This window comes from Leuciscus leuciscus, assembly GCF_965113295.1.
Source record: "Leuciscus leuciscus genome assembly, chromosome: 25".
Lineage (NCBI taxonomy): Eukaryota > Metazoa > Chordata > Actinopteri > Cypriniformes > Leuciscidae > Leuciscus > Leuciscus leuciscus.
The window spans coordinates 5,963,736-6,035,824 of record NC_138724.1 but is presented as its reverse complement, the minus strand read 5'-3'; the positions used below and the strand labels follow the sequence as shown (position 1 = coordinate 6,035,824).

At 38.6% G+C, this 72,089-nt stretch overlaps 2 protein-coding genes and 1 gene segment (V, D, J or C); 1 reads left to right on the top strand and 2 right to left on the bottom strand.

Moving 5' to 3' along the window:
• Window positions 1–26,354: 26,354 nt before the first annotated feature.
• On the top strand, window positions 26,355–61,945 carry LOC309490506 (uncharacterized protein). Of its 2 annotated transcripts, XM_082159719.1 has the most exons (3): window positions 26,355–26,529; window positions 60,648–61,108; window positions 61,445–61,945. In XM_082159719.1, exons 1-3 carry the CDS (start codon window positions 26,463–26,465, stop codon window positions 61,913–61,915), a joined length of 999 nt encoding a protein of 332 aa, XP_082015845.1. In that variant the 5' UTR covers window positions 26,355–26,462; the 3' UTR covers window positions 61,916–61,945. The 2 variants fall into 2 exon arrangements, with proteins under 2 accessions (XP_082015845.1, XP_082015846.1); XM_082159720.1 differs by lacking the exon at window positions 26,355–26,529 and having other exon boundaries at window positions 60,622–61,108.
• LOC309490776 (uncharacterized protein) lies at window positions 36,499–39,385 on the bottom strand. The gene is made up of 2 exons (XM_082160044.1): window positions 36,716–39,385; window positions 36,499–36,583 (listed from the first exon to the last, which is right to left on the bottom strand). The coding sequence occupies exon 1, from the start codon at window positions 39,146–39,148 to the stop codon at window positions 37,652–37,654; it is 1,497 nt and encodes a 498-aa protein (XP_082016170.1). The 5' UTR covers window positions 39,149–39,385; the 3' UTR covers window positions 36,499–36,583; window positions 36,716–37,651.
• LOC309490030 (immunoglobulin kappa variable 3-15-like) lies at window positions 45,333–47,802 on the bottom strand. The segment is given in 2 exons: window positions 47,692–47,802; window positions 45,333–47,568 (listed from the first exon to the last, which is right to left on the bottom strand).
• Window positions 61,946–72,089: the final 10,144 nt, after the last annotated feature.

Here is a 72,089-nt window from a genome sequence, read left to right as displayed (position 1 = left end):
TAAAAGTAAATCATTTGTGATTTTAACGAGCGCAGTTTCAGTGCTATGATGCGGTCTGAATCCAGACTGAAACTTTTCATAGATCTCATTTTGTTGCAAGAAAGAGCCCAGTTGAGCGGACACCACTTTTTCTAATATTTTAGACATAAATGGAAGATTTGAAATGGGTCTATAATTTGCTAGATTATTATGATCTAATTGTGGTTTCTTAATGAGAGGTTTTATAACTGCCAGTTTAAATGTTCTTGGAACATGACCTAGAGATAAAGACGAGTTAATAATATTGAGGAGAGGATCTTCCACTACAGGTAACACTTCTTTCAGTAGTTTAGTTGGTATAGGATCTAATAAACATGTTGTTGTTTTAGATGAAGTGATAAGTTTATTTAACTCTTTTTGTTCTATAGTTGTAAAGCACTGTAATTGTTCTTTCGGGGTGATAATTGAAGCTGAATTATAAGGCGCGATTGAAGATTGAACGTTTACAATTGTGGTTCTGATGCTTTCTATTTTCTCAGTGAAGAAGTTCATGAAATCATTACTACTGAACTGTAACGGGATATTTTGTTCGGGTGACGTCTGTTTATTTGTTAGTCTAGCCACGGTGTTAAATAAAAACCTTGGATTGTTTTGGTTGTTTTCTATTAGTTTGCGGAGGTGCTCAGCCCTGGCCGCTTTTAGGGCCTTTTTATAACGTGACATACTGTCTTTCCACGCGATTCTAAAGACCTCTAAATTAGTTTGTTTCCATTTACGCTCTAAAATACGGGTTTCTCTCTTTAAAACATGCGTAGTATTGTTATACCATGGTGCTTTATTTTTCTCTCTGACCTTTTTTAATTTAATAGGTGCAACCACATCCAATGTTCTAGAGAGAATGGTGCTCATAGTGCTAGTTAGTTCTTCTAGTTCATCTGTTTGTTTGGGTTCAGGCAGCAGCTGAGACAGATTAGATAAGCAATTTGAGAAATTATCTATGGTGGATGGGAGGATTGTTCTGCCTGGTTGATAACGCGACGCCGCATGACATATTACAGCAGTACGTAATATGCAAGTTACCATGTAGTGGTCAGTGACATCATCACTTTGTGGAATGATATCTATATCGGTTGGCTCGGTTCCATGTGATATAATTAAATCGAGTGTATGATTAAGACGATGTGTTGGTCCGGTGACGTTTTGCTTGACCCCAAATGAATTTAATAAATCTGTAAACGCAGCTCCTAACCCATCATTTGGATTATCTACGTGTATGTTAAAATCTCCAACAATTAATGGGTTTTTTATTTTTATTTTATTTTTTTTTATTGTGCAAGGGGTGAAATTACAGTGAGAACAGTGTATGTATATACAGTGAAACAGTGAAACATCAAATTGGATCTCAACGGAGCAACAGTTGAATTGTTTGAATTTCTGAATAGAGATGTATGTTTGTGTGCTCTATATAGCTAATGACATTAGCATTAATAATATTATCAACATAACAACATAACAACAACAACAACAACAAAAAAAAAAAAAAAAAAAAAAGGGGAAGAAAAGATACTACTGTCACCATTCCGACTACTTATGATAACGATAGTAATAATAATAAAAATGATTATATCAATAATTACTACCATTATTTCCACCAGCATCATAATATACAATAAATAACTAAAGGCAGTAGCAAATAATTATCCCTAATATCCAGTCGTGTTATGTTTTGTCATGTCTCCGCACTGCCAACCACAGCCTGTAGGATGTGCCCAGAACGTGCCACCCATCAACAAGGGAAGATACCGTAGAGCCCAGAACACCCCAAGTACCCTGGCAACTCCCACCATCGCAGACAAGCCGCTACCACCAAATTGCCAGCCTTGGCCTAGTTAATGTGACAATGTTCCTAATCTAATATGTTGCATTAAAATGAGACATGGCATGAAACACAGACCCAGGGGTAGCCAGTTGATGGCAAGGCCCGAGTGGAATTCTGACCTCTGCCACCCCTGTGCTATCTAACCTCGGTCAGAAGTAACGCACCATGCTTACCCTATTCTATATGTTTTTTTTTTGTTGTTTTTTTTTTTTCTTCTCTTTTCTCTCTCTTTTTTTTTATCATTATTATTACCATCATCATTATTATCATTATTATTATTATTTTTTTTAAATAAGAACAACTAATTAGATGCATTAAAAAAGACAATAGTGTTGCGGCTGTCCAAGCCCAGCCCAGAGCACCCCGGGAGCAGGCCCCACAGGCATCCCCACCCTGAGAAAAAAAAAAAAAAAAAAAAGCCCGGCCCAGGGACCATCATGTCTATAGGATAGCAGGACGGAGACACGACAAAATTTTGTATAATCAATACGATTACTTTAGTAATACTATTTATGATAGTAATAACAACAACAATAACAATAACAACAATAATAATAACAATAACAATATCAATAACAAATAATAACAATAATAATAATATCATTATCATTACCATCATTAACAACAACAATAATAATAGCTGTAATGGCATCATGGCAGCAAAAAAAAAAAAAAAAATTTGGAATCCTATAATGAGAGATAATATAGTAATAAATATGTCAATAAGTATAGAATAACTAAGGTCAAATAAATAAATAAAATAAGATGTCAAAATAAAGCGATAACAATAACAGTAATATATATTTATGATCATACTTATATAACAATAATCCTTATAGTATAGTAGTAGTAATGCTTCTTATAATAATAATAATAATAATAATGATATCAATAATAGTCATTACTACCATCCTCATCATCACTAATAATAATAGTGTATTATTGAGAAATATAATTGAATGTTTGTAATATTTATTTTAATCATATACCATAAATAATTAGTTAAGGTGTGCATCTTGTTTTGAATAAATATGTACATAGTAGTATTGTTATCGTATTATAATATAGTATTATAGTAAATATAGTATAGTATTATTAATAATATTGTAGTAGTATTATAGTATAATTTCTTCTCTTGATAGGAATGTGAGAAGACATGAGGAAATATGTGTAAGAATGTTTAAGAATGTTCGTGGCATCAGCTTCAGTTTAGGTCGAGGTTGAAATAGTTGAGGAATGGTTTCCAGTTTTCCCTGAAGGACGGTATGTCACCGTTTTGGAAAGTTGTGATTTTTAGTAAAGTTATGAATTCCAATAGTAAATTTTCCCAATGGTTTAAACTAAAAATATTTTTGGATTTCCAGTTTTGTAGAATTGTTTTCTTGGCGATAGCTAGAGAAACTAACAAACTGTCTTTGTATTTGGTTTGTAAATGTATTATTTGTAGGTCTCCCAGCAGGCATAGAGGCGGAGAGAGAGGGATTCTACAGCTCAGAACGTCTGAAAGTTTTTGTGTAACTATTGTCCAAAAGTTGTAAACTGGTGTACATGCCCAAACTGCGTGGAAGTAATTGTCAGAAACACCCATGGTGCACTGTGAGCAGATGTCAGTAGTTGCAAGTCCCATTTTATATTTTTTATATTGAGTGATGTGAGTTCTATGAATGATTTTATATTGGATTAGTTGTAAATTAGTGTTTGTTGTCATTGCAAATATATTATTACATATGTCAGTCCAGTATTGGGAGGTAAGAGGGGTGGATATATCTTGATTCCATTTAGTTTGTGGTACGTGTATTAAAGTGTCTGATTTAATTAATAATTTATATAATTTAGAGATCAATTTATTATCATTCCCGATTTGCATAATTTCTTCTGATATCTGTGAGAGTATTATTTCTTATGTTGATTTTATTTTTTATGATTGTTTTAAGTTGTATATAATAAAAGGACTGTTGTTTTTCAATTGCATATTTCTGGGATAGATCTTGAAAAGTCATGAAATTATTGTTATTGAAGAGATGGTGAAGGTGTGTGATCCCCTTTTCTTCCCAAGTGTGAAAGTGAATAGGTGTTTTACGGATATGAAAATCTGGATTATGCCATAATGGGGTGAATTTACAGGGTGTAGTTGTGGAATTAGTGATTTTAAGCACTCTCCACCAGGCTGTCAGAGTTGTGGATATAGCAGTATTTCTAAAACAGTTGTGATTTTTAAGTGAGGTATTAAGGAATAGTAGGTCTGACAGTTTGAGATTAGGGCAATATGTCTGTTCTAAATCTATCCATGAAGTATTATTATTGTTTGGTTTTAACCATTTGACTATATATTGTAATTGATTTGCTAAAAAATAATAGAGAAAGTTGGGTGCTTCAAGTCCACCTTGCAGTTTATTTTTTTGAAGGGTTGAATACTTAATCTTAGCTTTCTTATTTTTCCAAAAGAACTGTGATATCGAACTATTAAGTGATTGGAACCATTTCTCTGTTGGGATTACGGGAAGTAAGGAAAAAAAGTAATTTATTTGAGGTAATATTTTCATTTTAACGGTGGCTATTCGTCCTAGGAGTGAGAGTGGAAGACTTGACCAGCGTTTTAGATTGTCTTGAATTATTCTAAGGAGTGGAGAGTAATTAAGTGAAAATAACTCTGACAGCCTGGGGGAGATGTTAATACCCAGGTATTTAATATTCCCAACCCTAAGTGATGGAAATGAGGTCTGAGCTGCAGAATCCCAGGCGTTGTCTAACAGTGGGAGTATGATGGATTTATTCCAGTTTATTGTATAATTTGATATTTCAGAGAAGTTATTGATGATTTTGAATGTTTCTTGTACTGAATGGGTGGGGTCCTGTAAGTGTAATAAAATGTCATCAGCATATAAGCTAATTTTGTGTTGTGTGTCTACAGATTTAATTCCCTGAATCATATCGTTTTGTCGGATTGCTTGTGCAAGTGGTTCAATAAAAATTGCAAATAATGAAGGAGAGAGTGGACATCCTTGTCGTGTTCCCCGATGAAGAGTGAATGTAGGTGAAATGATTCCATTTGTTGTAGTAGTGGCTCTTGGTGAGGAGTATAGTATTTTTATCCAGTGGATGAACGACTCCCCAAATCCAAATCTATGAAGGGTATGAAATAAGAATGACCAGTTAACTTTGTCGAATGCTTTTTCGGCATCGAGTGATGCAATGACTGTATTAATCTTTGATTGTTGAGAAATATTTATCAAAGTAAATAACCTGCGAATATTGTCTGCTGAATTCCTTTTTTTGATGAAACCAGTCTGATCAGGATGAATTAAGATGGAGGTTATGATTTCTATTCTCGATGCTAATGCCTTTGTAATGATTTTCAAGTCTGTGTTCATCAACGAGAGGGGTCTATAGCTAGTGGGTTGTGTTGGGTCTTTGTCCGGCTTAAGTATTATTGATATAGAAGCTGTATTCATATGCAATGGAATTTCTGATGTGTTTTTTATTTCTTTTACAAGTCTATCAAATAATGGAAAAAGGATATTCCAGAAGTGTTTATAGAACTCAGCAGGGAAGCCATCAGGTCCAGGTGATTTATTGTTGGGCATCAGTAGTAAGGCTTTATGGAGTTCAGTTATAGTTAATGGTGTGTCCAGCATATCTATTGTTTCTTTGGATAGTTGAGGTAATTTAAGAGGATTCAAAAAAGATGATATTTCTTCTGGCTTTGGTTCATTTTCAATTGAATATAGATTTTTGTAGAATATATAGAATGCGTTATTTATTTCTAATGGATCACTGATGACATTCCCTGCTGAGTTCTCTATTACTGATATCATTGATTGATCTTTTTTCCTTTGTAATAAATTGGCAAGGTATTTTCCTGATTTATTGTTGTATTCAAAGTTTTGATGTTTTAACTGTTGGATGATAAACTGTGTTTTTTTATGAATTATTTGTTCCAATTGTTGTTTTGTGCTCCTTAACTCATGTAATGTTTGATCCTCTGGGTTTATACAGTATTTGTCTGATAATTGCTTAATCTTCTGTTCTAACTGAGTTTCCAATTCCAATCCTTTTTTTTTCTTGTATGATGAGTATGAAATAATTTTCCCTCTGATGACTACTTTACCTGTTTCCCATAAAGTTGAAGCAGAAACTTCTGGGGAGTCGTTCATTTCCATAAAGGATGCCCACTCTCTCTCAATTAAAGTAGTGAATTCTGGATCGTCAAGTAGAGAAATATTGAAGCGCCACCTTGGGGGTGGTTTGATATATGGGTTCACACTTAATATTAAAGATACAGGTGCATGATCACTAATTATAATTGGGTGTATAATTATTTGTTTCACTAAGGTTGTTAATGTATTACTTATCAAAAAATAGTCCAGACGGGAGAATGACTGATGTACTGTAGAGAAATATGTATACTTTCTGTCTGATGGGTTTAATGTTCTCCAGCTATCGCCAAGTCCAAAATCACTCATATATTGATTTATTATGTCTGTGGTTTGCCAATTTTTGTATTTTGCGGTAGAACGGTCTTTATCCGGATTTAAGACTGTATTAAAATCTCCTCCAATTATTATATTTGAACTTCCCTGTATTATTGAAAAAAGGTTATGAAAAAATGAAGGGTCATCATCATTTGGTCCATATACATTAACTATAGTAAGATTATGGTTAAATGTTGTTGCATTTACAATGACATACCGTCCTTCAGGGTCTGTAATGACTGTATGTTGGTTGAGTCCCAATCTTTTATGAACTAAGATTGAAACACCCCGTTGTCTGCTATTATATGTTGATGAGAAAACCTGATCATACTGTTTTGTTTTTAAATATTGTGATTCTGAATCGGTCAGGTGGGTTTCTTGAAGAAGGCAAATATCTGCATTTAATTTATTAAGATGATTGAGAATTTTGGTTTTTTTTATTTGAGTGCGGATGCCACGCACATTCCATGTTATAAAGTTAAGTTTACTAATATGTATTGATTACAGTGGAGTCTGTTGTTGTATAGTATACCTGCAGTTGTACTTGTGATTTAATACAATGTATATTTGCTTTATTAATGAAGACATTATCAGAGCAAGATGTTTTTCCAAATGGTAATACAGAATTGTGTAGTTCCAAAATGGTGTTGCGGTTAAATAATAACATGATGAGGAGAGTAGTAAGAAAAGCAGATTTATACGTGGATGTTAAAGAATTATTGAAGTGTATAATGATATAGTGGTGAATATAAGTGAGGAATATATAAAGAGATACAAGTTGATTCATTTGTGAGGAAAGTGCGTACTAAAATATGGTCGAAGGAGGGGGGTTACATTTCAATATCCATCTGTGTTATCTTATTGAGAAATTAATGAGATGAAAGTCAGTGTTGTTGATGTCATTCTAAAAAAGCCATGGTGTAATGGTTGTATCACGGAAAAGCTGTCCGTCAATGTACAGTTTATCTATAATTAAATATGCGCGCTTATTGTTTTTCCTGTTGTCCTTCAATAATGGGTAGAGTATTTTCCGGCGTTCGTTTATTTCTTTGGGGAACTGGTCACTAAGTCCATAATGAGTTCCTTTAAGTTCTTTCCCTTTGCTTCTGACGAATTCTTTCTGCTTGAAATGTTCGAATTTGGCGATGATGGGTCTCGGTCCTCTCTGCGTTTTTTGGCCTAAACGGTGTACCCGGTGGAATGTAAAGCTGTTGACGGTGTCGGCTGGAATTTTAAGTTGCGCTATCATGAAGTCTTTCAGTGATTTTTCTGAGTCGTCGGGTGAGTTTTCCTGTATACCAGTAATAATGAGATTGTCTCGCATGTTTCGTGTTTGTAAATCCAGCATGGTTTCCTTAATGAGTTTGTTTTCTTTTCGGAGTGTGTCCATTTGCTGGTTTAATGTTGTGACAGTGGAGTGGAGTTCGGCGTTTGCTTTTTGAACGGTGTCGATTTGATTATGTGCATATTCCAGGCTGGTGCGTATGTCTTTCAGTTCTTGGTGTAGGTGGGTGAGCAAGTCCAGTTTGTTGTTGATGCTGGCCAAGAGACTAACCTCGATTTCCGTGGTTTGCAGGTCGTTTGTATCCGTTGCCGAGTCCTTCTTTTTCCGTTTATTGGGGTTTTTTGGCGGAGTGTCCGACGTGTTGTCCATTTTATCCTGTCTGTAGTAGTACTGATCGATGAAAGTTTCCAAGTCCGTAAGATCGGCCACTTTGTGTAAGTTTGTACAATCTTTATCCTACGGTATTTGGGTTGATATGTTTAATTCATTCAGGCTTTACCAGCAGGGCGCCGCCATCATTGTTGTCTTCCCTCGCATTCGGTTCTCGCGGTTCTCGCGATACTCACAGCATCTCACCACCTCCTCCTTGATCCTCCCCTCCTCCTTGATCCTCCGCACTTTTTTTCCTTTTTTTCCAACAATTAATGCTTTATCGACATTGACTAATAGGTCTGAGAGAAAATCTGCAAACTCTTTTGGGAAATCAGCGTAAGGCCCTGGCGGTCTATATACGGTAGCCAAGGCTAGAGATAATAGGGATGTTTTTCTAACATCTAAGAGCGTAACATTTAGTACAAGTACTTCAAATGAAATAAACGTATAACCCGTTTTCTGAGTAACATTTAGAATATCTTTATAATGGTTGCAACACCTCCGCCACGACCAATCAGACGGGGCTCATGCTTATAACAGTATCCAGGAGGAGTAGACTCATTAATACCGAAATAATCATTTGGTTTAAGCCAGGTTTCAGTAAGGCAAAGTACATCGAAGCTATTATCTGTGACTATTTCATTTACAATAACTGCCTTAGGTGTGAGTGATCTAATGTTTAGAAGACCTAGCTTTAGAAATAGTTTTTGTTTACCAATAGCAACATTTTCTGTTTTAATAACAATTAGATTTTTCCTAGATCCTGCATTAGATTTATTATTTGATCTCACTAAACGAGGAATAGACACGGTTTCTATGCAATGTTCTACACTAGTATTTATATCAGTTGACTTGGTGCAGCAGAGACTATGATTTGATTTGTGTGTGTGTGTGTGTGTGTGTGTGTGTGTGTGTGTGTGTGTGTGCAGAGACTTTTGATTTGATTTGTGTGTGTGTGTGTGTGTGTGTGTGTGTGTGTGTGTGTGTGTGTGTGTGTGTGTGTGTGTGTGTGTGTGTGTGTGTGTGTGTGTGTGTGAATGTGTTGTGTTTGTCTCCTGCAGCTGGTCCCACAGTGAAGCCCTCAGTGTCTCTGCTGCCGCCCTCTTCTCTGCAGATCTCTGGAGACTCAGCCGCACTGCTCTGCCTGCTCAGCTCTTACTCTCCACAGGGGGCGCTGGTGAGCTGGACACTGGACGGGTCAGAGGTCACCGAGGGGGTTCTGACCAGTGATGGGCAGTAACGCGTTAGAAGTAACGCGTTACTGTAATCTGATTACTTTTTTCAAGTAACGAGTAAAGTAAGGGATTACAATTGCAAAAGCAGTAATTAGATTACTGTTACTTTCCTGTAAGCAGGCTGCGTTACTGCGTTACACTGCGAGACTGTCTCGCGAAGTGAGCCGTGACTCGTGAGTGACAAATGACATGAGCGCCGCGAAGTCAGTGGTAAACACTATGGCAAGCGATCGCGTTCAAAAGTCTTTAAACGAAACGCGTGAATTTTGACGCGTCAACACGCACCGTTTGTCCGTGTTCAGACGTCATGTTTATTCATGAATGATGTCGTAATGGTAAACTGGTATGAACGTGCAAACACGTTATATTTGTTCATGAGGGATAATGCATTGGTACGTTGTGAGTGATGTCAGTCTTTATGTCATGATTTGTCATGCCTTTTTAAGTTGTTCGTTTAACATTATTTCCCAAGGTAGAAAAGACAACAGCTCTTAGAATGGGTCTTTTATTTTAGCAAACTGCCAAAAAAACCTTTTCAGACTGTGTGCAGCTGAACCAAGAAAAGCTTAAGATTGCATGGAGCTGATAAGCATGAATGGCAGAAGAAAAAGACTGCAATTAAAAAACAAAACAAGAGAAAATTATTTTAATGCAAGCAATAAAAAACTGCACACATCAGCTGTGGAATAAAAGAAAAGAAATGCATGATCAACTAGATTAAGGCAAACTCCTGTCTTAATTTAAACCCTGTCCACCACCCCCAAAGGTTTCACAAAGTTATTCTTGCCACTGTAACTTATGGCTTCCTAAAGACAGGTTTATGGGTAAATAAATGAATAATAATTAGAAAAATATACCAGGGCTTTGCATTTGTCCTTCGGTCGGTCATTCACTTGTCTGAGTAAAAACACTTGTTAGAACAGGAATTTTTTTTTTTTTGTGTGTGTGTGTGTTGTAAATATCATTTATTCCGAATCAGTATTCTCATCAGTTCAGTCAGCTTTAACATATATAAATCGGCATATTTATGATATTTTAACCTTTATAAAGGGCATTTTTCCCTAATCGTTTGCTTCATCTTTCATTTAAAATTCTTAAATTTGATCAATAAATTACAATAGAATAATAACATGCTAAAGGGCTGTTACCAATCAAATAAACTGCATTAAATAATGTAATGAGATTATTTAAAATATTTTTTGAATATACAAATAAGAAATATTATTTGTGCATAGAAATAATATTTATAAACCGCCAGTAGGAGGCGGCAGGCGACCATCTTAATGAGTGAGTCATTGATGCAATGTGCATAAAGTTAAAATACTGAAACTAATAAAACAAGTTTTAAAAAAGAATGTTTAATTTGATTAAATTTTAGATGATGGAATATGCAGAAAGAATAGAATTAAGCAGAAAGGTCTATGGCTTTACATAGCTTATTCATTTCGTGCATCATGTTTTTGAAAAGTAACTAGAAAGTAACTAGTAAAGTAACTAATTACTTTTGAAAATAAGTAATCAGTAAAGTAACTGGATTACTTTCTTGGAGAAGTAATCAGTAATCAGTAACTAATTACTTTTTCCAAGTAACTTGACCAACACTGGTTCTGACCAGCGCAGAGAGCCAGCAGGACGGCCGCTACAGCCGCAGTAGCGTCCTGACCCTCAGCAAAGCACGCTGGGAAGAGGGAGAGCTGTACGTCTGCAGAGTAACACATGATGGAGCTCCTCATGAGGTCTCGTTCCACAAGAGCTCTGAGTGCTGATGTTTCTCTCCTGAAGATGAGCCGTATCTGAGTGTCCTGTGTCAGGCAGGATTCACATGAGTCTAGTGCTGCAGCTGTAGTGATTTACAACTCAATACTGAAAGAGTGTGTGTGTGTGTGTGTGTGTGTGTGTGTGTGTGTGTGTGTGTGTGTGTGATCTTTCAATCTGCTGTGTTTGCTGCAACATTCAATAAAGCTTCTCAACAAGTTCACTTTGTGTCTGACAACATCATTCAACTAACAGATGAAGATGCAGGTGCTTTTCAGAAGGTTGATGTAGCAGTAAATGTCAAATAAAGCTCTTGGGGTTTGAACATGGTCTCTGGAGACAGAGCTGCTCTATTCTGAGAGGATCACAATCACTCCACCCTGACAATGCAAATGGGCTTTTCAGTCTCACTCTCTGATTGGTTACATGATCTGGACTGGAACACTTTCACTTCTGCTTTAGTTAAACTGATGATTATATTTATAGGAGATTAAAAACTTTATTATATAAAAATATCATAAAAAAGATCAAGATCAAGAATCAGCCGTTCTGACACTAATTGTTACATAATCATTACATTTATAGATGATGGTGCAAATATACTGTATATGAAAATGTTATAAAAAATATAATACATGATCACAAATCAAGAATCAGCCGTTGTGACAGTAATTGTGTAAGAATGTAAAAGTGTGTGTGTCTCAAATGGAAAGCATCACGTCCAGACAGCAGAAGTGACTGAATGCAGTCTGTTCAGTTTGATTGACAGGATCATATATTAAACCTAAAACATGATGATCATATTGAAACACTGACTCATTGATGTTGATTGTAATGATATAGTGTTATTAGTGTTTGAAAATACAATCATAAATCATTATTCAAACCTGAACTAAACACTAGGGTTGGATCTAGATGGCACAGGATCAGGGGCAGATTGGCAATCGGGAATACCGGGAACAATCCCGAACGGCCGGTCCATTTCAGGCTGAACCGGCCAGTGGTCAAAGAGTTTTTTTTTTTTTTTTATGGTGCGTGACCGGCCTGGTCGTGTGTGTTTCAGACCGGGCCAAACCAATACTTTCAATCTTGAGAGGGGATACGAGCGGCCCCTCCCAACTTGGACTGATCCTCGTTTTTCCTGACATTCGATTGGCTTAAAGGCGCCGATCAAAGGAGTTTACTTTCGGTCAGGTTTGGGCAGAGGTGGGTAGTAACGAAGTACATTTACTTCGTTACATTTACTTGAGTATTTTTTTGGAAAAATTGTACTTTTAAGAGTAGATTTGAATGTGGGTACTTATTACTTTTACTCGAGTACATTTCTAATGAAAAAACTGTACTTTTACTTCGTTACGTTGGGCGACGTCCTTCTCGTTACTTTATTTTGATGCAATGTGTTGTTAAATGCGTAGTTTATTCCAAGCGCGATGTATCTTTTTTTCTGGGCTTGAGCGATGCTCAATTCACAAATGAATCACTCTTTTGAGTCGATTCTGTTCAAAGACTTCATCAAACAAGTTGGCAGATCTGTCTAAATCGGTTCGCGAATCAGTTTGAATGATTCAGTTCCTGATTCTGTTCAGTTCCTGCACGCACTGAATCGTCTGAAGCGATTGCAATTCACACTCGACTCGGAGTCGTAACAGGAAGATTTAAGGACATCAAGAGCGTTGGATGAAGTGGCCGTGGACCTACAGTACAGTCAAGTGAGAGCAAATCTTCAAATGCATCATATATTTGCCAGCGATGAAGATCTTTATTAGTTGAACATCTTCGTAAGCTGTCTGTGAATGAATGATTCCACAGGACGATACATTCGATTTCATTTCACTCAGGTAATACATTTTACAACCAAACAGATTATTATGCCATGATAGCACTACTAGAAAGGATGACATTACCCGTTTTTTGGACATAATACATTAATTTCTACATTAAATAAAGCTACCATTGTTCACAGTTTATGAACACCCGCCATCCTGCGGTAGTTTGTGTGTATTGTTGCGCAGCGGCTTACGAACTCGACTTGAAAACGAATGCCTTTGCCTGCCGTACACACAGTTAACCAGTTTAAACATGCTTGCAGAAATAAACATTTGATTATATTTTGGAGAACAGACAGAAAAAGATCCGTCGATGTACTTGTGTTTGTTTTTTGTGTGTTCAGATGTTCAGTAGCAGTCATGAGCGCGAGCACATGTGAAGAGTTTTAACTCTTTCTTCTCTGTGTCAATTACATGCCTTTGAATGCAACACTCTGCAGATTCACTTTATTTCGACATTGTCTAATAATCCAAATGTAGTTGTATAAGTTATATTACTATTATACAAACCAAAGGACAGGCAATGATTTTCGGGCTACAGATGGCAGAAATAATGTTTTTTGTTGCAAAGAGAGCCAATCTACTTATGAAAATAATAGTCATTTAAATAAAAAAAAATCCAAATAATATTATTTTATATATATATGACGACTTCAGATGCAAAAGCCTCTAAGTACCATCTGAAATTTTCTTCTAAAAGAGCATTTTTATCAAGTTTGTATGTTTATGTTCAGTTATTTCACTTAAATGGCAATGACAAGTACCTATTAATTGTCATTAAAGTGAAATTACTGAACTTAAATATACAAGCTTGATAAAAATGCTTGTTTTAGAAGAAAGTTTCAGATGGCACTCAGAGGCTTTTGCATACTTGAGTAGTTTTTTCATTGGATACTTTTTTACTCTTACTCAAGTAACTATTAAGATTATTACTTTTACTTTTACTTTGAGTAAATATTTCTATAAGTACTTGTACTTTTACTTGAGTACAGTTTTTGGGTACTCTACCCACCTCTGGGTTTGGGTTTGTGTGAATGCAACAGAGACGGACGATAAAAATGGCAAAAAGAAGGAAAGAAGAGAAAGAAATGGGTGGGGTCGAAAAAAATAAGAATTAAAAAGAAAAATAATGCTGGCACAAGAGGCAGCTAAATGCGCCAAATTAACAGACCTTTTCCATAGTGAAAAGGGTGCTGTGGCAGGAGGTGCAGATGAGGAAGGACCCAGCAGCATGGACAGGACAGGTGCACGATTAGTGATGCATTTATTATACACTGATATTTAAATATAGGCATATATATTATATATTTATAGATATATTATATATTATAAACAGCAGTTTGCAGTGTGTCATCACACACAGACAACATCTCTCTATAAGCAAGGAATCTCTGTATGTCTGTATGTATATTAGCTGTTACGGTCAGTGATGGAGAGGGACAGGTTGATGATATAGTCATATTGATGAGGAGGAGGAGGAAGGAAAGCAGCAAGAGAAAGAAGAGCAGGAGGAGGAGGAGAATGGAACCAGTACAAAAACAGTGACAGGTACAGGGTCAGTGTGCAGGGCTGGGTAGGTAATCATATTAGGCATATCAATCAATCAATCAATCAAAGCTTTATTAAGGACACATGCACAAAAATAGAAAAATACAGCACAATATTGCATATTTACATATAGGATAAAATGCCAATAGTTCCACATACTAGATAATAACCTGACTGAAGTACAGATTGAATTAGAAAATGTATTATTCTCAGTCATATTTATTACTGATGATCACCACTAGATGGGTGAAGTCTATAGTTTCAAGGTACACAGTGTAGGAATATCCTACACAGTGTACCTTGAAACTATAGACTTCAATGACCCCTGTGACCATAGTTGTCAGGGTACCCCAGAAAAACAGATGTATGTATTGACACACGTTGAAGACCTTTCTCAAACAAAACATCTTTCCATATTTCATTTCTGGACGCCGGGCTAAATGAGCAAGCACTGTTACTGCATTCATATCAAATACAGACATTAGAGAATACATGAGGAGAACATTTCAGGAATCACACTGGGAACTTCTATAACAAAGTAAAATCTCATAAGCTTAGAGTAGTAACTCAACTCATGTGATATTTAGAAGGAAAAATATTGATTAATACTTTGATTATAATCACTCATTACATATACACTGAAGCAGCAATTTATTCCAAAATCCACCCCTTCACTTCAATAATGATCTTAATGATCTTTTAATCTTTATTTAATTTACAGTATACAATGAAGTTTATATGCAGTAGAGGTCTACACGGAGCACCCGAGACCCGACCCGGGACCCGTACGGGTTCGGGTCTATATTTTAAATGGTCAGCCGGGTCCGGATCGGGTCCCAATCTATTACTTCGGGTCCCGGGTCTGTTTAAAGGAACACGCCGACTTTTGGGGACTTTATCTTATTCACCGTATCCCCCAGAGTTAGATAAGTCCATACATACCCTTCTCATCTCCGTGCGTGCCGTAACTCTGTCTGACGCACCCACCGCTAGCCTAGCTTAGCACAAAGACTGGAGGTAAACGGCTCCAGCTAGCATACTGCTCCCAATAAGTGGCAAAATAACGCCAATATTTTCCTATTCACATGTTGTGATTTGTATTTTCACAGTGTGTACAAATAACAAGGTCACATGAGACACAGCCATCTTCTAACCGTATACACACTGGGAACTATATTCTCAGAAGGTGAAGCACTGCTACTTCTGCGGAGTGATTTACTCGCAGCGTCTGAGAAGCCCCGTGGTGAGGAGCAGAGAGTTCCTCAGAGTTGGAGGAAATCACTCCGCAGAAGTAGCAGTGCTTCGCCTTCTGAGAATATAGCTCCCAGTATGTATACGGTTAATCCCAGTGTATGTCTTGTTTAATCTTAAAGTTTTGGTGGTCAGACGGCGCAGAGAGCACAGAGATGATAGCAAATAAATAATGCTAACGTCAGCGGCCATGGCACTACACGAGCAATCGTTATTATAGTTCAAAAGGGCAAACAGTCAAAGTTATTATGCGAGTTAACTCGGGTCGAAATGCAAATCTGCAAAGTTGCATTTGTCATCTGTCACCGTGACATCAAGTGCACTTTTGAAGCTGAAATAATAAGTGGATTAAGCTTGGAATAACGAGAGGAATAACATGGATACAACTTCCTTGTCGGAGAATTGTAATGCATCACAGTCAGTCAGGTGCAAGGAAGGGAGACGACGACTACGTAGACCTCTAATATGCAGTGTTATTTTTCATATTTGATTACTTCATTAAATTTCTGTACCTGAACACTACAGTTAGACACCTGACCAACCCGACAAGCATTGCTTATTTTATTTGTATCTTTTGCTCTATTGTATTCATTTGTGCTCTTATTTGTCGTTTGATTATTTGTTCTTATTTTCTTTGTTTTTATTTGACAACTGACCATATGCACGTAACGTTCGTAATAACTTCTGCATAATATAAGCCAGCCGGAAAACGTCCGGTGAAATGTCACTTGTTGATGTGTCGGTATCTTCAATGTTCTGAGGAAGCTTTAACAGCATCAATAGTGTAATACTTAGTTTATAATCAGAATATAGTCACTTATATAGTCAGACCTAGCATTCATTTAGTTATTCAAATGAATAAAAAGCCTCAATTGTCCTATGTTTTACTGAACATAGCACATACCGAACTGTACCGAGACTGTGACCCTAAAACCGTGATAATAACCAGAACCGTGAGTAATCTGAGCCATTACACCTCTACTGTACACAACGATTACTGTACTGGACATCTAAAATACATTCCTCTTGTGAATTTCTGCTTTTTGTTTGCATTCCTTCTCTTGGTTTTATCCTTGTGTTTGCTGGATTTACGGGGTACAGGGGATGAAGAGGACTGAGATGAGGATGAGGATGATGAGACACAGGAGGACGTGGAGTCAACTTTGCAATGTTTTTTTCCTCTTCTCTTTGCCTTTTTTCCCTTTCTGTGTGAAGGTCATCTTCCGTGACCCTAACCCTAACCCTAACTCTAACCCTAACCCTAACCCCAACCCCAACCCCAACCCTAACCCCAGACTGTGATACAGCATCATCAACTTTGGATTTGCAGGAAGCTTCCATCATGTCTTCCTTTGCTGACAAGGCTGATAAGGAATACAAACCAAATCATATTAAGATTACATTTCATTTCTTCCACATTTACCAGCTTTGATGTCATTGTTAAATGTAAATATTCTTGTACCTTTGTTAACGAACACCACAAGATCTAACTTTAAAACAAGAACAGATAGGCCTCAGACTACAGTACACTGTGCCCTTTTATGCCAGGATATGTTATAATGTAGACTCATTTTCCACAGTGAAAAGTTCATTAATATCACTTGTTGAACACTTGTATGAGATGAAGACTCCTATCATGCCAGTGGCTTGACATGTCAAAAGCTTTTCTTAATGTGCAAGAGGTGAAAGTGCGATGACCATATACTGTACAGTAGCAATTATGAGCAGAAGCATTTATTCAAAGCAGATTAAAAATGAGGAACATCAAATAATTTCTCATAAGAGCCAACAGTATTTGTAGTACACATTACTAAGTATAACTTATAACGGGTTGTATGGTATTGGTCAGACTGCGACGTAGGAAATCTCTCTCACTTTCGATGTCCTTGCATTTATCCTCAAGGAACTTCATTTTAGCTTTTAAAAAAGCATTTTCTTCCTTCATGTTTTGTAGGGAATCCTGCTGAGTTGGTGCTGTTGCTGATGCTCCTGGTGGAATATAGAAAAAACACTGTTGCACTTTAACACTCTCTATCTAAATAGCTATATTATATCTATATTAGTCTTGTGCGTAAACTAGAACATTTACTAGCCAATGGTGATGCTATTGCCAAGGTGTGAGATAATGCATGATGCATAATTAATTCTCAAGTCAAGATCATGGTAATACAGTAATGACTCAAGTATTACCAAATCGTTTAGAAGTAATTACTAGGAAATGTATTTTTGTTTAATAACACAGAAAAAGAAAAAAGAAAAAAAAAGGTTGATTGTGAACACTTTGATTAAGGAGATCCCATTAATGCAGTAACAATACATATTAGGGGTGTGACGAGATCTCACGATATTAAAACATGACATTAAAACGTGATATTTCCTGTTGAGGTGAAAAGCTGTCCCGTCAAACCCCTAATATTTCATGATTAATATCATGTGTTTAAATATGATGGTTTCATTATAAATATGGTGATTATCTCTATGATGGACTTAAATTATATTAAACATCTGAATTAGTCATGCCAACAAATGGAAATTAATTTTTAATTACCTTTAACAAAATATGAACAAGCCTTTGACTCAAAATATCCCATTTTCACCTGCATCGTGAAACACGGATGTTTAGGAAAGAGCAGAAGAATGGTTTTGTGGTTTAGGAATATCAGCACTAACTCTTATTTCATATGAAATAAATTACTATCGATAAATTTATATTTTTAAAGTCTTTAGAAACTTTGAACTAAACATTGATATTGTGTAGTTTGTGATCCTCCATCAGCAGCTGCAGTTTCTCTCAGCTGTATCAGTGCAGTCACTGTGACGTCTGACTGACAGAGGTTTTTGTACGACTCTTTATCACTGTGTGAACACACTACCACTGCTGTGATAACTCTGACAGTAATAATCTCCTGTATCTTCAGTCTGGACTCCACTGATGGTCAGAGTAAAATCACTGTAAGATCCACTGCCACTGAATCTAGATGGAGTGTTTGACACTCTTTGGTTTGCAGAATGAATCAGGAGTTTAGGAGCTTCTCCAGGTTTCTGTGAGTACCAGGCCATACAAGTATATGAACCTACACAGGCATTGCTCACTACTGTGTTTGTTTTGCAGTTTATAGAGACTGATTCACCAGTTTGAACTGTTTTTACAGAAGGAGTCTGAGTCACAGTCACCTGTCCACTGAAACCTGTTAGAAATAGAGAGAGTTAGAAAAGCAGCATGACTGTGTAACATTCACTGTTGATGATATTATCATATTTCACTTTAACATTTTCTTGAAACATTTACCTTCAATGCACAGACAGAGAGTCCAGATGAAGATGTTGATTGTGTTCATTGCTGTAGTTTAGTCTTGTGTGATGATGAAGATTGTGTTCTGCTCTCAGTCATGAAGTGTTAAACTCACAGCACTATAAACACTCTCAGAGCACTGAAGCATGTGCTGACAATGCAAAGAAGTGGGCAGGATTTACAACAGCTTGTGCTGATAACAAACTCATAAACTCTACATAGAAGATTTTACTTTCAGAATAATGTTATTGAACCATTCAGTGATTAATTGCACATATTTATTAATTGTGAAATATTTGTGTTTATGTCTGTCAGGCTGATAAGACACTAGGTTTTGTCTGGAGAATCATGAATGTAGATCATTTTAAACATATGTCATACGCAGCAGTTTCTCTGAGTACAGTTCTGTGCTACACCTTTACAAGCATGTTAACAATGACAAATCAAGAAATAAATGAATAGTTATATTTAGAGTAAACTAGAAAAAAAATGTCCATTATGGTCTTTGGAATCAATGTTGACATGTTGTTCCTATTTTATATTATCATTATGTCTATTTTTTCCCACATTTTCCACATGCATGAAGTTCATCAGGACTCATAATCAGGTCATTATATATTAAACAATGTGCATCTGAAATGTTCAGAATTATTGATTCATTTATTTGAAGCTGCAGGTTTTTCTGTGAATCATGATGATTGATCTGCATATGAAGAACAGAAGCATCATTATGAGAAACTCCACAACATCATCCATGATCAAAGAGGTCAAAGGTCACCTCATAGGTCACAGCTCATCAAATATATTTCTTTAAACAGTGTTATATCAGAAAGCATTTAGTCAAATCTGAATGAGTGAGTGTTGAGAAGAGCTGAGGATCTTCTAATATCAGTGTGTTGAAGTGTTGTTTCTCTCTCTCTGCTGGAGTGTGTGTTCACTCGAGTGGAATAGAGGTTTTTGTACGAGCGTTTCATTAGATTGTATCTCTGTGGTGGACTTTCGGTGGAGGAACTAAACTGGTGATCGGTAAGTCTGTCTATTTAATCACCTAATAAAAAAATACAATTTAGATTTCAGAAAGTGTTTTACAGTGGAAACAAGAACAACATTTATTAATAATAATGATTATTAGATATTGTGGCGACACTTTACTTGAAGCCTTTATGTATAATGCATTATAAAGGTATCATTAATGTAGATATTTCTGTTTTCATAAATAACTGTAACCAAAGTTAAAATGTTTTATAATATTTGCTATTGGTTGTTTGTCATGAGTTTTGGTGTATTATAATTTTTTGAAGGTGTAACAATGAATAGATAATATTATAATGTGTTATAACTGCAGTTATAATTAGTGTTCGGTAAGTCTGTCTATTTAATTCTTATAATATTCCTAAACATACAATTTGAAACAAGTTGAAACAAGAACAACATTTATTAATGATAATTATTATTACATATTGTGTTGAAACTTTACTTAAAGCCTTGAATGCATTATAAAGTGTTTCATAATGTATGTTACAATGCCTTATATCTTATCATAAATAACTGTAACCAAATCTAAAATGCATTATAATATTTGCTATTTCATTGTTTCATCTGAAAATGGTTGTTCTTCATAAAGGTGGATCAATGAATAGATAATATGTGTTATAACTGCTGTTACACTTATTGATTAGATCATACATTCATTTTAATGTATATAGCAGTGCATAATTAATGCATTAAAAATACTTTCATAATGCAATATGCATGAAAGCTTTAAATAAAGTGTTACTGATACTTTTTCTGATACTGATACTACTCTAATGAGAGTTAGTGGACATTGTTGTCTGGTCACGTAAATCAAGAGATCACATTCAGGTAACTCACATGTCTCTTTGCTAGCATTGCATGTACAAAAACAACTTTCTCTCCCTCTTACATGCATACCAGTTCCCCACATAATACAACAACTCAAGACTAAAGCCGGACGCACACTGTGCCATTTATAATAGTCCTTTACGATTGTTGCTACGAACATGATCCTCGCTGTAAGCCATGTCACACTGTAAGATCTCAGTCGTCATTAATGTCAGACTGTACGACAGTCAAGACGCGTTAAAAGCGGACGCACGCAAGAAAACTTATCCAGTCACCGTAGGTTTTCCACAGTCTGCTCGGGAACCGATGCTCTCGGGCCAGATATAGTTATTTCAGTGAGTAAACGGCTCAACGGCAGGAAGGAATAAACCAAACCATTTTAAAATGTTTTTTTCAATAATGAAAGGTAGTGTGTCGATTCAATTAAAAATCCACATATCACATATTTTAAAATATTACATAATTCATTGAAGCCTGTTTGTCATGTATAATACACCGACCAATCGTCATCTGGCACAAATTTCAAATTTCATTGGACAATGTGAAGTGGAGCGGTAATTCTCCAGTCATTCATAAATGGTTTGAAAATTAGATGGACAGACGAATTTACATTTATGAAGCGATCTGAATCTGCGTCGTTTAAACAATAGATGCTAATTGACTACAGAGCACTGCACAAAACCAGCACTGAAAGTCGCATTAATGGTAAGTAGTATTAAAGTCACTTTTTATTTAGTCTATGTATATTGATACACCGTTTACCATTTGATCAAACTATCATAGTTGGTTAAATGAAGCCCAGGCCTACAGAACTATTATGTGAAGTGTAGGCGGACAACAACACGCCAAATGGAGACGTGAAAGGACTTCAACATGTTTGATAATTATGCAGCAATAGTATAATAGTACAGTACTACTGGTCAAACATTTGCACACATGACTATTTTTATGTTTTTAAAGAAGTCTCTTATGCGCATCAAGCCTGCATTTATTTGATCAAAAATACAGAAAAATATTATTACAAATTAAAATAATGGTTTTCTATTTTAATATACTTTAAAAATATCATTTATTTCTGTGATGCAAAGCCGGATTTACAACAGCCATAACTCCAGTCTTCAGTGTCACATGATTTTTCAGAAATCATATTCATTTATTTTATTTTTTTACCTGTGATACTTTTTTCTACGGAGAGCCTGAGGGGACCTTTGCAAAAAATATATATATATACAGACTTTCGCGTGCTCACGCGTTACAATTTCTATGGCAAGCCATTTTAACATTTAATCTTTAAAACCTACTACACTGTTAAGCCTTGTTTATACTCGACGCAGCCGCAAGATCGCGAGGCGCGCGCGGCAAAAATGGCGTCATTGCGGAGTGGGCGGTCTCGCGCGTTGGGTTCGCAAGACCCAATTTCGCCTGGCGGTGTGCACGGCACTTTTTGTAACATCGCGCGCGGCGCCGCATCCGAAGATGAACGATTTCGAGGCGACTTTGTCCGAGCTGGTACGTCTGTACCAGCATGTTTATGATCCTTCCATGCGGGACCATAGAGACAGTCAGATGGCACAGAATTCCTGGAGGGAAATTGCGAAGACATTGGGGAAGGAAGACGTATTTTGTCGAAAAGTTTGGAAAAATCTTCGAGACAAATTTGTCAAAGCCAAGAAAAAAGTCCATGGAAGAAGCGGTGACCCAGGTGGATACAAGAACAATCCGCCAATATTAAACGAACTAAGTTGGCTGTCCCAGTATGTAAAGCACCGTGAAACCGATTCCAATATGGAATTCCAAGTTGAGGTGAGCAATATTTTTAATTACCTTTTCTCTTTTAAAAGTTAAGGAATTTAACTAGTATTTTTTTGGTAACTTAATTTTGTTTTGACGTAAATAGGCGTAAGATTGTATCAACATATTCTTTATTCAGGACATACATAAAAAATGGTCCATAGCACTATACAAACATACACATAATAATAATAAAAAATAAAAACCACAAACACAAAGAGAGTGTTCAAATATTAGCATATAGACTAAAACGCCAATGGTTCCACAATCTCGAAGTGAACCTAACTGCACTCAATGCAGGATTCACTAGTGTTGCAATGATGCTGTTATATGACTCTGCTAATCTACACATACCATACCACCTGTATGATAGGCCTATGTTGTATAACGTAATTACTTAATTAAAAGTTAAGTTGTATGTTTAATTTTTAAGTTATTAGCAAAGTAATACTTTTACTGTGTTGAACATGTAAGTATATAGTAATGTGCCTGAGGAACTTGAATACATTGTGTTTACATAGGCATTCTATATTTCTGTAGCATTGTGTTTTTTAAAAGACTTTTGATTGATTTTTTTGACTTATTGCCTTTTTTAAGGAGGAAGATAACACCAGAGATGATCATATCTCCATGGCCACACAGTCACCTGGAACATCTTCAACATCTGCTTCACCTCCAGAGACAACAACTTCGGACAGCTCCTCACCAGTTACGCCATCACCACCCCCCATCTCTCCACTTCCTATAACATTGCATATTCCACCATCTCCTACGCCATCTTTGTCCTCCCTACAAACACCATCACCGAGAGGCAATCCACAGCATCCCTTCCAGTCGCCATGTCCTTTATCCCGTAAAAGAAAACGGAGCACTGAAGATGTCCTGCTAAAAAGACTGGAGAGGCTGGACGAAGAGAGACAAAGTGCCATGCAGCAGGACAATGAGGACTACAGGTTTACATTAGTTTTAGCTGACATGCTTGCAAAAGTGGACCCAAGGAAGAAGCTTGATGTAAAGTTCAAGCTGAATCAGGTCCTTTTTGATGCACTGAGGGACAACGATGCATAGATTTTGTTTGCCGTTACACACATTACAAAGTACTTAAAAATTTGTAAACAGAAACGTTTTTTTTTTTATCTATTGTGTATTAATTAAAATTCTAATTCATTTACAAAAGAGATTTGTATTTATAGTTTGCTGTGAAATAAAAACAAAAACTAAAGATTTTATTTTGTGTTTGCATTCATAAATGTCTTCATAAATAAAAGTGCTGCAGTACACTGATGGTAACAGACAGTGATTAACCTCATTCTTTTGTCTCTATACACATAGAAACATTTACATTGATGGCGACCAATAAAAGCCTCTCATTTTGTGAATAGAAACACATTTCTATTAAGCACCCAGTTTGCACTTGTCTAAAGTAACTGCTTACATTTACAGTAGCAGAAGTTTGCCCTGCTGATAAAATTAAAGTTTAAACACTCTTCAATAAGGCTTCAGCTGTTTTATTTAGTTTGCATGCAGTGAAAGTACAATAAACCTACTGCATGTAGTTTTGTATTACAAACTCAGTTACTGTAAATGCTATATTAACAAAAAATAAAAACTTATATTTTTATTAACATTGCCAAAGAGTAAAAAGGTAACGCATGTTTTTATGTTAGTTAATGCCACATGACTACATTAGTCAACATTTTAAGTGGATCTTAAAAGTTTATTAGTTAAAGCTAACAAACATAATAACTCTTCTTCAGCATTCAGCTTGTACATGTCCACGCGAGACGCCATGTTTTCCCTACCGTTTTTCCCATAGACATGTATAGAAAGGCTAGATAGCTTACCGGCGCTGAGAGCCAATGGGACCCGACGACGTCACACGGCGGCCATCTTAGGACAGGACCGCTCGTCCAGTTATAACATTAAAGTCTATTGTGCATGTAGTGCTGAAATAACTATATTTTGCTCAATTTTCAACCGATTTTCAAACGGCTTGGTGTGTCATAAACGTCAGGGATGCGGCTATTTAACTGCATACTTGTGAAAAATTATAGCCACAAACGGCATCAGCACAAATCATAGCCACGTTAATAAGGTTTGTAATAAACCAAACCGTTTGTAAATCCGTCAAGAATTCAGCAAGTTACGAGCATTTTAGTTGGCGTATGTCACTCACCTTCCGTCCACAGCAGCAGGGAGCAGCAGCGCAGTCTCCTGACCTAAGATGGCCGCCAAGTGACGACACAGCTGACCATAGACAGTATAAGAAATGGACAGAGTCATCTCATTGGAACTCAATTGAGGCAAGTGAAGCCCATTTTCAGCGATTTTTTAGGACTTCCGTTCCTGACGCGCAGACTCAAACTGAGTTTGACGACGTAGATGTGACGTGAGCAACCCGTCTGTCTTCTAGTGGCTGTGGCATGAGAAATCTGAATCATTCCCTTCCGAAACTTGCAGAGACGGAGATCGTGAGTAGGAGGTGTTCATGAGCTAGGAGCAGGAGAAACTTTTGCTAGGTATTCTGATTAATTATTTTGTCATTTTGCCTCCACGTCCCCCCGATTGCCCGCGAGCTTCTCCTCCCGTCAATATGGTAATCTCTCTACTGTGCGACAGAGAGTCGTGTGGTTATGACGCAATCGTTAGCCTACTTTTACAAAAACTGTTTTTACGGGGCCATAACGTAAGCTACAAGGTAATGGAGCATTTTATACATTGTCGTGTTTCTTTAGAAATAAATAATGGACAAATGGAGTCTTCAAACACCTCAGATGTAAAGTTATTCGCTGTCAAAGTGACGCCAAAATGAATGGGAGTCAATGGGATGCTAACAGCAGGTGAAGTTCTGCTACAAGATGGTGGCACGCGGCCGGCTTCAACTTCCGGTCGACTTCCTTCCCGCTTGCAGCTGACTCCGCCTTGAGCCATCTAGCCTTTCTATACATGCAGAGCCCGTCTACGGAGAGCCTGCCCACTCCCTATTAAGTCCTATTGTACCGAATTTTGGTTGTAGTTCCACCAGAGTTCCACTGGGGGCGCTCGCCATGAGTGCAAAACGAATGGGAGTCTATGAGGCTAGACCGCTAAATTTGTCTCTTTCACCCGATTGCCGTTGAGAAATCTCAGATTTGATTGTAGGTTTTGCAAGTTCAACATGGGTTATAGGTCGAAAGTTGAATGAACGAGTACTTATGTCCTTTCGATTTCTTTCAGGTTGAGTTGTTGTTGCCCATAACACGCTAGCATTCTGCTAATGAACGCTGATTGGTCAGTGAAGGGCTGATTACGACCAGAGATACAGCTTGATGGCATCGTGGCATCCGAAGCGGGACCAGAAACAAACAAAACAAAAACTCTTCTAGCACTTGTATTTACCTGTGACAGCTGTGTTGTCGATGCCTCGAGAGAAAAGAAAGTGCAGAGCGCGAAAGCACCAAAGTGACTGAAGGATTGCCGTAAAGCAGTATCTCTGGTCGTACGATGTGTATGATGTCATTGACACTTCAAAAGACTTTTTAAAGCAAATAAGTGACTAAAAAAAATCTAACACCCAGCAATGTGTAATTTCTTTGCATCCCCTTTCGAAAACAACATTCAAATTACTCGACAAAAAATTATATCCTGAGAAAAGTGGATTTTGAGAGCAATATCTCCATAGACCTCCATTCATTCTGCACTCGTCCTGTGAGCGCCCTCATATGGAATCAGAGTGGAACTGCAACCAGTTCACAAGCCGGAAGTGTACTGAGAGTGAAACTTCTCGCCATATTAGACATTCTCTGATACATGTCTATGGTTTTTCCGGCAAACTACTTCTTCACTGCTGTTTCCCGGTGGTTTAGAGGTAAATTACTCCGAGTCGCCCCCTGTCGTTTCAAAGAATAACACAACGGCGCGCGCGTCAAGTATAAATGCCTCGTCCGTCTGGAGAGGTGCGCGCGCGGTCTGCGGTGACTCGCGCTCTTGCGGCTGCGTCGAGTATAAACAAGGCTGTAGACGCGAATTTGACGCGCTATTCGCGTCCGTGTGAACGCACAGCCGCACGCACATCTCTGAAGGTATGTGCGACGATCCCATCTAGATCTACCGGAGAGCATTCAAAGATGAAGGTTTAATCTTACACAACAAGCCGTTTCATAATACTGAGTGTCTCCTACTTGTAAACTTTGACAGCTCCTCCTCCGCGCTCGCGAGCCGTGGCACTGATAGAGTCGCGCGCTGTTTGAGAGAAATTGACCTTTTGTGTACATAGAAAAAGTCTTAGATCTTTGAGTTCAGCTCATGAAAAAGGGGGGCAAAAACAAAAGTGTTGCATTTATAATTTTGTTCAGTGTATAAATACACACATGCATGTATTTGCGAAATATTTGCATGTATATAGTAGCTATATATTTATACATAATTTATATAATATATAAATATTTTTATATAGGCTATAACACTTTTTAATTATATTATGTTAACACAAACTTTTATATTTGATGTGATTAATCGCGATTAATCATTGTCCAGCACTAAAAATTATATAAATTTATTGTGGTAATCAGATTTACTTGTTCAAAATATATATAATTATAGTTCAGTGTACTAATTTGGTTTAGTTAAAGGGATAGTGCACCCAAAAATGAAAATGATCCCATGATTTACTCACCCTCAAGCCACTCTATGTGTATGACTTTCTTTCTTTCTTTCTTTTTTTTTTCTTTGGACCAGCTGAAGTTCAAGCTAACACCTGGTATTACAATATAATAACTGAGAATTTTCCTGATCGATGAAAAAGTATCAAGTATCATATGTTTCTTAAAGCATACTTTTACAACATTCATTCAAGACTAAGTATTTACACATAGGATGACAGATAAACAGGTTGTAGGAGAGATGGTGTAATCTTCAAATTGTCCTCTGACATGATTCCTCAGGCCTCTTTATCTGTCCGGAAACCTCCCTTTCGTCTATTGAATCCTTTGAGAAATGAGCGTATAGACATGGCTGCATTCATTTGGGTTGCCACAGTATCCAGACAGTGGTTGGAGATGGAAAGCATCCAGGAAGTTTGTATTGCCAAAGGTCACCAAAGATCAACTGACCACAAAGAATCTTGTGTTTCCCACTCAAACTGCAGTCTTTCTTGAGTAAACTGACCTTTTACATCTATTTATTTAATTATGTCTAAAGTTATTTAAAAAAATTCACCCGCTTAGTTTTAAAGTCTTCTCATTTGTAAAATAAAATTTAAAATTAACCCTTACAAACAAATCAATTTCAGATTTAATTGTGCACATTGGGGGCCTGTTCACTTCATTCGTTTTTACTGATCGGATATCTATCTGATTTGTTTAAACGGTTCCATTTACACTTGGCCATACAAATGTGTCTCCGCAAAACAGATATAAATCCGATCTTCAATTCCCGCGCTATATGCAAATTTAAAGTCCACATCAATGAAAGCAGCAGATATGCACTGTAATTTATTAATCATTAGCTAATTTCAAGATCAAAGACCGCAAAAGGAGATGATTACAATAACCAGATGCATTTCAACTCCAGTTTCGTCTGTAATGTGTGTCCCAGAACACTTCAATAGGCCTGGATAAAGCTGTAAATTGTTTGCTTTACTTCCTTTCTATGGGATAGTGATTGACGATTGAGCATCACAGCAAATATGGGCCTATTTACACTTGTCACATCATGCGTTTTCTCTGATCAGATATTTATTTGATTGAGAAAAGACCAGGTATAAATGCTCTATGAAACGTTTTTGAGACCGATTTAAATCCGATCGATCAAACCACTTTAGGAGATGGTCTGGGACACATTCCAAACAAAACTGGACAAGTGTTAATACATCTGGATGTTGAAACCACATTATGTAAATTTTACTCCTCCCAAAATGTAAACAAAATAAACGTGTGAAAGCGTGTTATAGGCTATATAGTCTCAGCCTCAGACGTCACACTCACGGACCATTGGCTGAACGTCTGATGCATAAGACACACTTAAGGATTTTTGAAGTCATCATCTGGTTGGTTGAATTATACAGGATGTCCAGGAGATGAGTGTGTCGCGTTCTTTAATGGTCCGCCTGGAAACAAATGCCGTGACGCCAAACCCCCTCATGGAAGAAGAAACATGTTTACAACTGTGACAATGACCACTTTCCAGGATTAACCAAACAATGGATTTTCAAGTTCACGGCACCATTGTTGCAGTAAACTTGCACAGCGTTCTTGAATTCTTGATGAGTCTTCAGCAAGCCAACGCGCAAACTGCCGCAAATGAAACTGAAAGTCACAGCCGCTCAAAACTCAATCATCTTCATTAAAATTAGTTAGACTAAATTATCTTACTGGTGCTGATGCCAATCTCTCTCCTATAGTGATTTTTGATCTTGAAATTAGCTGATGATAAGCTTTTGTTGACGTGGATGTACTGTAGCAAATTTGCATATAGCATGCGAATTGAGGTTTGAAGTTATATCCGTTTTGGAAACGTTATAACAAAACAGATAGATATCCGATCAGTAAAAACGAATGAAGTTAAAACAACAAGCGGAAAGAAACAAAACTGCAAGCTCTTGCGTTATTTCAACGCTATCTCACGGCCAGTTCGTACATATTTTATGAGTTGGCTAATTCGTATGACCTCACTTGTACGAATGTGTACGATTTGTCTAAACCCCAGTGACGGGTAGGTTTAGGGGCGGGGTCAGGGGCAAGTCATTTGTATGAATTCATACGAATTGGGCAACTCGTAAAATACGTACAATTGAGCAAAAATCACACAAATTCGTACGTTTTTTGCTCAGTCGTATGTATTTTAGGTATCTCGTAAATAGTCAAACACATCCATCTAGCATGTATTTACCTAAAAACATTGAAAAAGTAGCGCAGTAGAGTGCTCTCTGTGTGTATGACCTTTAATATATGTATTAATATGTATTAATTAGTATATGTATGACCCTTAATGTAATTCAGCTGTGTGAAGTATGAATCTTACATTTTAAATAGAGCATAATCAATGCATCTGAATAGATTTTATGAGCTGTGTTAATACTGAATTTGGTTTGTTCTGTTCACGTCACATATTTTGCATAAACAACACTACCTGGGAAACAACCATGGCTGACATTTATTCATAAGAGTTTCAAAGTGGTCATTTCAGCAAATTGAGAAGGCCACAAATCTTAATAATGTCCCTATAGCTAGACTGAATGGGGACAGATGTGAAAGACCTCATATGTCTCCGGTCATTTTTATGAGCTAATATTGCATTATAGTAAGCTAATGCCTCGTTAAAGTCCCACTCCGATCATATTTTGAGCTATTTTTAAACATTCTCAGTGGTCTTTAAATTATGATTATGCCATTTTTAGCCAAAATCACAAAACCTGTGCCGTTTTCTGGGACTTCGCTTCAGCAGAGCGGCAGTAGCTCATTAGCAATTCGCCTCTGCGTTGTGGGCGGAGCCGTTGGCACGGAGACGACCCTCCCCCTCCCCTCCGCTGAGAGCTCTGTCTCTCCCGCTAGCTTACAAATGGTTTTCAATGTGCTCTATAAGTAAACTTAAATTTAAACTTGATTCTGCAGCACTATGATTTATTCTTTGTGTGATAGCTATGAAAACTTCAAAAAGGCTAATCTGAAAATATTGTAGTTATAAACAAAGGTTTATTTTAGTTCAGAATGATTAACATTTGAGGGCAGCAATTGTATTCATAACATTGTCAAAATAAAACCGACGTAATGTTACTTGAAGGCATTATAGCCTACTATTCCTGCCAAACTTACATGGTTGCAGTGAGTGTTACTACGGTAAATCCATGGTGAATGTTGCTGATCTGTGGACGCTGGATAGTTCATTACAATGTGTATTCCTGGTTTCCACGTCAGTGCTGTTTGATCCGTTAATAACGGAGAAATGTGGATGTTTCTCACTAGATCTCGCAGGAGTCGCAGCGATGTTATTACTTCTGTGGCGAATTCAAACGCTTTCTTTACTGGATCTCTTATTAGCGCTGTGTAGTTACAGTGTTGCTTGATCAAGATCGGCTCGCGCTGCACTGGTCCAAACTGATGCAGTTTCGTTCCGCTTGCATTACGTTTGCCATTTGATGTTGGACAATGTTGTGGCCGCATCGGCGGATTATGAGCGCTCCCACCACGCGCAACGCGCCTACCCCCCCCCCCCCCCCCCCCCCGCCAGTTGGTGAAACAGTCTTCTGTGAAGTGCTGACCGCAAACCGATGTGTGGTTTTTAACATTGCCGTGACCAAGGAACGTAATCCATTCATCTCTCACAGCAACATGTTTTGGTAAAGCATGAAAGCTAATACCAATATCTCTCCTCTTAGCATTGCAACCCGCTACCGCACATAGGTGTTGATCCGCCATCGTCTTCTCTACTCCTCAGAACCTGAGCGGGCGGGGCGGAGGGGAGTATGAGCTTGTGGCCCCGCCCAGTGGAGTTACTACGTCACAACTCCAGTCTATTTTAGCCGGCATTTTAGCGTCTGCTACTGATTCACAGCCATTTGAATGCAGAAATACTCAGAAATACAACTTTGAGCTTATTTTTCTCAAGATATGTCCTCTAACATCAGAAAAATGCTACAAGAACATGTTAACACCTAGAAAAACATGATTTTCATCGGAGTGGGTCTTTAAGTGGTTTTCACGCAGGATATGAGGGGTGTGGTTGAGTTTTGACTAATTATGGATGACAACAACAGGTCATTAAAATAAAAAAGAACACCATTATTACCAACAGGTGGGCTGGGGATGGATCGAGGTCTATATTCTGATTTAATGATAGCCACCAACCTGTCGCTGGAAAGTTCCAGTGTTTCTGTCAGCCAACTCAGTCAATGGGAAAACTGTAAACATCACGAGAAGATAGGGTTAAGGATCAAGACAAGAACAGTCTGTCCTCAATGGAAAGTTGCATGAGTCCTATCTAGTGTCTAGAGATTACAAAGTCTCATTCTATTGTGTAATATGTAAAGTTTAAAAAGAATAATGGGTAGATTTGACTAGAAAAGGATAATCAAAACCACTCCAATACAAACAATGAAAATGTCTAGAGATGTGAAAAATCAGTTCTCTTGAAATGCTGCTTGTCCAAAAACGTTATACTGGAGTGGACAGGACCTAACTGTTATATAATGCTTTAGGTTTGCTTCAGGTTTAATGTTGTTTATGTGTCTATGTGGTGTTTTTAATATGCTTTAAGACAAACCATGTGTAAATTCATAAGTCGACAGCATTGCTGAGTATTTCCTCCTTAAAACTGCAGTGAACCAAAGACAGTCTCAAAAACACGCTTTGAAATCGCTGGTGTTTCTGACGTCACAAACTACCTTGTAACCAATCAGATCAACGTGTGATCGTCAACCAGTGGATCTCTGAGCTGAGTGAGGGAGTGAGTGGAGGCGGGGCTAATTTGAATATTCATAGAACCACATATGCTAAATGAGGCAAGGGTGTAGAGTTACATTCAAGCTATCTAAAGGCATTAAGATTTTTTTTTTTTTTGTCAAGAAAAAAACATTTAAATATGTAATTTTGGTGATCAACTATGAGTTTTAAGGGATGAAATTATTGACTACAGGGGGATTTTAACATTTTGAGTACATATGGGTAAGCATAATAAGACAGAATTTTTAGTTTGCAGCAAATGTTCTGCAGAAGAGGCAACTTGATTGAATTGGAGATTTCTGCTAGAGGGTTTAAACATCTTTGACATTCAGTTGTGCAACTTCAATGACGAAACATACAAATGAGTGACACGTGAGGCTTCTGATTCTCATCCAAAATAGCACATGAGCTTAAATGAAAACAATCGTCACAAATTACAGTGCGATATGATGCCTGCTATATGCTGCTGCCAATACCTGGAAGAACAACAGACTGAACTGTAAGATAATTTGTTTTTGCCTAATAATTAATGCTCAAATAAAGTCAAATATTTATAGTTCTCTGTAATCACATCATCAGAGTACTGTGTTTCATTATAGAGAGTCAAACTGATATTGTAAAAGCAAGTTTAATCAGAGACATATGTGCGTTCCTCTCGAACTGAAAAGATTAAAATAGTAAAAGCTTATTTTAATCCCTCATGTACAGAATGATTAACTCCAGAAGAGACCCTCCCCCATGATACACCACATGACCATTGTATACACTGCAAAAAAAAAAAAAGCCTAAATATAAGATTTATGCCAAGAAATAGACAAGAACTCACCGCGCCTTTAAAACTGTCTGAGGTGTGTAGACAAAAAAACTCCAAGGGAAATTATAAAAAAAAAGTTTGCACACTCTATCAATGAGGAAGAAAAATTGCGAGATAAAGCGCCTGCTTTTATGACAAACATTTCAGTCACATGTGACCTTTCTCAATGCCAAATTCTATATAAAATTGGATCTTAAATTTCCAATAAAATAAATGTTTAAATTTAATGTTTAAAATTTCCATCCATTTGGATTACACAGTTTTGACATAAACAAATGAATAGATTTAATGTGATACATATTTGTCAGTCATAAATGAATAATAATACTATAAGTAATAATACTATAATAACACTATAATAGTACTAATAAACCAAATGTGTTTTGGGGCAGTTTACACAAGCAGTTTTCAACTAAAACCGTATAAGTTTTTATGCGTTTTGGCCTTTCATTTACACGACAACTGCGTTCTGGGCGCCTGAAAGCACAAATAAACAAGTTTTTGAAAACGATACTGTTATTGTCTCTGTGTAAACTACAGAAAAACGGGTTCGTGAAAACAGTGATGTCATGAGCATGTGTATTACGTGTTCAGTCTATAAGTGCGTAGTGTATCTTTACAATGTGACATCGCCAACTACTGGCCTGGGAGCAGAATACACCGTTTTTAGTTGTTTTCGCTGATCCGAGTGAACGGGGATCGTTTAGACAACGTTGTTCCCTGAACGCGAAAAACGCAAATGAAAAATGTTGATAATTGTAAACATGTAAACTAGTGGTGTCAACAATAATCGATTCGGCGATGCATCGCAATGCGGGGCATGCACGATTCAGCATCGATGCGGCAAAGTGCCATAATCGATTATGTCACTGTTGTAGGGGTGTAACGGTACGCGTATTCGTACTAAACCGTTCGGTACAAGGCACGCATTTTCAAACCGAACGGTTATTTCAAATGTAAGCGCGTCGCGCTCGCTCATAATGTAGACGCTGGCGCGACCACAACATCAAATGGCAAACGCAATGTAAGCGGAACGAAACTGAGCTACTCGTGATGGACTGTTTATCAGTTTGGACCAACGCAGCGCGAGCCGATCTTATACTACACAGCGCTAAGAGATCCAGTAAAGAAAGCATTTGAACTCGCCACTAAAGTAATAACATCGCTGCGAGATCTAATGAAAAACATTCACATTTCTCCGTTATTAACGGATCAAACAGCACTGACGTGGAAACCTGGAAGAAACATTGTGACATGAATGAACTATCCAGTGTCCACAGATCTGCAATATTCACCATGGATTTACTGTAGTAACAGTAACTGCAACTTTGGAAGTTTGGCAGGAATAGTAGGCTATAATGCTTTCAAGTAACGTTATGTCGGATTTATTTCGACATTATGAATAACATTGCTGCCCTCAAATGTTAATCTGAACTAAAATAAACATTTGTTTATAAGCACAAAATATTACATATAATTTTTTCCAAGCAGCTGTTTTGTTTTATATGCTCTTAAGAAGAGTCAATTATAGCTCCATCATTGCTCAAAGAAAAAAAAAAGTCATAGTTTATGATGTTAGTTCTAATAAAAAAGGAATAAAAAAAAAATCAAGGAAATTTCTCTGGCATTTCTTTCTTTTTGCTGTATCGAAAACGTACCGAACCGTGACACAAGTGTATCGTATTGAACCGAACCATGAATTTTGTGAACCGTTACACCCTACACTGTTTATTTTCTGGCCTCGAGTTGGACAATAAAGTTGAAATTTAATTTCAAATGGTTCTCAAGCAGAGAGAAGAGAAACATTTCTCATTCAAAGCACTGAAAGCAGTGATTTATGCTTTCTTTTTCAGGTTTGAAAATGTCATATCCAATACCCTGTACCATTCAATTTTATTTTATTTAATGACATTTATGTCAAAGATACAGGAGAGTGATAATACACACATAGCAGCCAATAAAATCTGTTGTTCAATATCTGACTGCTTGTATTGCCTCATGACTGATGAAAATTTTGCCTTGTTGTGTGCAGTAGAATTGTGATGCATCGCAATGCATCGTAGAATCGAATTGAATCGAATCGTTACCTGGTGAATCGTAATCGAATCGAATCGTGAGGGCAGTGCCAATGCACACCCCTAATGTAAACATACCCTTAAATAGCACTACATTTTTATCATCAATAAATCCAATTTGTTTCAATCTCATATATTTTAACTAACTGAATACTGCTTGTTCCACAGCTAGCCAGATTTCAACCATGATTATTTAAATCAAATCAAATAGATGCAAATAATTAATAATAAACTGTCATGATTTTTTTAGTATTGATATGCATCAAATTAAGATGATTAGTTTATGTTAAAACCGTGTAATCCAAATGAATAACATTTGTATATGCAATTCAAATACATAGGCCTAAATCTTGAATTTTAAGCCAAAGTATTTTTTGAGTGCACAGTCCTTACCTGCGTACAAGACGACTACGCATTTAAACTTCCTCACTGCTATCCATGCACACACATCACAATTGTCTGAAGCACCTACATCTCTTTTTAAAATGTTTTTACATAATGTGAATCTGTCTATGTCATACTATACATAGTAATGTCCCTATGCCCTTAATGTCCTCTTGCACTGTTCCCGTTTGCACGGTTTGCCCTGAATGTTTCAGAGTATATGTATATGGTTAAATGTTTAGTTATGTTTAGTTATGTTTAGATTACCTCTTTTTAGATAGGCTGTGTGTATTTATATGTGTTTATGTAACAGTATTCTTGTGAGGTACAACAATAAAACTTACTTGACTTGGATGGAGGGGAAGATGGACTGGCACATATACAAAATGTTGGACATAAGGTGATTTACATACATTTGCACAGCACAATGCACGGTAACACTTTAGAATACTGTTCATTCATTAATGAGTAATTACACAGGAACAAACGAGTAACGAATTATTAACATTCTAGTAACTACTATTAACTAACAAGAAACTCTGATTAACAAATTAGTAAGTAATAGCGCTCAGATGAATGTAGTAGTTCATTATTAGCTAATCAATAACTACTATTTTGTTCATACCTCCTAGAGAACTACTATCTACAGGTTCATAATTAACATGAATAATGCATAATTTATAATAAAAGGTAATGGTAACCCACTAGTAATGACTCAAGTATTACTACATCCTTCTAAAGGAACTACTAATTATTTGGATCAGTATTCTAAAGTGAAAAACATGATAACAACCTGATATTGACTGAAGTCATTGTAAGCTTTTGATATGTTTGTAAGATTTTGAATAGCAATTCCTTCCAATGGATTTGGTAACACTTTAGCCATTACTAGTGTGTTCCAGAGGTGTGGACTCGAGTCATGTGACTTGGACTCGAGTCAGACTCGAGTCATGAATTTGATGACTTCAGACTCGACTCGACAAAATGTACAAAGACTTGCAACTCGACTTGGACTTTAACATCAATGACTCGTGACTTCACTTGGACTTCGAGAAGACTTGCTACTTCCCATGAAAACTGGGGAAAAAAATGTCCACACGGCCGCGCCGCTCTCAGTTTATCTGCATCTGTGAAAAAAATGTGCACCAGCTGTATGCATGCAGCGAGCGCGCGCGCTGCCTGCACGACATCCAATCACTGTAGTCCCACGTTGTTTTGATTCGACAGCATCTAACGCCCGTTTCACACAAACTCCGTTTCCGCACCGAGTCTATTTCTGCTGTGCTGCACATGTGCTGCACGCGCTGAATTAAAGTGACAGCGCATGTTTCGTGGTCAAAATGAAGCTCGATGGTGTTTTAGGCCCCCAATGGCTCCTTAGAGGCAGCTAACCCTACCCTCAACCTTAAACCTACCCATCCCCTCGCTGCCTGGAAGGCGCCATTGGGGGCATAAAACACCAAGTGCCCAAAATGAACACAGATTGACCTAAAAATTTAGTAATTTCACCATAAACGTGATTAATTAAATAAAATGTAGTAATCTCACCATAAATGTATTTAATTAAATACTATTTTCACTTTAAGACCAGGGTAAAGCAAGGAAAACGTACTCGGTTACTAACGTAACCTCCGTTCTCTCTAGAGAGGAAACGAGTACTGCGTAAATCTTACGCTAGGGGAAAATCTCTTTTCCGCGAGATACTGAAGCCAAAAAATTATCCTTAATTTTGAAATAATGTAAAACGCGTTGCGGCAGCATGCAGACATAGGCGAGACAGCTTGCGCGCCTATTGGCTGCCCTGCGGCAACTGCAGCAGCCTATCGATAAGGCCCTATCGTGACGTCAGTACCAATGGGGGCGCTTCGCGCCCAATACGTCACGTCCCGCCGAAACGGGCGTGGCCTGGGGCTATAAATATAGCATCGAAAGGCTAGCTTACCGGTTTTTCATCGCCGGAGCGAACCGGAGCGTGCGCAGGCACGGCAAGATACGCAGTACTCGTTTCCTCTCTAGAGAGAACGGAGGTTACGTTAGTAACCGAGTACGTTCTCTTACGAGAGGTACTCTCGTACTGCGTAAATCTTACGCTAGGGGAAACAGTGTAAAACGCCGTGCATGCTAAGATCCAGCACCAAAGTCCCAAGGGCAAGTGCCCGGGCTCATGTAGTACATGATCATAAGTGACTCACAGAGAGCCCAGGAAGAGTGGCTAGAATAGCATCATTCCTATAATGTAGCATCCTATAAGAAACAGTTATAGTGATGGTATTTTATTCAGTCAGGGCGACCCCGGCCTGGACTGATGAATATAGTGGGTCTTACACACTGCCCATAGAGCTGCGCGATCGAGCGTTGCTCAAGCCATTTCGGTATTCTGGGCCGGACGCACTCGGGGCAGACAGTACCGATTTTTAGACTGAAAGCAGCTTAGCTTGCAGAGCGGGAACCTCTAGGTTATAAAACCTTATAAATGTAGACGGGGAGGCCCAGCCTGCCGCCATACAGATATCTTGCAGGGCAATCCCACTAGACCAAGCCCACGACGAGGCCACGCCTCTCGTGGAGTGCGCTCTGACACCTAATGGGCACTGCAAGCCCTTAGAGGTGTAAGCCAGCGCTATAGCATCGACTATCCATCTGGATAGACTCTGTTTCGACACGGCGAGTCCCTTAGAACGCCCGTAGAGTGAAACAAAGAGCTGCTCCGTCTGTCTGAAAACAGACGTGCGGGACACATAAGCCCTTAACGCCCTGACCGGGCAAAGGAAGCTGGTGTCCTTCTCCTCGTTAGAGACCGGCAGGGCAGACAGGGAAATCACCTGGGCCCTGAACGGTGTGTTGAGGGATTTAGGGACGTACCCGTGCCTCGGTTTGAGTATGACTTTCGAGTCATTTGGCCCAAACTCCATACACGTCGCGCTCACTGAGAGCGCTTGTAAGTCCCCTATGCGCTTCACTGAAGCGAGAGCCAGAAGAAACACCGTTTTGAAAGACAAGTGTTTGATATCTATTGATTGGATTGGCTCAAATGGGGCACCCTTCATGGCCTCCAAGACCGTAGAAAGGTCCCATATGGGAACTGAGGGAGGTCTGGGAGGATTTAACCTCTTAGCTCCTCTAAGGAACCGAATGACCAGATCGTTCCTTCCTAGTGACTGACCAAGCGTTGGTTTAGAAAACGCTGCTATAGCCGCCACATAGACTTTGAGCGTGGATGGGGCTCTGCCTTCATCCAGTAGCTCTTGTAGGAAGGAGAGAACCTCCGTCACTCCACAGTCCAGGGGTGAAAAGCCGCGTGCTGTGCACCAGCTGGAGAACACTGACCATTTTGAGGAATAGAGCCGTCTCGTAGACGGAGCTCTAGCCTGCATGATCGTGTTTAACACTCCCTCTGGGAGGTCAGAGGGTACCCGTTGATGGCCCACGCATGTAGGGACCAAAGCTCCGGGCGAGGATGCCAGATCGAGCCCCTGGCTTGAGAGAGGAGGTCCCTCCTCACTGGTATTGGCCATGGGGCAGCGCTCGTCAGCTGCATAAGAACTGGGAACCAAGCCTGGTTCTTCCAGAACGGAGCCACTAGTAGCACTGAGCATCTGCTTTCCCTGATCCGCTCTAATACCTGAGGTAGGAGCGCGATGGGGGGAAAAGCATAGAGCGGGTAGCGGGGCCAGACGTGGGCCAGCGCATCCTTGCTCTTGGAGAAAAATTCCGGGCAGTGAGCGTTTTCTTGAGACGCAAACAGGTCTATCTTTGCCCTGCCGAATGTCTGCCACAGCAGTTGGACTGTCTGCGGATGCAGTGACCATTCTCCTGCTGGAACATTGTTCCTGGACAGTCTGTCTGGTCCCACATTCAGGTGGCCAGGCACATGCGCTGCTCTGAGCGAGCGCAAATTGTGCTGAGCCCATACCAGGAGGCGTTTCGCTAACCTGTACAGGTTTCGGGATGTGATGCCTCCCTGGCGATTTATGTAGGCTACCACTGACATGTTGTCCGAGCGGACCAAGACGTGGTGTCCTGCTATTTGGGGACGAAAGCGCCTCAGCGCGTTGTCGACTGCCATCATTTCCAGGCAGTTTATGTGCAGAAGCTTTTCCCGTTCTGACCACTGGCCGAAAAACGGTCTGCCCTCGAGCAGTGCTCCCCATCCCAAGGTGGAGGCGTCCGTGGACACCACCTTCACACTCGAGGAAGTCCCCAGGCTTACACCTGACTGGTACCAGTCGGTCGCTCTCCAGGGTATCAGTGCTGAGACGCATTTTTGATCGACCTTGAGGCGAAAGAGACCTGAAGTCCACGCTCGACGCGGTACTCGCGCTTGTAGCCAGAACTGCAGTGGGCGCATGCGAAGCAGACCCAGCTGGAGAACTGTAGATGCTGCTGCCATGAGACCGAGCATCCTTTGAAACTTCTTTAGCGGGACTATAGTGCCGCGGCGGAAGGTTTCTGTCATGCGCTGAATAGTCAATCTGCGCTGTAGCGATATTTGAGCTGTCATTGACAGCGAGTCCAGTTCTGTGCCCAGAAAAGATATTCTCTGACTGGGAGACAGTGAACTTTTTGCCCAGTTGACTTTGAGACCCAGATTCTCGAGATGTTCGAGTAAAATGGTTCTGTGTTCTATGAGCTCTGTATGTGACTGAGCTAGAACCAGCCAATCGTCCAAGTAGTTCAAAACTCGCATTCCCCGAAGTTTCAGGGGAGCGAGGGCTGCGTCCATGCACATCGTGAATGTACGGGGTGCTAGGGACAGGCCAAACGGTAGGACTGTGTATTGATAAGCCTGGCCCTCGAAGGCGAATCTCAAAAATCGCCTGTGACGTGACGCTATTTGTATTTGGAAATACGCGTCTTTCAGATCTATTGACACAAACCAGTCCCCGTGGCGAATTTGCGCGAGGATTTTCTTGGTTGTGAGCATTCTGAACCGGCGTTTTGAAAGCGCTTCGTTCAGTTGTCTTAGATCTAGAATGGGTCTGAGACCCCCGTCTTTTTTCGGAACCAGAAAATATCTGCTGTATAGCCCCCCTTCGCTCTGAGCTTGAGATAAAGGCTCTATTGCCCCTTTGCTCAACAGTTTCGCAATTTCGGTACGAAGTACATTTGCTACTTCCTTTTCTACCGTGGTTTCGATTCGCGCCGCACAACGGCGGGGACGTCGAGCGAACTGTAGCGAATAGCCTCTTTCTATAATGTTCAGCACCCATTCTGATACACCGGGAAGCTTTGCCCACGCATTTGCATGCATAGCTAAGGGTTGAATGAGATCGGAGCTCTGGCCGTGACATAGTGGCGGCCGGGGAGCTTCGGTATGCTGTATTATAGACACCGCATTTGCAGCGCTCGAGGCGGGGAGTGTGTTGATCACAGCGGGCGGTTCGCCCGCGCTCGGCTCTCTTACGGCAGGTAGCTGAGAGACGGCGAGCGTGGGGGAAACCGAGGGATTCGTCATGTCTGTGAGTGAATGTGGGCGCAGGACAGCGGGCACATTTGCACTGAACACACCATCGGCCTGAGTCGGCTGTATGTGTGTTGGTTTCGTTTTTACAGAAACCGAGAGACATGCAGTGTGTAGTGTTTGTGGGCACTGGGATGTGGGCACGCTCACTACGTTCTGTGCGCAATCGACATGAGTCGATTTTATGTGCGCGAGCCCTGTGGGGCGGGCTGTGTCTGGGTGTAGGAATGGGCACTGGGCAGTGGGCATTTTTACTACACTCATAACACCGTCGGCCGTGGCCGGAATACCAGAAAATACACTCTTTACAGGATTTATCTGGGTCGCCGTGAAAACGGCGTTTGTGTACAGGCAAGCGGGTAATGTAACCGACTTGTTTACTGTCGAGTACACTGGAACAGTCGCATGTAATGGAACTGGACGAGCGAGAAATTTTGGTGGAAGCCCGGCCGCAGCGGGGCTTGAACACCGTCGTTTTCCTAAGCTGGCTAGGAAGACTTTGAGGCCTCGGGCTTTATCTCAATCTTCGGCCGAGTCCCACGCGGTGGGGGGCGGCGGCCGGCAGAGCGAGAGCGTGGTCTCTGGTCCCGGGCCTGTCGACGCTGTGAGGCGGCGGCGGGGGGCGGCGGCTGCGAGCTGCGGGCAGACGGCTGTTTTGAGCGGCCTGATGCGGAGCTAGAGCGCTTTGGCAGAAAGTGCTTCATGGCCTGCGACGTCTTTTGTACCTCGGCGAATCGGTCCGCGAAATCTTTGACGGACGATCCGAAGAGGCCAGTAGCAGAAACGGGGGCGTCGAGGAACACAGAGCGCTCCGAGTCCGGCATTTCTGAAAGCGTCAGCCAGAGGTGTCTCTCAGCAACGGTGAGAGAGGCCATGTTCCGCCCTATGGCCTGTGCAGCGGATTTTGTAGCGCGGAGAGCGAGGTCCGTAGCGCTCCTTAAATCCGCCACGTTGACTGCTTCCGTGCCTTCCTCGTCCAGCTTTCGGAGAAGGTTAGCTTGGAAGATTTGGAGAGTGGCCATAGTGTGTAGCGCTGATGCAGCCTGCCCAGCGGCGGTGTAAGCGCGACTGTGCAGGGTAGAAGTAGCGCGGCAGGCTTTTGATGGTAGCGCCGTCTTAGTCCGCCGTCCAGCAGAGGGCGGGCAAAGATGGGCTGCTACTGCCTCCTCCACCAGAGGAAGAGCGAGGTATCCTCTGTCTTTGGCACCGTCCACCACGGAGAATGCCGCTGAAGCAGAGGAGCGCAGCCTGGCTGAAAAAGGGGCGCTCCAAGACTTTGCCAGTTCTTCGTGAAGCTCAGGAAGAAACGGGGCGGGTCTTGAGGGCGTAGAAACGCGGTCCCCTTGCAGGAAACAACCGTCCAGACGGTTGCGTGTAGGCTCGGCGGGCGCGGACCACTCGAGGCCGAGGCTCTCTGTGGCCTGTGTGAGCAGACGCATCAGCTCAGCTTCAATACTGGCCCGTTTTCCTGACGACTCGCGGGCAGAAGAAGGGGGGAGGTCCACAGAGCTCGCCCAATCTTCGCTGCCTGAAGCCAGGATAGAGCAGTTGTCCTCCTCGACAACTGCCGCTTCTTCTTCGTCATCTCCGGCGGAAGCGGCGGCCAACGGCGGCCACTGTCCGGGAGTGAGAGACTCAAGTGAAGCAGACGGCGAAGCTGGCGGGCGAACCGGCGAGCTTTTCGCGGTGGGAGGAGGCTCAGGGATCCGCTGAGCACGGCGCTTCTTACGGCGCGGCGTCACAGCGAGAAATGCAGGCTCGTGGAAGGTTGCCATGCGAGTCCTCAGAGTCGCCATCGGCATAAGCTCGCAGTGAGGGCATCCGCCGTCGGCGAGCGCTAGAGCTGCATGTCCTTCACCCAGGCAGGAAACGCAGATGACATGGCGGTCCCCGTCGCTGAGTGGGGCTCGGCACGAGCCACAGGATGGTCGAGACATCTTAAAAAAGACGCTCTGCTCTTTTAGTGAAGGAGTGTGAGTCGCGGCGGCGAACACACACTAGCAATGAAAAGGATATGACGCCGGATAGCGTAGCAGGAACGGCGGTTGAAGGCGGCGCGGCCAGCGACTCCAGGTACCGTACTCGTCCCGCTGAAAGGCTTTTTCCACGGCGCGGCTTCTTCTCTCTGGATCCAGCGATGCGTGAGCTCCGCTGAAGAGATGAAAAATCGGTAAGCTAGCCATTCGATGCTATATTTATAGCCCCAGGCCACGCCCGTTTCGGCGGGACGTGACGTATTGGGCGCGAAGCGCCCCCATTGGTACTGACGTCACGATAGGGCCTTATCGATAGGCTGCTGCAGTTGCCGCAGGGCAGCCAATAGGCGCGCAAGCTGTCTCGCCTATGTCTGCATGCTGCCGCAACGCGTTTTACATTATTTCAAAATTAAGGATAATTTTTTGGCTTCAGTATCTCGCGGAAAAGAGATTTTCCCCTAGCGTAAGATTTACGCAGTACGAGAGTACCTCTCGTAAGAGAACTACAATTTACCTCAACAAAGCGACATAATGAACGACACTCGTCTCATTCGTGGAGGTGGAAAAACATGTTCCTTGTGACATGCGAGATTTATTGTATTAATTTAAATATAAAATAAAAGACATGAGAGTCGGCTGTTTTTTTTATACAAGTAGCCTACATGGTTAAATATTTGACCACTTGCTTTAGGAACTTAATATAAGTAGAAGTAATGCATTGAATAATAGGCCTACGTTGTTTAAATTGTGTTTAAACGTGCATACGTCTATTAAAGAGTGTATATGTGTAAAGAGAATCGCAATGCTGAGACGTTAAGACCGGGGTAGCCTAAATCAAGGGAAAATACATATTTCAACAAGGCAACATAACACTCGTCTCATTCGTGGAGGTGGAAAAACAAGTTCTTTGTGACATGCGAGATTTATTGTATAAAGATTTAAATTATGCAAAAGAAAGAGTATGAGTCTGCTGTTTTTGTCAATTTTAAGTTTTAATTTAAAATGTAGGCTATGCGATTTTAATATAAGTACATGGTTAAATATTTTACCACTTGCTTGAGCAACTTAATATATAATTATATAAGAGTAATGCATTAAATAATACGTTGTTTAAATTGTATTTAAACGTGAATACGTCTATTAAAGAGTGTATACGTGTGTACAAAGAGAATCGCAATGCTGACAATTTTTTTTTTTAAATAAAAGATGCTAATAACTTCTGGATTTGAAATACAAATAGTGAGTATGTATTTGTGGTACAGCCGCGGATCACGCACTGCAAACGCAGCATATGTGAAAGCACTATTGCGCGTGCTGGTCTTGCACCGCATACGCACTGCAACACGCATTCCAATTATATTATCAGGTTGGTCCAGTTTTTCAGAAGTGATAATTTTGAGGAGTGAGGATTTTATTGATGACATGTTTAAAAAGGTTTAGGCTAAAACGACCCATGTCTATTTGAAAGTTAAACTGTTTTGCAATATGAGGTTAATACAATACAGGACTGAAGCTGCATGCTGTGCATTGTTCTAGTGCAATATGCTGTTGAAATACAAGCATTTTTTGTGAAAATTAAATTTTCTGTTTTTTACTGTATTTGATTAATGTCATTGTATAAAAAGAGGTTTAAATAAATACAAATCTTACAGACGTACATGATTTGTATAAATTTTATTTCTGTGGTAAGAGGACTTGAAATGACTCGAAACTAAAATGGTAGGACTTTGGACTCGACTTGAGACTTGTTGGCTTTGACTTTTGACTCGACTCGGGACTTGCCTCATCTTTGACTCGACTTGACTCGGGACTCGAGGGCAAAGACTTGAGACTTACTTGTGACTTGCATAACAATGACTTTGTCCCACCTCTGGTGTGTTCCCATGCTTTTCACTTTAGAATACTGATCCAAATAATTAGTAGTTAATTTAGAATGATGTAGTAACACTTGAGTCATTACTAATGGGCTACCATTACCTTATATTAAACATTGTGCATTATAAATATTTATATAGTAGTTCTTATAGTCTTCAGTGAGGTATGAAAAATAGTAGTTATTGATTAGCTAATAGTGAACTACCACATCCGACTGAGCGCTATTACTCGTTAATTCGTTAATCAGAGTTTCTTGTTAGTTAATAGTAGTTACTAGAGTGTTACTAATGCATTACTCATTTGTTCCTATGTAGTTATTCATTAATGAAGGAACAGTATTCTAAAGTGTTACCGGAAATGGTATCAGACACTTAATAAAAAATTATAAAATATATAAATGTTTTATACAAGTTACTTGTTTCATGCCTCAAGTTTAAAGCAGTTTTTCTAGTCATGATTTGTGCAACCAAATACTAAAGTCATTTCAAGCGTTTGAGATTTTTGGTGAACTTTTACATCTTTTAGAAAATGTCTTTAGAAGTATGTAGTAACACTGTAGTCATTACTAGTTAGTTACCGTGATTCTTACAGGAGTTACTAATGAAAAGCCAATCCTAAAGTGTAGAATCTTCTAATCATTCACAAGATATTCACACACACACACACACACACACACACACACACATAAAAACATATTTTTTGAGAGGTAGGTTCAATAATAAAATAACTGTATGGTATTTGTATGGCTGATGACTCGATATGACCCTGTAGTCTCCATGACTCTAGTGCACATGTGTCAAACTCAAGGCCCGCGGGCCTATTCCGGCCCGCCACATTATTTTATATGGCCCGCGAGAGCATATGGGTATATCGGTTTTTGGCCGAAAGATACTAAAGCCGCCGCGCCCCTGCGTGTTCGGCGATGGTTTGACTCTGGCTCAGCGTGTTTTATGACTTTGCGTGCGAGTCCGCTTCCGAAGATGCATAACTTCGAATCGCGTTCCGCTGTGTGTGTGCGCTGTGCTCTCCGCTACGTATTCACAGCGCGTTCTGCTCAATGTTCCGCAAGCAACCTCCGTGTGTGTGTGTGCGTGCGTGTGTGTGTGTGCACATATGTAGGTCCGAGAAATACAAATTTTATCGGGGGAGCATGCCCCCGAACCCCCCTAACAAACTAACGGATTGTGATCCGTATAAACAGTGACAGGGAGAGAACTGGAGCCTACGTAAACCTCGAAGTATTGTAGTGCCAACAGTAACGCCAGAGCCTCCTTCTCAATGGTCGAATAGTTACACTGGTGTTTATTAAATTTTCGAGAAAAATAACACACAGGATGTTCGATGCTATTTTTGTCCTCTTGAAGGAGTACCGCAGCAGCACCTACGGCACTTGCGTCGACCTCCAGTTTAAAAGGCAAGGCAAAATCTTCAGCGTCCAGGACGCCCTATCTAGTCTCCACTAACTACCCATAACCAAAAGTACATGGAGTGGCACTCGCCCCTAACCTAATGTACTAGACAGTTCAAAAACCCTACGTGTTGCAGTGTATGTCACGTGACATTCTTACCTGTCCGCCTCTATCAGGACTAGTAACATACAGTGAGACACTGTATACTCAAGTTACATAAAACAAAAAGAGATGAATACAAGAAGAATGGAATCATACACTAACATCAAGCAACACAAAACCAAAAGGGTTACAGAAACAAGAGCAAGGTAATTTGTGCAAGATATCAACAGAAAGCCGTGCGTGGGAAAGAAACGTCTGGCGTTCTCTTTTATCCGAGGTGGTCTTTTCCCATTGGCGACAGAGATGATTGATGACGTCAGCGCTGATGATGATTGACAGATTACCGGACAAATCACGGGTACCTAAGAAGTGAATGTAGACAAGAGAAGCGGAGAGAGAAACAAAAACAAAACACACGCAACACAGGGACGTAACAACCTCACATTTGAATACGCATGACTGTGTGGTAATGTGTGCTGGTGTGGCTACAGTGCCAGGGCTGAATTTTTGAGCCAGTTTGCCCCTGCATATATACAATATACATTATTCTCTGTATCAAATCATTATTACCCAGCCCCTGATGTTTCGGATTCATCCTCTGATGTTTTTAAAACCTAGAAACACCCCTGCAAATGCATATACAATATTTGTAACTTAAATAAGTAATAATAAAAAGACAATATATTAACATTTTAAAAGTCTTACAGTTACAGCCGGCCCTTTGAGGGCAGCCATAATGCTGAAGTGGCCCTCAGTGAAAATGAGTTTGACACCCCTGTTCTAGTGATTCAATGCCAGTCCAGAGGAATGCCGGAAAATTGGCCACAGGACGAGTAAGGTCCCGACAACTGCATTTAAACATCCATTTCTTTACAATTATTCAGCTGATAAATATTTATCTAGGAGACAGCATAGGCTATTGCAATTATTACATTGTCGTGGCTTTACAAGAACAATAAAGGATAAGCACCACTCACATTTTTTACACATTTTAGTCCAGTTTAGCAAGAGATATAAGATTATATGTTTACTTAGTACATCATAATAAATGAATAAAGTGTGTGAAAGGTTTGATATTGTGTAGTTTGTGATCCTCCATCAGCAGCTGCAGTTTCTCTCAGCTGTATCAGTGCAGTCACTGTGACGTCTGACTGACAGAGGTTTTTGTACGACTCTTTATCACTGTGTGAACACATACTGACTGTTCGGATAGTGGAAACTCTGACAGTAATAATCTCCTGTATCTTCAGTCTGGACTCCACTGATGGTCAGAGTAAAATCACTGCCAGATCCACTGCCACTGAATCTAGATGGAGTTCCAGTATTACGGGTTGTTGCTCCATATATGAGGAGTTTAGGAGCTTCTCCAGGTTTCTGTGAGTACCAGGACATACAGGTACTACAGTATGCTAAAGGAGTGCTGGCGCTGCATCTCATCACAACATTCTCTCCTGATGAAACTGTATGAACTACAGGAGTTTGAGTTACTGTGATCTGTCCACTGGAGCCTGGAAGAGAAATGCATAAAGACAATATAAAAACAATGAAATAGAAATAGATGTTCAATATGTATAAAATATGAGCCAACTTTATTAATGTAGTTATAAGCATGTCAGTGTCTTATTGTATACCTGATATACAGAGCAATATCCAGATGAAGATGTAGATTGTGTTCATTGCTGTAGTTTAGTCTTGTGTGATGATGAAGATTGTGTTCTGCTCTCAGTCATGAAGTGTTAAACTCACAGCACTATAAACACTCTCAGAGCACTGAAGCATGTGCTGACAATGCAAAGAAGTGGGCAGGATTTACAACAGCTTGTGCTGATAACAAACTCATAAACTCTACATAGAAGATTTTACTTGCAGAATAATGTTATTCAACCATTTAGTGATTAATTGCACATATTTATTAGTTATGAAGTATTTTTGTTATGTTTGTCAGGCTGATAAGACACTAGGTTTTGTCTGGAGAATCATGAATGTAGATCATTTTAAACATATGTCATACGCAGCAGTTTCTCTGAGTACAGTTCTGTGCTACACCTTTACAAGCATGTTAACAATGAGAAATCAAGAACTAAATAAATCAGTTTTACTATATTTAGAGTCATAAAGTTGAATCAATGTTGACATGTTGCTCTCTGGGAAATATTTTCATGATGTCTATTTATTCCCCACATTTTCCACATGCATGAAGTTCATCAGGACTCATAATCAGGTCATTATATATTAAACAATGTGCATCTGAAATGTTCAGAATTATTGATTCATTTATTTGAAGCTGCAGGTTTTTCTGTGAATCATGATGATTGATCTGCATATGAAGAACAGGAGCATCATTATGAGAAACTCCACAACATCATCCATGATCAAAGAGGTCAAAGGTCACCTCAGAGGTCACAGCTCATCAAATATATTTCTTTAAACAGTGTTATATCAGAAAGCATTTAGTCAAATCTGAATGAGTGAGTGTTGAGAAGAGCTGAGGATCTTCTAATATCAGTGTGTTGAAGTGTTGTTTCTCTCTCTCTGCTGGAGTGTGTGTTCACTCGAGTGGAATAGAGGTTTTTGTACGAGCGTTTCATTAGATTGTATCACTGTGGTACACATTCGGTGGAGGAACTAAACTGGTGATCGGTAAGTCTGTCTATTTAATCACCTAATAAAAAAATACAATTTAGATTTCAGAAAGTGTTTTACAGTGGAAACAAGAACAACATTTATTAATAATAATGATTATTAGATATTGTGTTGAAACTTTACTTGAAGCCTTTATGTATAATATATTATAAAGATATCACTAGCGTATGTTATAATATCATATATGTTTTCATAAATAACTGTAACCAAAGTTAAAATGTTTTATAATATTTGCAAATTCCTTGTTACGTCTAGAATTGGTTGTTTGTCATGAGTTTTAGTGTATTATAACTTTTTTGAGGTGTAACAATGAATAGATAATATTATATTGTGTTAAAACTGTGGTTACTATTATTGATTAGATCATACATGCATTTTAATGAATTAAAAATACTTTCAGCTTTAAATAAAGTGTTACTGATATTGTTGTATAATTATTTAATCTAAAACATTATTATCTTTCAACAAAAAAGAAATTCAAAAGTTGATTACATGTTTGTCTTTCCTTCATTTATTTCTACACTGAGTTCATATTTAGTTAATCTTTTATTGTAGAAATCATACATGGAAAAAAGAGATTTGACATCAGAATGTAAATGTTGCTGCTTTCTGTAGTTCAGTCAATGATACTGAATCTCTTTTGCTCATGTTGTGCTTATAATTCAGTGTTTTGTTCATTCTGTGTGATTCAATTGTGTTTTAACTCTGTTTGAAATTGAGTTACATTTTCAGTTCAGGTGAATATCTCAAAATGTAAGATATTTATGTTCAGAGTGAATAATTGCTGGAATTAAAGCAGTCAGATCGGCCTGATAATAGATAATATGTGTTATAACTGCTGTTACACTTATTGATGAGATCATACATGCATTTTAATGTATATAGCAGTGCATAATTAATGCATTAAAAATACTTTTATAATGCAATATGTATGAAAGCTTTAAACAAAGTGTGTGTGTGTGTGTGAATGTGTTGTGTTTGTCTCCTGCAGCTGGTCCCACAGTGAAGCCCTCAGTGTCTCTGCTGCCGCCCTCTTCTCTGCAGATCTCTGGAGACTCAGCCGCACTGCTCTGCCTGCTCAGCTCTTACTCTCCACAGGGGGCGCTGGTGAGCTGGACACTGGACGGGTCAGAGGTCACCGAGGGGGTTCTGACCAGCGCAGAGAGCCAGCAGGACGGCCGCTACAGCCGCAGTAGCGTCCTGACCCTCAGCAAAGCACGCTGGGAAGAGGGAGAGCTGTACGTCTGCAGAGTAACACATGATGGAGCTCCTCATGAGGTCTCGTTCCACAAGAGCTCTGAGTGCTGATGTTTCTCTCCTGAAGATGAGCCGTATCTGAGTGTCCTGTGTCAGGCAGGATTCACATGAGTCTAGTGCTGCAGCTGTAGTGATTTACAACTCAATACTGAAACTGAGTGTGTGTGTGTGTGTGTGTGTGTGTGTGTGTGTGTGTGTGTGTGTGTGTGTGTGTGTGTGTGTGTGTGTGTGATCTTTCAATCTGCTGTGTTTGCTGCAACATTCAATAAAGCTTCTCAACAAGTTCACTTTGTGTCTGACAACATCATTCAACTAACAGATGAAGATGCAGGTGCTTTTCAGAAGGTTGATGTAGCAGTAAATGTCAAATAAAGCTCTTGGGGTTTGAACATGGTCTCTGGAGACAGAGCTGCTCTATTCTGAGAGGATCACAATCACTCCACCCTGACAATGCAAATGGGGTTTTCAGTCTCACTCTTTGATTGGTTACATGATCTGGACTGGAACACTTTCACTTCTGCTTTAGTTAAACTGATGATTATATTTATAGGAGATTAAAAACTTTATTATATAAAAATATCATAAAAAAGATCAAGATCAAGAATCAGCCGTTCTGACACTAATTGTTACATAATCATTACATTTATAGATGATGGTGCAAATATACTGTATATGAAAATGTTATAAAAAATATAATACATGATCACAACTCAAGAATCAGCCGTTGTGACAGTAATTGTGTAAGAATGTAAAAGTTTCTGTGTCTCAAATGGAAAGCATCACGTCCAGACAGCAGAAGTGACTGAATGCAGTCTGTTCAGTTTGATTGACAGGATCATATATTAAACCTAAAACATGATGATCATATTGAAACACTGACTCATTGATGTTGATTGTAATGATATAGTGTTATTAGTGTTTGAAAATACAATCATAAATCATTATTCAAACCTGAACTAAACACTAGGGTTGGATCTAGATGGCACAGGATCAGGGGCAGATTGGCAATCGGGAATACCGGGAACAATCCCGAACGGCCGGTCCATTTCAGGCTGAACCGGCCAGTGGTCAAAGAGTTTTTTTTTTTTTTTTTTTTATGGTGCGTGACCGGCCTGGTCGTGTGTGTTTCAGACCGGGCCAAACCAATACTTTCAATCTTGAGGGGGGATACGAGCGGCCCCTCCCAACTTGGACTGATCCTCGTTTTTCCTGACATTCGATTGGCTTAAAGGCGCCGATCAAAGGAGTTTACTTTCGGTCAGGTTTGGGTTTGTGTGAATGCAACAGAGACGGACGATAAAAATGGCAAAAAGAAGGAAAGAAGAGAAAGAAATGTGTGGGGCCGAAAAAAATAAGAATTAAAAAGAAAAAAAATGCTGGCACAAGAGGCAGCTAAATGCGCCAAATTAACAGACCTTTTCCATAGTGAAAAGGGTGCTGTGGCAGGAGGTGCAGATGAGGAAGGACCCAGCAGCATGGACAGGACAGGTGCACGATTAGTGATGCATTTATTATACACTGAAATTATTTATATTTGCATTTAAATATAGGCATATATATTATATATTATAAACAGCAGTTTGCAGTGTGTCATCACACACAGACAACATCTCTCTATAAGCAAGGAATCTCTGTATGTCTGTATGTATATTAGCTGTTACGGTCAGTGATGGAGAGGGACAGGTTGATGATATAGTCATATTGATGAGGAGGAGGAGGAAGGAAAGCAGCAAGAGAAAGCAGAGCAGGAGGAGGAGGAGAATGGAACCAGTACAAAAACAGTGACAGGTACAGGGTCAGTGTGCAGGGCTGGGTAGGTAATCATATTAGGCATATCAATCAATCAATCAATCAAAGCTTTATTAAGGACACATGCACAAAAATAGAAAAATACAGCACAATATTGCATATTTACATATAGGATAAAATGCCAATAGTTCCACATACTAGATAATAACCTGACTGAAGCACAGATTGAATTAGAAAATGTATTATTCTCAGTCATATTTATTACTGATGATCACCACTAGATGGGTGAAGTCTATAGTTTCAAGGTACACTGTGTAGGAATATCCTACACAGTGTACCTTGAAACTATAGACTTCAATGACCCCTGTGACCATAGTTGTCAGGGTACCCCAGAAAAACAGATGTATGTATTGACACACGTTGAAGACCTTTCTCAAACAAAACATCTTTCCATATTTCATTTCTGGACGCCGGGCTAAATGAGCAAGCACTGTTACTGCATTCATATCAAATACAGACATTAGAGAATACATGAGAAGAACATTTCAGGAATCACACTGGGAACTTCTATAACAAAGTAAAATCTCATAAGCTTAGAGTAGTAACTCAACTCATGTGATATTTAGAAGGAAAAATATTGATTAATACCTTGATTATAATCACTCATTACATATACACTGAAGCAGCAGTTTATTCCAAAATCCACCCCTTCACTTCAATAATGATCTTAATGATCTTTTAATCTTTATTTAATTTACAGTATACAATGAAGTTTATATGCAGTAGAGGTCTACACGGAGCACCCGAGACCCGACCCGGGACCCGTACGGGTTCGGGTCTATATTTTAAATGGTCAGCCGGGTCCGGATCGGGTCCCAATCTATTACTTCGGGTCCCGGGTCTGTTTAAAGGAACACGCCGACTTTTGGGGACTTTATCTTATTCACCGTATCCCCCAGAGTTAGATAAGTCCATACATACCCTTCTCATCTCCGTGCGTGCCGTAACTCTGTCTGACGCACCCACCGCTAGCCTAGCTTAGCACAAAGACTGGAGGTAAACGGCTCCAGCTAGCATACTGCTCCCAATAAGTGGCAAAATAACGCCAACATTTTCCTATTCACATGTTGTGATTTGTATTTTCACAGTGTGTACAAATAACAAGGTCACATGAGACACAGCCATCTTCTAACCGTATACACACTGGGAACTATATTCTCAGAAGGTGAAGCACTGCTACTTCTGCGGAGTGATTTACTCGCAGCGTCTGAGAAGCCCCGTGGTGAGGAGCAGAGAGTTCCTCAGAGTTGGAGGAAATCACTCCGCAGAAGTAGCAGTGCTTCGCCTTCTGAGAATATAGTTCCCAGTATGTATACGGTTAATCCCAGTGTATGTCTTGTTTAATCTTAAAGTTTTGGTGGTCAGACGGCGCAGAGAGCACAGAGATGATAGCAAATAAATAATGCTAACGTCAGCGGCCATGGCACTAAACAAGCAATTGTTATTATAGTTCAAAAGGGCAAACAGTCAAAGTTATTATGCGAGTTAACTCGGGTCGAAATGCAAATCTGCAAAGTTGCATTTGTCATCTGTCACCGTGACATCAAGTGCACTTTTGAAGCTGAAATAATAAGTGGATTAAGCTTGGAATAACGAGAGGAATAACATGGATACAACTTCCTTGTCGGAGAATTGTAATGCATCACAGTCAGTCAGGTGCAAGGAAGGGAGACGACGACTACGTAGACCTAATATGCAGTGTTATTTTTCATATTTGATTACTTTATTAAATTTCTGTACCTGAACACTACAGTTAGACACCTGACCAACCCGACAAGCATTGCTTATTTTATTTGTATCTTTTGCTCTATTGTATTCATTTGTGCTCTTATTTGTCGTTTGATTATTTGTTCTTATTTTCTTTGTTTTTATTTGACAACTGACCATATGCATGTAACGTTCGTAGTAACTTCTGCATAATATAAGCCAGCCGGAAAACGTCCGGTGAAATGTCACTTGTTGATGTGTCGGTATCTTCAATGTTCTGAGGAAGCTTTAACAGCATCAATAGTGTAATACTTCGTTTATAATCAGAATATAGTCACTTATATAGTCAGACCTAGCATTCATTTAGTTATTCAAATGAATAAAAAGCCTCAATTGTCCTGTTTTACTGAACATAGCACATACCGAACTGTACCGAGACTGTGACCCTAAAACCGTGATAATAACCAGAACCGTGAGTAATCTGAGCCATGACACCCCTACTGTACACAACGATTACTGTAAGCACATCTAAAATACATTCCTCTTGTGAATTTCTGCTTTTTGTTTGCATTCCTTCTCTTGGTTTTATCCTTGTGTTTGCTGGATTTACGGGGTACAGGGGATGAAGAGGACTGAGATGAGGATGAGGATGATGAGACACAGGAGGATGAGGAGTCAACTTTGCAATGTTTTTTTCCTCTTCTCTTTGCCTTTTTTCCCTTTCTGTGTGAAGGTCATCTTCCGTGACCCTAACCCTAACCCTAACTCTAACCCTAACCCTAACCCCAACCCCAACCCCAACCCTAACCCCAGACTGTGATACAGCATCATCAACTTTGGATTTGCAGGAAGCTCCCATCATGTCTTCCTTTGCTGACAAGGCTGATAAGGAATACAAACCAAATCATATTAAGATTACATTTAATTTCTTCCACATTTACCAGCTTTGATGTCATTGTTAAATGTAAATATTCTTGTACCTTTGTTAACGAACACCACAAGATCTAACTTAAAACAACAAGAACAGATAGGCCTCAGACTACAGTACACTGTAGCCTTTATGCCAGGATATGTTATAATGTAGACTCTGTACATTTTCTACAGTAAAAAGTTCATTAATATCACTTGTTTAACACTTGTATGAGATGAAGACTCCTATCATGCCAGTGGCTTGACATGTCAAAAGCTTTTCTTAATGTGCAAGAGGTGAAAGTGCGATGACCATATACTGTACAGTAGCAATTATGAGCAGAAGCATTTATTCAAAGCAGATTAAAAATGAGGAACATCAAATAATTTCTCATAAGAGCCAACAGTATTTGTAGTACACATTACTAAGTATAACTTATAACGGGTTGTATGGTATTGGTCAGACTGCGACGTAGGAAATCTCTCTCACTTTCGATGTCCTTGCATTTATCCTCAAGGAACTTAATTTTAGCTTTTAAAAAAGCATTTTCTTCCTTCATGTTTTGTAGGGAATCCTGCTGAGTTGGTGCTGTTGCTGATGCTCCTGGTGGAATATAGAAAAAACACTGTTGCACTTTAACACTCTATCTATCTAAATAGCTATATTATATCTATATTAGTAAACTAGAACATTTACTAGCCAATGGTGATGCTATTGCCAAGGTGTGAGATAATGCATGATGCATAATTAATTCTCAAGTCAAGATCATGGTAATACAGTAATGACTCAAGTATTACCAAATCGTTTAGAAGTAATTACTAGGAAATGTATTTTTGTTTAATAACACAGAAAAAGAAAAAAGAAAAAAGAAAAAAAAAGGTTGATTGTGAACACTTTGATTAAGGAGATCCCATTAATGCAGTAACAATACATATTAGGGGTGTGACGAGATCTCACGATATTAAAACATGACATTAAAACGTGATATTTCCTGTTGAGGTGAAAAGCTGTCCCGTCAAACCCCTAATATTTCATGATTAATATCATGTGTTTAAATATAATGGTTTCATTATAAATATGGTGATTATCTCTATGATGGACACCCAACTTAAATTATATTAAACATCTGAATTAGTCATGCCAACAAATGGAAATTAATTTTTAATTACCTTTAACAAAATATGAACAAGCCTTTGACTCAAAATATCACATTTTCACCTGCATCGTGAAACACGGATGTTTAGGAAAGAGCAGCAGAATGGTTTTGTGGTTTAGGAATATCAGCACTAACTCTTATTTCATATGAAATAAATTACTATCGATAAATTTATATTTTTAAAGTCTTTAGAAACTTTGAACTAAACATTGATATTGTGTAGTTTGTGATCCTCCATCAGCAGCTGCAGTTTCTCTCAGCTGTATCAGTGCAGTCACTGTGACGTCTGACTGACAGAGGTTTTTGTCAGTAATAATCTCCTGTATCTTCAGTCTGGACTCCACTGATGGTCAGAGTAAAATCAGTTCTGGATCCACTGCCACTGAATCTAGATGGAGTGTTTGACACTCTTTGGTTTGCAGAATGAATCAGGAGTTTAGGAGCTTCTCCAGGTTTCTGTGAGTACCAGGCCATACAAGTATATGAACCTACACAGGCATTGCTCACTACTGTGTTTGTATTGCAGTTTATAGAGACTGATTCACCAGTTTGAACTGTTTTTACAGAAGGAGTCTGAGTCACAGTCACCTGTCCACTGAAACCTGTTAGAAATAGAGAGAGTTAGAAAAGCAGCATGACTGTGTAACATTCACTGTTGATGATATTATCATATTTCACTTTAACATTTTCTTGAAACATTTACCTTCAATGCACAGACAGAGAGTCCAGATGAAGATGTTGATTGTGTTCATTGCTGTAGTTTAGTCTTGTGTGATGATGAAGATTGTGTTCTGCTCTCAGTCATGAAGTGTTAAACTCACAGCACTATAAACACTCTCAGAGCACTGAAGCATGTGCTGACAATGCAAAGAAGTGGGCAGGATTTACAACAGCTTGTGCTGATAACAAACTCATAAACTCTACATAGAAGATTTTACTTTCAGAATAATGTTATTGAACCATTTAGTGATTAATTGCACATATTTATTAATTGTGAAATATTTGTGTTTATGTTTGTCAGGCTGATAAGACACTAGGTTTTGTCTGGAGAATCATGAATGTAGATCATTTTAAACATATGTCATACGCAGCAGTTTCTCTGAGTACAGTTCTGTGCTACACCTTTACAAGCATGTTAACAATGACAAATCAAGAACTAAATGAATAGTTATATTTAGAGTAAACTAGAAAAAAAATGTCCATTATGGTCTTTGGAATCAATGTTGACATGTTGTTCCTATTTTATATTATCATTATGTCTATTTATTCCCCACATTTTCCACATGCATGAAATTCATCAGGACTCATAATCAGGTCATTATATATTAAACAATGTGCATCTGAAATGTTCAGAATTATTGATTCATTTATTTGAAGCTGCAGGTTTTTCTGTGAATCATGATGATTGATCTGCATATGAAGAACAGAAGCATCATTATGAGAAACTCCACAACATCATCCATGATCAAAGAGGTCAAAGGTCACCTCAGAGGTCACAGCTCATCAAATATATTTCTTTAAACAGTGTTATATCAGAAAGCATTTAGTCAAATCTGAATGAGTGAGTGTTGAGAAGAGCTGAGGATCTTCTAATATCAGTGTGTTGAAGTGTTGTTTCTCTCTCTCTGCTGGAGTGTGTGTTCACTCGAGTGGAATAGAGGTTTTTGTACGAGCGTTTCATTAGATTGTATCACTGTGGTGGACTTTCGGTGGAGGAACTAAACTGGTGATCGGTAAGTCTGTCTATTTAATCATCTAATAAAAAATACAATTTAGATTAGAAAAATATTTCAGAAAGTGTTTTACAGTGGAAACAAGAACAACATTTTTTAATAATAATAATTATTAGATATTGTGGCAAACTTTACTTGAAGCCTTTATGTATAATGCATTATAAAGGTATCATTAATGTAGATATTTCTGTTTTCATAAATAACTGTAACCAAAGTTAAAATGTTTTATAATATTTGCTATTGGTTGTTTGTCATGAGTTTTGGTGTATTATAATTTTTTGAAGGTGTAACAATGAATAGATAATATTATAATGTGTTATAACTGCAGTTATAATTAGTGTTCAGTAAGTCTGTCTATTTAATTCTTATAATATTCCTAAACATACAATTTGAAACAAGTTGAAACAATAACAACATTTATTAATGATAATTATTATTACATATTGTGTTGAAACTTTACTTAAAGCCTTTAATGCATTATAAAGTGTTTCATAATGTATGTTACAATGCCTTATATCTTATCATAAATAACTGTAACCAAATCTAAAATGCATTATAATATTTGCTATTTCATTGTTTCATCTGAAAATGGTTGTTCTTCATAAAGGTGGATCAATGAATAGATAATATGTGTTATAACTGCTGTTACACTTATTGATTAGATCATACATTCATTTTAATGTATATAGCAGTGCATAATTAATGCATTAAAAATACTTTCATAATGCAATATGTATGAAAGCTTTAAATAAAGTGTTACTGATACTTTTTCTGATACTGATACTACTCTAATGAGAGTTAGTGGACATTGTTGTATAGTCACGTAAATCAAGAGATCACATTCAGGTAACTCACATGTCTCTTTGCTAGCATTGCATGTACAAAAACAACTTTCTGTCCCTCTTACATGCATACCAGTTCCCCACATAATACAACAACTCAACAACTCAAGACTAAAGCCGGGTGCACACTGTGCCATTTATAATAGTCCTTTACGATTGTTGCTACGAACATGATCCTCGCTGTAAGCCATGTCACACTGTAAGATCTCAGTCGTCATTAATGTCAGACTGTACGACAGTCAAGACGTGTGTAAAGCGGACGCACGCAAGAAAACTTGTCCAGTCACCGTAGGTTTTCCACAGTCTGCTCGGGAACCGATGCTCTCGGGCCAGATATAGTTATTTCAGTGAGTAAACGGCTCAACGGCAGGAAGGAATAAACCAAACCATTTTTAGACGTTTTTTTTCAATAATAAAAGGTAGTGTGTCGATTCAAGTAAAAATCCACATATCACATATTTTTAAATATTACATAATTCATTGAAGCCTGTTTGTCATGTATAATACACCGACCAATCGTCATCTGGCACAACAAGTTCTAATTTCATTGGACAATGTGAAGTGGAGCCGTAATTCTCCAGTCATTCATAAATGGTTTGAAAATTAGATGGACAGACGAATTTACATTTATGAAGCGATCTGAATCTGCGTCGTTTAAACAATGGATGCTAATTGACTACAGAGCACTGCACAAAACCAGCACTGAAAGTCGCATTAATGGTAAGTAGTATTAAAGTCACTTTTTATTTAGTCTATGTATGTTGATAAACCGTTTACCATTTGATCAAACTATCATAGTTGGTTAAATGAAGTCCAGGCCTACAGAACTATTATGTGAAGTGTAGGCGGACAACAACACGCCAAATGGTGACGTGAAAGGACTTCAACATGTTTGATAATTATGCAGCAATAGTATAATAGTACAGTACTACTGGTCAAACATTTGCACACATGACTATTTTTATGTTTTTAATAGTGGTGGGCCGTTATCGGCGTTAACGTGCTGCGTTAACGCGAGTCTCTTATCGCGCGATAAAAAAAATATCGCTGTTAATCTATTCTCCAAGTTGGGTTGGGAGATGGCTCTATACTACACAAGCTATGATGACGCAATCTACCCGCGGCCGCGAGGTAAACCCGGCTGCAACGCATATTCGTCGTCATCTTAAGTAAACACGGCTGAAAGTGAAAGCTGGTGAAAATGATCGGTGCAACATCCATTATTTGGACTTGGTTCGGGTTTAAGCCGTCAGACGAGCAGCAGCAAACTATATACAGAGTGTGTGGGGTAACAGTTCGGTAAGTTAACACACGACTAATCCGTTCGACCACCTCAAATTCAAAACGAAACATGATATCACTGAATACCAGCGCGCGCGTATTATTCCCATTCCAATATATCTTAGTGGTGTAGCACATAATCTCGATTTTAAGAATCGTTGTTGTGTTTCTTTTTAACTGAAAAGACATCAGTTAGACAATATTCTAATTTTAAATTTGGGGTTTCATAAGCTCCAAGCCATAATAAACATTAGACCTACTTAAGTCTCTGCAGCTAGTGTACTTACATTTTATTTATCTGCAAAATTATGTTGTATACTTACAGTTTTGCACAATATATGTTCTCAAAACTACATACACCCTTTAAAAAAAAAATACATTTAGCAGTTGTTTAGCATGGGTCTGTGTAATCTGTTCTGAAATGGTTTTATTATAATATACTGTATATCGTTATCGCAAGAGGCTGCAATGTATATCACAATATAGATTTTAGCCCATATCGCCCATCCCTAATTGATAGCCTATAGTAGTTGATAATAACATAGGCCTACCTAATGTTGCCTATGGACGGTAACAGTACAGTAGTAACCTTTTACAGTCTATGAGTAGAACAGCTTTCTCAAGCAGTTTGTGATGCATTTTGGAAACAGGAGATGAGCCCCTGGTCTAATGCGCCACCTGGCTTGAGAAACCCGTTCTCAAAGACTTACTTTTATAGTCATTATTTGGGTAGCACACATATTCTGAATGCCTTCGGCAGAATTCAAATGAGCCATTTTAATCTAGATTAATCTAGATTAATTTCAAAATTAATCTAGATTAATCTAGATTAAAAAAATTAATCTATGCCCACCTCTAGTTTTTAAAGAAGTCTCTTATGCGCATAAAGTCTGCATTTATTTGATCAAAAATACAGAAAAATATTATTACAAATTAAAATAATGGTTTTCTATTTTAATATACTTTAAAAATATCATTTATTTCTGTGATGCAAAGCCGGATTTACAACAGCCATAACTCCAGTCTTCAGTGTCACATGATTTTTCAGAAATCATATTCATTTATTTATTTTTTTTACCTGTGATACTTTTTTCTACGGAGAGCCTGAGGGGACCTTTGCAAAAAAAAAATATATATACAGACTTTCGCGTGCTCATACGTTACAATTTCAATGGCAAGCCATTTTAACATTTAATCTTTAAAACCTACTACACTGTTAAGCCTTGTTTATACTCGACGCAGCCGCAAGATCGCGAGGCGCGCGCGGCAAAAATGACGTCATTGCGGAGTGGGCGGTCTCGCGCGTTGGGTTCGCAAGACCCAATTTCGCTGGCGGTGTGCACGGCACTTTTTGTAACATCGCGCGCGGCGCCGCATCCGAAGATGAACGATTTCGAGGCGACTTTGTCCGAGCTGGTACGTCTGTACCAGCATGTTTATGATCCTTCCATGCGGGACCATAGAGACAGTCAGATGGCACAGAATTCCTGGAGGGAAATTGCGAAGACATTGGGGAAGGAAGACGTATTTTGTCGAAAAGTTTGGAAAAATCTTCGAGACAAATTTGTCAAAGCCAAGAAAAAAGTCCATGGAAGAAGCGGTGACCCAGGTGGATACAAGAACAATCCGCCAATATTAAACGAACTAAGTTGGCTGTCCCAGTATGTAAAGCACCGTGAAACCGATTCCAATATGGAATTCCAAGTTGAGGTGAGCAATATTTTTAATTACCTTTTCTCTTTTAAAAGTTAAGGAATTTAACTAGTATTTTTTTGGTAATTTAATTTTGTTTTGACGTAAATAGGCGTAAGATTGTATGATAGGCCTATGTTGTATAACGTAATTACTTAATTAAAAGTTAAGTTGTATGTTTAATTTTTAAGTTATTAGCAAAGTAATACTTTTACTGTGTTGAACATGTAAGTATATAGTAATGTGCCTGAGGAACTTGAATACATTGTGTTTACATAGGCATTCTATATTTCTGTAGCATTGTGTTTTTTAAAAGACTTTTTATTGATTTTTTTGACTTATTGCCTTTTTAAGGAGGAAGATAACACCAGAGATGATCATATCTCCATGGCCACACAGTCACCTGGAACATCTTCAACATCTGCTTCACCTCCAGAGACAACAACTTCGGACAGCTCCTCACCAGTTACGCCATCACCACCCCCCATCTCTCCACTTCCTATAACATTGCATATTCCACCATCTCCTACGCCATCTTTGTCCTCCCTACAAACACCATCACCGAGAGGCAATCCACAGCATCCCTTCCAGTCGCCATGTCCTTTATCCCGTAAAAGAAAACGGAGCACTGAAGATGTCCTGCTAAAAAGACTGGAGAGGCTGGACGAAGAGAGACAAAGTGCCATGCAGAAGGACAATGAGGACTACAGGTTTACATTAGTTTTAGCTGACATGCTTGCAAAAGTGGACCCAAGGAAGAAGCTTGATGTAAAGTTCAAGCTGAATCAGGTCCTTTTTGATGCACTGAGGGACAACGATGCATAGACTTTGTTTGCCGTTACACACATTACAAAGTACTTAAAAATTTGTAAACAGAAACGTTTTTTTTTTTTTATCTATTGTGTATTATTTAAAATTCTAATTCATTTACAAAAGAGATTTGTATTTATAGTTTGCTGTGAAATAAAAACAAAAACTAAAGATTTTATTTTGTGTTTGCATTCATAAATGTCTTCATAAATAAAAGTGAGGCAGTACACTGATGGTAACAGACAGTGATTAACCTCATTCTTTTGTCTCTATACACATAGAAACATTTACATTGATGGCGACCAATAAAAGCCTCTCATTTTGTGAATAGAAACACATTTCTATTAAGCACCCAGTTTGCACTTGTCTAAAGTAACTGCTTACATTTACAGTAGCAGAAGTTTGCCCTGCTGATAAAATTAAAGTTTAAACACTCTTCAATAAGGCTTCAGCTGTTTTATTTAGTTTGCATGCAGTGAAAGTACAATAAACCTACTGCATGTAGTTTTGTATTACAAACTCAGTTACTGTAAATGCTATATTAACAAAAAATAAAAACTTATATTTTTATTAACATTGCCAAAGAGTAAAAAGGTAACGCATGTTTTTATGTTAGTTAATGCCACATGACTACATTAGTCAACATTTTAAGTGGATCTTAAAAGTTTATCAAAGTTGTCTTAAGACAGCAACAGGTATCATTCAAAAATAATTGTAGAATTTTGATGAAAGGTTTTGATCCACTTCAAATGTTGACAACTGTACGTTATCATCAACAAATGAAAGTGCATTGTAAATTGTTACCAAGCCATTAATGAGGTGAATGACATTGTATTTATAGCTTGCTGTGAAATAAAAACAAAAACTAAAGATTTTATTTCATGTTTGTCTTCATAAATAGAAGTGCTGCAGTACACTGATGGTGACAGACAGTGATTAACCTCATTCTTTTGTCTCTATACACAAAAACATTTGCATTGATGGCAACCATTAAAAGCCTCTCATTTTGTGAATAGAAACACATTTCCATTAATCACCCAGTTTGCACTTGTCTAAAGTAACTGCTTATATTTACAATAGCAGAAGTTAGCCCGGCTGATAAAATTACAGTTTAACACTCTTCAATAAGGCTCCAGTTGTTTTAACTACTTTGGATGCAGTGAAAGAACAAGAAGCCTATACTGCATGTATTACCTTTTTTATATGAATTTCAGCAATTACAAACTCAGTTACTGTAAATGCAATATTAACAAAAAATAAAAACTATTTTCATTAACATTTCCAAAGAGTAAAAAGGTAACGCATGTTTGAATGACATTACATTTATGAAATGTTTAAATATCAATAGGGTTTTATGTATATCTTCTCACCACTATATTTTTTGTTATTTTAAATCGATCATTGATTGTTACATGAGCATTTTGATACAGTTTATATAACAAGAATGAAAACACAACATGTATAATATGTGTTATTGCTTTATTAAAATTAAAATTAGTATAATAAAGGACAAAACAAACACAAGACAACAACACTGTTCAATAACTTTGTTGCTAGTTCGCAACTTTACTGTAAACAGCCCCTTCTGACAACAGATTCCTGCCATGGTACAAGTCCCTGTTGTGTTTGAAAAAATGACTTCAGGTCATTTCTCACTGCAACGGCAGCCCGGGATGCTCGTGCATTTGACATCCTTCCTGCAGCAAGCAAGTTGCTGTCCCCAGAAACAAGCCTTCTCCATTCTCCTGGCATCTGTTCCCCAATTGCTGATGTACCGTCGGCAAAATTTGGAGGAATGTACTTGGATGCAGATGATGTTGCAGCATCAGTGAGGGTTAACATGTTGTGAAGAGCCACACAAGCCTTCACAACATCCACAGCCTTTTCCGGATGAAACTCCATTGGCCGCTCTAGAATCCTCCAGTGTGCCGCAAGGATACCAAAAGAGTTCTCGATGACTCGTCTGGCCCGCGAGTGTCTATAATTGTAGACTTTACGGGCTTCATCCAAGTTGGCACCTGTAAAACAAACAATTTAACAGATTTAAGATAATGTTCTTTCTTACATTATTCACAATCATATCAAATACGAGTTATATTAATTAATGTGGCACAATTTGTTTTTACCTGGATATGGGCGCATCAGGTTCACATGGAGTGGAAATGCAGCATCTCCTAGGAACACATGTGGAAGTTTGATGTTGGTGCCTGGCAGGTTTTCAGGTCGTGGGAGTTCAAGAGTGCCGTTAAGAAGTCTTGAACCATAAATGCTGTCCTTGAAAATCCCACCATCGCTTTCACGTCTGTAAGAGCCAATGTCCACCATAGTAAAACAATACCTGGCATCACAGACTGCCATTAGAACAATTGAGTGGGTGCCTTTATAGTTATAAAATTCACTTCCAGCATTTGGGGGTGCCTTGATTAGGATGTGTTTCCCATCCACACACCCCAAACAGTTGGGAAAGTTCCACACTCTCCAAAACTCATGCTTGATGTCAAGCCACTCGTTGCCTTTTGGTGGAGACACAAAATCGCCTTTTAATGCAGTCCATATTGCTTGGCAGACCTCACTCACCACCACTGAAACTGTGGTTGATCCCAATTTTTAGCTTGAGGCAACACATTTTTGGGCACTTCCAGATGCCAGTATGTGCAACGTGACTGCCAGTCTTTCTTGCAAACTTACTGGGCTGGTGTGGGTTCTTTTATGGTCCAAATACGGTCGGATACGATGTAGCAAGTCGTCGAACCGCTGAGCAGACATTCTAAAATAGCCAAAGTGCATTTGCTCGTCCATTGCACGCATTTCTTTAACAAGTACACTGTACTCTCCATCTATTTGCCTGGTGGCGTTTAATGGGCGGACATACCATCTTCTTCTCCTTCGTCTTTTAGTTAAAGCTAACAAACACAATAACTCTTCTTCAGCATTCAGCTTGTACATGTCCACGCGAGACGCCATGTTTTCCTTACCGTTTTTCCGGCAAACTACTTCTTCACTGCTGTTTCCCGGTGGTTTAGAGGTAAATTACTCCGAGTCGCCCCCTGTCGTTTCAAAGAATAACACAACGGCGCGCGCGTCAAGTATAAATGCCTCGTCCGTCTGGAGAGGTGCGCGCGCGGTCTGCGGTGACTCGCGCTCTTGCGGCTGCGTCGAGTATAAACAAGGCTTTAGACCTTACCAGGTTTTTTTTTACAGTAAAATACTGGCAACACTGTTGCCAGTAATTTACTGTTAATTGTACAGTTCTTTACTGTAATCTACAGTATGTTACTGTAAAAATGCACTAAAACTCGAGTTAACTAATTTCACTTGCAGAAACCGACTGCCTTAAATTGCCCAACTGTCATTTAAATGTACTAACTAAAATGTATAATGCACTAATAACAAAGTATTACTGTGAACTTATTTCTTTTGAAACCACAACAAAACTTTTGTAAATAAAGAGATTTCCACTGGACCAGCAACTACACAATCACTGCCTTTTAAATAAAGCAACAAGCAGCGTATCATCAATGTTTGTAGATCTTCTCCTGGACTGAAGCACAGGCTCTACTCTTCTGCACAACAGTGACCCAAAAAACAAGATTTTACAGTAAAATACTGGCAACAGTGTTACCAGTATATATACTGTTTTATAACTTACAGTTTATTACTGTTAAAATACATTTTGTGGGTGTGACTTTTTTATCTTACACTGTTAACCCTTTCAACCCCACAGGGAAATCCACACTACAGAGAGTAAAAAGTAACATTGATGCAGTGTTGCAGTGAGATAATTAAGAGAATATGTAAGTGATTGTTGAGCATTAGTGATGAACACCTGCTGTTGGAACAGAATATAGAGAAACACAAGAACTACAACTGATTTCCAGCCATTACACATTATTATACTTATTATTAACCAGTATGACTTTATTTCTGTCATACATCTACAGAAGTTGTTATTAAGATGTTTAATTGAAAATGTTTGGTTTGAAGTTACCATTATAGAGATCAGTGCTTGCTTTAGTTGGGATGCTGATGCTAAAACATAAGGGTTTCTTTTGCTGCTTGAGCTGGTTTTGTGCAAGTCACACTTGTACACACACACACAGTTTATGAATGATTGTGGTTATAATGATTATGATGACAAAATCATCATATTGCCTGTTCATTCACTAAGGAATTCATTCTCACTCATTCAGAGTTTAATCCTCAATCAAAAGTGTCCCATTACCACCACTGTGAAACCACAGCAAAAAATTACAATGACTCATTTGTTTAACACATCACGCTCAAACCAAAAAAAAAAAAAAAACAGATCTACTCCGTCTTTTAGAAACACAGAGATATCACAATTTAGCACATGAATCTCAACAATGGTGGCAATATTTTTTTTATTCATGCAGCAGTGCATGCTGGGAGTTTTATATTATCCTGGAACCCAGCATGCATTGCGACATGAATCTTTTGATTGTCACCATTGTTGAGATTCATATGCTGATTGTTGATGTCTGTGTGTGTCTGAGTTAAGTAGGTGTTAAAAATGTTTTGGTAACACTTTACAATACGGGTGCACTAATAACTAATGCACAGATAATACTGAATTAATGTGTAACTCATGATTATCTAAGCTATTCATTAATGATTACCACATTAGGAATTAATTAAGAGTATGTCTGGTTAATATATTAGTTCATACATTAATTGTTATTAATTAAATATGTCATTGTGGATTAATTCCCTAATAACTCATTTTTTTAACTAATAGTGTTAATTAATATGTTAATTACCACAATGAGCCAAAGCCTTGTATTTCATCTTCCAGACAATAGGTAAACTAATATGCATTAATACATGATTAATTACTGCATTATTAGTGCAAATTCATGTGTAAATTACTACAATTACTAAATGACTAGTTAATAATAATGTGCCTCAACAAGTAAAGTCACAACATAATTATATATTTGCAAACCATTAGCTAATGATTCATTTATCATTAATGACCATCACTTGAGTTTATAAAAGCTGTTTATTAAACACTTTCCAAAAACACATTTCCATAACACATTACATTGTAATGTAACACCTTTAATTTTTTAACAGCAACTGTAAAGCAAGCAGCAGATTTATAAAAACACCAAGTCATAAATTTTTTTTTAAAAAACGTGTGTTTTGTGGTAAACTCCTACACTGGATAGTGATGACGAATGTCTTTTAACAGTCTACCAAGGGGACCCTGGCTATGTTTGACAGCCAGCCAGTGAGTCCATTCAATGACCGAGAGGTGTTGCTTCAGGATTTTTTCTGTTCTGTTTCCTCTAAGTCTCCAAATAGTAGACTTGTACTTTAGCCATGCTCTCTCGAGATGCTGGGTGTGGGCTCCACTATGGGGATCCACGAACCACTGTCTGTGATTTACTCTAAAGTGAGTGTAGCCCATGACAGCTAATGCACCTCTATAAGCTCTCCATTCATCACTTATAATGGTGGTGCCAGGTCGCACATGCTTGACCACGATTGGTACAAGATTCTGCCTTCCTCTTCTCTTTACAAGTCGTAAGACTGGATGCCGTCACTCATCCTTTACTCCTAGTATGCCGAAGACCCATTTTTTTTCGCTGCAAAAGATGCTTTCCAACAGGTTTTATCATAGTTTTTACTCCAATACAAGTCAATGGAGTTGGACAAAAACTACGATAAAACCTGTTGGAAAGCATCTTTTGCAGCGATTTTTGTGTGAGCATATCAGTGAACACCCCTGACCACTCGGTGAGTTTCACGTCTTTGTAAATGAAAGTTTAATGCGTTTTAGGAAGGATTATTCCAGTGCACCTATGCAACCATTGTGGGGGTGGGGGTGGGGGGCTGCTACCACAGAAACCGAAAATTCTCGGGCCAGCAGCATTTGTCCAAATTTCAATCTTAACCATTGTATTTCATCAGAAACGATCTGAAAACAGGGCTTTAAGTGTAAAATACCGAACTTGTCCTTTAAACAATTTTTTTTTAAATGGTTGTAATTGGGTTAACTTAATACACAAAAGTGATTATTAAAATACAGTGGAGATCAATATTAGAGAACAACCTACAATGTCTTAAATTTCGAGGTAATTTGAAGTTATCTGAACAGGAGTGAAAGTGTAGTTTTTTAAGCATATTTCATATATTCTGAAGCGCAGTATAAAAACTTAAATGAGATACTTGAAAAGAACACTGATTAAAATTAGACAGCACTGTCAGATACCTCCCAGTTATTTGTGTTAATCTGGCATCCAGTTTCTTAATTATCTGACAAACCCTATTTAACTAGCAGCCTAATTTTACACTGACTTAGCAAGATGGTGATCTATCCTAAAGTGACTGAAACCCTCCGACAGCAGGTTGTCCAGATGAAGGCCAAAGGGATGACCCTTTTCTGCCATAGCAAGAGAAGTCGTAGTTCCAAGTCTGTGATTTCTAGAATATTGCATCTTTACAATGTCTCTAACTCATTCAAGTCCCCCAAAAGGCTGGTCATCCACAAAAGACAAATGCATGAGAGGACAGGATAATGACAATCGGTTCAACACTGCAGCTGGAATCGCTTGTCAGTTCAGCGCTGAACAGGATAAGGATCTGTCTCGACATACAGTTTCTCAACATTCAAGAGAATTTGGACTTAAAAGCCCGCTCTGCAGCGACTTTTAGTGGACAGAGGAGAACCGGTTCTGAGCTGAAAGCATTGAAATAATTAAATGGCCAGCCCAAAGACCTGATCTAAACCCGATTGAGAATTTCTGGAAAATCCTTTGTGACAAAGTTATGGCTAAGAAACCCACTACAGTTACCGAACTGTGGAAGAGAATGGAAGAGGAGAGGTCTCAAGATTACAGCATAGCAGTGTGAGAGACCGGTGATGTCCTATGGCCGCAGATGTGCTGAAGTCATTCAAAGAAAGGGCCTGTATACTTCCTACTAATATTTGACTGCTGTAATCGTCAGAAAATTTTGTTGTAATCTTTATTCGTGCTACAATCATTGCGGTTATCTAATTTTGATCAAAATAATTTTTTTTGTTGAAGTTCCTTTATTTAGCTTGTAAAACACTGTTCTACTAGAAAAAAATCAAGTGTTCATAAATTGTTCACTAGTTTTGATCTCCACTGTAGGTTAATCCTTTGTGACTTCAGCATGTGAATATTCTGTGGTAATGGAGAGAACACTGAGCTGTCACCCTTTAACTCACCTTACGTTTATGACGGAAGCTGCTTTCGTCAATAACAGCAAATTCTCTGGGATGTCCTATAATTTGCCCACTTCTTCTTGTATAACGCCTCATAGCACACTTGCAGACCTTTCTTAGCGTTGCAGCCATCTTGGACATAGTTCGGGAACTTCTTGCAATCCCATCTTGCATCATGTCGATTTGTCTGAGGTGCAAGCCCTGAGAAAACCTGGTAGTGAAGAGAAGTGCATAGCTTAGTTATTTTTCATATTACAGACTGCTTCATTTAACATGCCCGTAAGTTATGGGGTGTTTTAGGTGTGATGACAGAAGAGACTGCTCATTTAAAAATAACACAATTAGTAACAAATGCATTGAATTAAACAAACTTAAACATAATGTGGTACATTTAATCCAGTATGGATAGCCATCTGTATATTATATTCAGTACATATCTAGCTGTAAATTCTGTTCACAGTAATAGTTATCTGTATATTATATTCATAGGACAAATCTATCTGTAAAATTCTGTTTATAATAGTATTTAACTCTATATTTATTCAGTACATATCCATGTTCTGCACTTATGGAACCACTGTATATCCTGCACTTGCTGCTATTGCACTTCTGGTTAGACCTAAACTGCATTTCGTTGCCTTGTACCTGTACTTGTGTAATGACAATAAAGTTGAATCTAATCTAATCTAATCTAATATTCCAGGAAGTGACTCACATGAGTCATGATGACAGGTAAAAGAAAATCAGAACTATAAGGTACAGTAACTCTTACCTCATGCACACATCTACATTGCATTATGTCAAAAGATGAATTTGTTTTGTTGTAATTGGAAAAATGCAATAATAAATGCATTCCTTTTTTTTTGTCAAAGTGTGCCAATAATCTTAATAGTTTTTGTTTTTATGTAACTGTAAATTATTAAAGTTCCAATTATTTGTATCCTGATTGCGAAGTTACTCCCTAAGCCAGGTCAAACATGCAGCCTACTGAAGTCCACATGGGTTGGGGAAACAATGCTGACTTACCGGTAAATAAATGTCATCCATGAAGACAGGGATCTTTTTGAATTCTGAAAGAGTGATTTTGCTCTGACAGTCCTACTGCATTTTCTGTCTCTGTGGCTTTTATGTCTGCATTCCCTGGATAAACCGTAAGGTAATATTAAATCAATGTTAAATACAATATCTAGATACATCATCTGTACTTTAAATGTAATTAAAAGTATGTATTGCTCTGTGACCGACCATTTCTATTATGTAATAGCCAAAAAGAAATTTAGTTGTAAAATAGTTCACTAACAAAAGCATATAGACTACTACAGTCTAACTAGGCTGCCAATGACAGATTGCCACAGTAGCGTTACACCGTGTCTACACCAGACACAATAAATGGACCATTGCAAAGCACTTGGACTATGTCAGAATTTAGAAATAGAAAGGGGAATCAGTTTACTGTAAGGAATGTGTTGTGTCACATTGCGTTGCGCCGCATCAAGTGTAGACAATACTGATTATAATGGGTTATTAGCTATATTGTATTTGACGCATCGCGTTACGCCGCTCGCGCCCGGTGTAGACACGGTGTTAGGTGGGGAAAGTTACCATGTATATTGACATAAAATAGCATTTTAGAGGTCAAATAAAATCGCACCAAGGGAAATTTACAAATCTAATAGAACACATAACTTACCAGTGAAAGCCGTCTGATGTATCATGTCGTCTTTTCATCTTCATGCGACGGCCACATATCCGACACAACATCTTCCTTGCTAGAAGTCTCTTTTTCTGAAGCCATTTTACGAGTCGAGCAGTAGTCCTCTTAGTTGGCTTATCGATGAGCAGAAGTAAAAGCTCTGTCGTTAGATTCATGTTCTTTTTTGCTTTTGCTTTTAAGCAGTAATAAAATAAAAAAATACAGTACATAAAAACACCCAAGCCTCAACCTCAACACTGATGACTTCTTGAACTCATGACCCTGAATTTAGCCGCGAAAATGCGGACTCTTAAGTTACCATTTCCGGGGTTTTCAGTATCGGAAGTATTAATAATAAATGCACGACACTGTTTCTACGACTTTTGGAAACCTCGCAATAGCGTTAACTCGTTTTTATATCAAGGTAGTGGTATAATTAAACATTTAAAAATGAAAAGATTACAATCTTTGTTATGGGTGGCACTAGAGGTTGCCTGATTCTTTTTTCAGTCAGAAAATCTGCCAATTAACTTTAACACCATACTAACTGTGAACATTTATAATTTTAAATAGACATAAGGGGTTACGTTTTTTTAATATTTTATTGGTGACAAATTAACTTTAAATAGATAACATATGCCAGAAAATACATGATTTTTAACTTCTTTTTTAACGAAATAGTAGATAATCTAAAATAGTGAAGACAATAAATGTTTTGTGTAAAATACTGTTTATATTATTCATTCAGCCACGTTTTTTAAATCTTACATACGAAGTAACTGTTACAAGAAAAGCAAGCCATGCCACCATCTGGTCACCTACACGAACTGCATAGCAAACCGAACAGAATAGAACATGAAGGGGGGTGTAAATATTTTGCGAATTTTAAACAAAGTTCAGATATATGGAACAGCACCCACTCTGACATTAGTTACATCATTTGACAACTGCAAAGATGTACAAGATCCACCTGAGCTCCACGTTGTGTTTAGGGGGAGCGTCAGGCCTCTGTGATTAAAGTGGAACCAATGGTTGCTGATGAGGATGACGAACAGCATCATTTGACAGAGCACACGCAGCAAGAAGCGTGCGAGCACCTGGAGGCAGACAGCAGCGCTGTAACTGTGACAGAAATGGCAAGCCAAAGCACTAAAAGTAAGCGGATAAATCGCAAAATACCATCTAAATATAATTCTGATGTGTATGGTGAGTATTAAAGCTTTAACAGTTACGTTCGACATGTTTGCCTAAAGTAACATGCATTACTAAAGCTAACGTGCACG

What these genes read in the sequence shown, in the direction of transcription:
- LOC309490506 (XM_082159719.1), top strand. Translation starts at nt 26,463, where the DNA reads ATGCCTCGTCCGTCTGGAGAGGTGCGCGCGCGGTCTGCGGTGACTCGC. An exon ending in CGCTCTTGCGGCTGCGTCGA is followed by an intron (nt 26,530 to 60,647) that starts GTATAAACAAGG and finishes CGCAGCCGCAAG; the next exon opens with ATCGCGAGGCGCGCGCGGCA. An exon ending in ATATGGAATTCCAAGTTGAG is followed by an intron (nt 61,109 to 61,444) that starts GTGAGCAATATT and finishes TGCCTTTTTAAG; the next exon opens with GAGGAAGATAACACCAGAGA.
- LOC309490776 (XM_082160044.1), bottom strand. Translation starts at nt 39,148, where the DNA reads ATGGGCTCAGCACAATTTGCGCTCGCTCAGAGCAGCGCATGTGCCTGG.